Source organism: Artemia franciscana, chromosome 5, assembly GCF_032884065.1.
Source record: "Artemia franciscana chromosome 5, ASM3288406v1, whole genome shotgun sequence".
Taxonomy (NCBI): Eukaryota; Metazoa; Arthropoda; class Branchiopoda; order Anostraca; family Artemiidae; genus Artemia; species Artemia franciscana.
In genome coordinates this window covers 31,043,944-31,116,032 of record NC_088867.1, presented here as the reverse complement: position 1 = coordinate 31,116,032, position 72,089 = coordinate 31,043,944, and the positions used below count along the sequence as shown (strand labels likewise).

Below are 72,089 nucleotides of genomic sequence, written 5' to 3'. Positions count from 1 at the left end.
GTATTATTTTCGGCATCTGATGGTCTTGCTTAATCTATCGTTATCGACACGGAATTGAAGCTCGCCATTAAGTAGAAGGCATCAGATATTAAAAGTAAGCATGTGATATTTCATGACAAACTGGAGTCATATCATCGGACAGTTGGTTTACTCATTTTTGGTGTATATAATGTCTTTTCAGGGGTGTCACTTTACGGGGAAGGGAGTAAAGTATTTTTTCACTATCTATGGGAAAGTCAGTTTTTCCAATGAAAATGCCAAAAAAGGGCATTCCGAGGAAAATACCTAAAAGGGCTTTTCAGTGAAAATACCAAGTTTTTTCAAAATCTGGAGGGGGAAGTACATGCCCCCTTCAACTGACGTGATTGATATTCTGTTGCTGGTTTAATTTATTTTCTCCACTTATGGCGGATTTATGTACCGGATCATCAGTTAATTACTATTAGTAAATATGTCGTCTTTCAGGTTGGCAAAGAGAAAAATGTCCTGATTTTTGACCTCGGTGGTGGTACTTTTGACGTGAGCATTCTTACAATTGAAGAAGGTATTTTTGAGGTGAAATCCACAGCTGGTGATACACATTTGGGTGGAGAGGACTTCGATAATAGAATGGTCAACCACTTCGTGCAAGAATTTAAGAGAAAGTATAAAAAGGATCTGTCAACCAATGCAAGAGCATTACGACGACTAAGAACTGCTTGTGAAAGAGCGAAGAGAACCTTGTCGAGCTCAACCCAGGCTAGTATCGAAATCGATTCGCTGCATGAAGGTGTTGACTTCTATACATCCATTACTCGTGCTCGTTTTGAAGAGCTCTGTGCTGACCTGTTTAGAAGGTAATTAATTTAAAAAAAAATTGAGGGTTTTTATGAAAGCGAAGCCATTTTTTTATCCAGAAAAATATCAAGTTTAAAACCTCAAATTTTGGCTGTTAGTCGTGATTTTTTGGCGTAGTAGGAAAAACCAGCCTTGGTTAAGATTACAGCAAGTCAGCTTTAACAGAGACAACTTCTCCAGATGACCAGCAGAAGGTACAGAACCATGATTTTAAAAATGCCCAATAAGGACTTGGAACTCATGAAATACTGATGTAAAAGTCCAACACTAAATGGCTATCTCAGAATTGTGATAGGATGACTTTAGGGCAAGTAAGCCTTTTTGGGAGAGGGGTTAGCTGCCCTCCAATCTTTTTGGTCACTTCAAAAGGGCAAAACAATTTTAGATTTTTGTTCAAATGAGCCATTAAACATCTGATCTGGTAACCCCCCAACCTTGGTAGAAAAAAGGACGCCAGGGCATGCAAAAAAGTGATTTTCCCAGTTGTTCAAGGCTGGGAACTGTAATTACCATATGCAAGGTTTTGGACCCTGCTGATTTCAGTTGTGCAATTTTTAATTTGATCTCACCATTTTCCAGGGGTTCCAAGCTCTTTTTTGAAATCACCATAAATTTGTTTCGCAATAAACGTACTTTTGAGACTAACCGAAATAAGTTGCCATTCCTGAATCATTGCCAGATGGTATTTATTTGCCAGTTTTTTCAAACATGTTTTATCAACTTGCCGTTATTAGATTTGGTCCGCTCTTTACTAGGTTGCAGCTACTGCTCCAACCATGAAACGCTTTGGTTGATGTTAAGTCCAATCCACAACATGCTTAGACATCGATATTGGGGCAATCCACGCTCCGTTTCCGCTTTTGTCTGCAGCCCTGATTGGTTTAAAGAAATTAATGCTATAAATTGATATTACATTAGCACACGTGTGAATAGGGCTCTACCAAATTTTAATTCTCGCAAGAAATTGTTCCTGTAATCCTGTCTTGCAATTACAATATCTGAATTTAAAGATGTGTTCACATAATTCTGTCGAAATCATAATGGTTAATTAGTGTTAATTTAATGGAAAGAATACACAGCTAACAGTAGATACAAAAAGTTTTCTATTATGTTTTATTCTGTTTCCATTTTATGTTCAGCAGATGACCTGCGGTATTTTAAAGTTTATGGTTTCTAATTGTATATACTATACTCCTAGTAATAATTAAAAATTATTTTGATTTGATGCCTGTGGAACCAGGTTTTGGGGGATTATTTTTAATTTTTCGTATTCTAGAATATTTTGTTTCATGCTTTAAACAGATGGCAGTATCTTTTTTGTTCTTTAAAACTAAATTTCACTTACAATTTAGTACTACTTCTTTTTAAGTAGTCTAGGGACACTTGTCACCTTGCAAATGCTAAGGATCGATGAGGTAATTTGGGACACTTAAAAAAAAAACTAAGTATCAAAAAGCCATTTTCGGCTAAACTTTTGACATTATGAGAAAAAAGGAAAAATTATGTTTTTTGCTTTTAGTTTCTAACTAATGACGGGAATTTTCAAACGGTCGGAATTTTACAGTCAGATGAGATTCATCTAGAAAAATACTTTAGCTTTTATTTTATGGAAGAATTGGGACAGTCAAGTAGGCTAGTGTTTTCCTAAATCAACATCGCCTATAAAATTTTTAATTTTGGTATAGTTTCACTAAATGTTTAATATGCACTACTGCATCAATCCAAACCTCTGAAATCGCCAGATGTTCTTTTGTATTTATTTCTTAGAAATGAAACTACTGCAAAATCAAACTTTTTTGAATTTGGACAGTCAAAGTAAGATAGTTTTAAGTTTTCAATATTGCTTTTGGTATTACACGAGAGATTAGAATTGATATGTTGCAGTTATTGTGGTCGTACTTTGCTGTCATGTGAATTTCCCCTAATTCAGTGAGTAAATATATTTACCCCAGAATTTTTTTTTTTTCAAGAATTTTACAATGTCTTATTTTGCAGCACAATGGAACCTGTTGAAAAATCTCTCCGGGACGCCAAGCTAGATAAAGGAAGCATTCACGAAATAGTTCTTGTTGGAGGTTCCACACGTATCCCGAAAGTTCAAAAACTTTTACAAGACTTCTTTAACGGCAAAGAGCTTAACAAGTCAATCAACCCCGATGAAGCAGTAGCTTATGGCGCAGCTGTTCAAGCTGCCATTCTTCACGGTGACAAGTCTGAAGCCATTCAGGACCTCCTTTTGTTGGATGTTGCACCACTTTCTCTTGGTATAGAAACAGCTGGTGGAGTGATGACTCCTTTGATTAAAAGAAATACGACCATTCCAACGAAACAAACTCAGACTTTTACCACTTACTCCGACAATCAGCCTGGAGTGTTGATTCAGGTGAGGGAAGCCAATATTTTTGTTCTGAAATTTCTATTTGAATTGACATAATTTTCTTCCTTGGGTAAATATTCTATCCAGCCAATTATAATTTTTAATTAGTCTTAATTTTAATTTTGACTTTCAAAAAAGAAAAAAAACAATACCGTACGAAAAATGACAAGCATTGGTGGACGTAGCTCCAACGACATTCTAACTTTTTACTTTATCTTACGATTGGTTTCTTTGATCGTTCCAATTCTTTGGATTGGCAGATTTTCGGCTCCTTAGTCGCACTATTTTGTTTTAGGCAATATGGAAAATTGCGCATAATCTTCAGCAACCAGATTGGCTAATATCAAAAATATAATTAAAGTAAAAGCTTGACAGACCGCCCACATGTTTAGTTGCAAATAGTGGCAAAAGCGGCCTAGCAAATAAACAAAGCCCCTGGTAGTTTTTCACCTTGTGGTTGGACTATACCTTGGCTTTTAAAGCCGAAAGTTCAGTTCTCATCTTTTAGATTATTTTCTCACTTGTCTTTCTGTTTTTGTTTTCACTACCTTTTTAGCACTATTAGCGTGAAGTTAGGATTGCCCTACTTCAGTCTTTCATATTCTCTTTCCAGTTAAGTTTTTCGTTTAGTCTGTTAATGTTTGCCTCCTTTGGCCCATTTATCGGAGCGTTGAGCAACAGTATGGGGCTGTATTGGGGGAAGATTGAAGTCCCAACTTCCGTAAATTTTGTTTAAAAGATAACTATCTATTGTATGTTATTGTGAATGTCGACGTTCACCGGTGAATGTCCGAAATTCCTTTTTCTTTGCTTGGATTCAATTAGCTGTATGCAAGTTAAAATGGTAAAAGTTAGTTGGGTTGAATTGGGTTAGTTTAGGTTAGGTTAAATTTGGCTATTAATGTCAGAAATGGGTTAAGAACCTAAGCTAACCAAACCTAATCTAACCTAACCATTCATCAAACCTTGCATTAAACTGAAAATCCAAACGCTAGCAACCAAAGGAGGAAAAAAGGGATTTCGGACATTCATCGGTGAAAGTCGACATTCACCAATTCGGGATGTTCACGGTTAACCCTCTCCAAAACCAGTTTGTATTTACTTTAAACCCTTTCAGTAGAATTTCTAAATCCTAAGGGTAATCCTAGGAAATCGAGAAACTGAATTTATTTACCTTGGACCCTACAGACTAGTCCAAAACTAACCCGGAAACCAGACCAACGTGAAAAAAAAACTCGAAAACATACGTTCAGGGATACCTTTCTTTGAAAGGTATACCTTTCAAAGGTATAAGCACAAAAAACTTCCTTTAACGAAATGAACGTTGTTCATGATTGGTTGACCCAACAAAACATGTTAAAGACCGACCTTTGTTATGATGGTATGTAGTTAATTTTTCATTGCTAACTACAAGTTGTTGTTTTTTTTTTTTTTTTTTTTTTTTTGCTAAATAAGCAGCAAAAATAAACAGGTTGAACAAGTCAGTCTTGTTCAACCAATCCCAAGGGGAAACGCCTGGAATTAGTCTTTGTTTTTAGGCGTCGTAGCTACAAGTATAATTTATTAGTTCTAGTTCAATATCATTGTTCTTACAGGTATATGAAGGAGAAAGAGCTATGACCAAAGATAACCATCTTCTTGGTAAATTTGAGCTCAGCGGAATCCCTCCAGCGCCTCGAGGAGTTCCTCAAATCGAAGTGACATTTGACATCGATGCTAATGGTATTTTGAACGTAACTGCTGCTGATAAATCTACAGGAAAAGAAAACAAGATCACAATCACCAATGACAAGGGTCGTTTATCTAAGGAGGAAATAGAGCGAATGGTAAGCTTGATTTAAGTTTTTAAGCCAGTCCCTATGCTATTAGTATTGTTGTTATTCCTGGGAATTATGGATATTGCTAAATTGATTCTTCAATAGAATTGCTCTAAGCCTTAAATTTTCTGTTATGCATTACTAAATTTGAGCAATTTGAGTTCAGGTTCTTTCTTTCCTTACAGTTAATTGAATGGTAATACAGAAACGTAATTTCTTGGTGTTTTTAATTGAAAAAGCTATGAATAATGTATGAATATGAAACGTAGCAATAAAACCTATCAAAATGCTGAGTAACTTCAGAAGCGAAGCATACAGTTCTACTACTCTGTCGTGTTCACCACCAAAGCCATTTCCCAACCATCTTCTCTTTTTCGTCTGCAGGTAAAATTTCAGTCGATTTCAAAGCCTAGATGCCGAATTGTGACCAAAAGTCAATGATAATGCTGTTAATTTATCCTAACCTAGTTTAGCCTATTTAACTACAATTTTGGGCCCATTTTTGGTAATATAGTGATCTGAATGCTTTTTTGAATCGCATTGCTAAATTTGCACACTTGAATTCGAATTTCTGTACAACATTCCCTTTATCTCGAGGCTTTTTGATGAATACTGTCTTGAGCATAATATACAGGAATGACATAATTTGACTTGGCTTAGAAATGAGAATGATAACTTCATTATTAATGAATTGACACACCTACAATAACATCTTAGAAAGACCAAATAATCCTATTTTGTTCAGTATCCTATTTTCAAACTTAGTGTTAGTGTTTCAGATTAGTGTTTCAACTTATGTCACGTGAATCTTTATTTTCTTCTGATTCTAACAGTATCATTTGTTACTTAGTTTTTATTGTGTAAAACCCAAGTGCTAAATTAGATAAATATCACAAATTGCGAGATGAAAATCTATAGGTTTAACGAATATTCAGTGTCATAAAGGCGGGAGTCGGCGTTTACTCAACCCCCCCCCCCCAGGAAAATACTGGATTAAATATTGGGTAAACGGTAAACGCGTAGACCCCATAAAAGCATTTGCCGAAAGATAAAAGCTTACCTTGATGGTATTCACCCAGTTTGCGTGAATTGGATACAAAGGAAACAGTGTAATTAACTGTATATCAGACAATTTTTCTTTAAATTTTCAGATACGAAATGCATCATCATATATACGGAATTAGTTTTTGCTTATTTTTGTTCCATTTCATGACTCGGTGTGGCAAGACTGTCCACAATAACTTCTGCGCAATGCTTTTTACATATTTTAATAAGGGAAAGAAAAATCATAGAAAATCCCACTTTTCAGATACAAATATACTGAAAGTAAAGCCAGGGGGCAAAAGTTGTTTTTATTTTGATATCCTTGGTGCTTTTAGCATTAATGAAGTTCTTGATAAGCTACATCCTGCAGACGTGATTCACTGCTTTTCTTTCGTCAGACATTAAGCTGGGGAGGAGATGGTTTCCGGATTTGGTTACTGTAAAACAGTGCTAAAAAAAAACCCTTCAGGATCATCCGTAAGATTTGAATTCCAGAATCGAATGAATTTTTCCCATGTAGCATAACTTTAGTTTTAATTCCTAATGTATCGAGATCCCCAGCAAGTTCTATTTGTGAAGGTTAGAATGGAATAACTTCGATATAACGAAATTTGACTTATCTCTTCGGACAAGAGAGCGACGGGCGTTTTATCTCTTTTAATAACTTTTCAGAAAATTGAAGGCCAATTGCGAAAACAGAAAGCAAGCCTCAGGTTTTCCATGTATGTGATTACACTGACACCGACAGTGCGCATTGAAACAATAGAAACTTGAAGAGATGGGGCAGTGGATTCTGAAGATTATCAAAAAACAAGCGAAATAATTATGTATTATGTTTATGGATGAGCTATTTTCTAATTTGCTTTTAAACGAATAATTCCATGAATAATTTGATAGAATTAACGTGCATACTATGAATAGTTCAACTGCCATATCGATTAGCTCAATGAAAGAAATTAAATCAGAAATTTTCTTATCGATTAACCTACAGTCTTGCATGGATTGGGTATCTGGACGGCTAAAGAGAACAATATTCTGGTAGGTCAACGATTAGGCCTGAATAAGAGTAAATTAAATGAGGCTTCCTCTTATTTTAAACAATACATATTCTTTGTAGGTCAATGATGCTGAGACTTACCGTGGTGAAGATGAGAAGCAAAGAGAGAAGATCTCTGCCAAAAATGCTCTCGAATCATACTGCTTCAACATGAAACAGACTGTAGAAGGGGAAGAAATGAAAGATAAGATGAGTGAGGAGGATCGCAAGACAGTATTAGATACCTGCAATGAGGCCATCAAATGGCTAGATACTAATCAGTTGGCTGAAAAGGAAGAGTTTGAAGATAAGCAGAAAGAAGTTGAAAACGTAAGTTTTTCATGTTTCATGACCTTTTTATCTAACATGGAAATTATACAGGAATTTCTCAGTCTAAAACCCACAATTGAGAATAGGTTTTCAAGTCAGGTAAATAATTAAATCCATTAGATAAGAAATTATTGATCTTTTACAAAACAGAAATAAATCTGGAGACGACAAAACGGTTCTATGGTCAGTATGAAGAAAAAGAGAAAAACAATCAAACGAATATTTCCCCTGTATAAAACAAGGTGGCTTCAGCGTAGAGAAAACGAAAAACAACTTGAATCTAAAACTGAAATAATATAAATTATATAAAGTTGAAACAGCCTAACTAATCATCGTGAATAGGATCAACATTACAATTGTCAGTATCAATTAATTGCTAAATCTGAAAATATTTTTTCTTTTTATTTCTAATTCTTCCATAGATTTATTAGTTTCCAGATCTATTTTTTGTTTTGTCATGGCTGGCCAGTTAAGCTTTAGATCTTCTATTTGTCCAGTTTCCCGAAAGCAGTGCAAAGGAGAAATATAAAACAGAACTGGAAAAAACAAGACAACAAGAAACAAAAAGGAAACGATAGCTAAGACTAAGCAACAACAACAACAAAAAAACACTTCAGAAAAGCTATTGAATATATATATTGAAAGCCCTTAACTCAAACCTAACGCAACGTTCTCGTCGGGTTGGTTCGACTCTTAGATGTTTTCGAGTTTTCATGGCCATTCTTGATTATTGTGCCGCCACTAACGTGAAACAAGTTTCACTTCTTTGGTAGAACATTCATAGCGCTGCATTGAGCTGCGTAGGAAGTCAGGTTGGTTCAGAAATGAGGTGTCTATCCCGTCTCTTTCCTTGGACAAATGTACCAGGGACACCACCCTGGAGAAGGGTGGTGTCCCTATAACCATGCGTTATCATTATTCGCCAATAAGAACCATTTATTATCATGTCTTATTGATCTAAGGGACTTTCCCTCGTAAATTTCAAGGCGATCGATGAAAAAAAAACGTGTTTTTTGCATAAGAACTGGAGGTGATGAGGGAAAGTGTCGGAGGGACCACTTTGCGTCTTCAAATATTCAGATTGGAGGCTATTAAAAAATTCAGCTCGAACAATCGTGCGACCAACTTGTTTTTCTGCTAAAAAGCCTAGAGTTGGTGAAAGGGGTATTTGAGGCTTGACAGGCCCAGTTTGGTTAGTCTCATCATTAATATTGAAACCGTGCGAGATTCTGGTATATTCAAACAGCTTGGGAATATGCATAATTACAGGTTAAAAGACTGGTAGGGTAAGGGGGGTGCATCTGACCGACTTTGGTGCCCCAATGATACCGAATGAGAATCCTTGCGTGATTCCCTAGACCTAATGCAAGATACATAACCTTTAGGTAAACTTTCTGCAAAAATTTGGTACCAGGAGTTGCGGGGGTGTTGGAGGCCCTATGGACCTTTCAGTTCTTATGGATCTAAAATAATTACGTGAAAAATGACTTGTAACGGAACATAGCAGCGCTTTTGAATGTGTGAGAAAATCCTCTATTTATGGATCTTTATTTTTCTAATGTGCCAAAATATAATATGGCGATAGATACATGAAATTGTCTTGTATTTTAAGCCCTTTTCGAATTGTCTCGATTTGAAATCCTACGTGCTTGCCTATTTGAGTTGGATATTTCAACCTGAAAGCAAAAACACTGCTAAGAGGAACGAAAACTTGGTGGAACAACTTCAGATACTTGTCTACGTTTTATGCTATCAAACTATTCACTTCACCTTATAAAGGCTGTGGCTCGAGGACAAGCGCAAACCATATTTTGTCCCAAACGAGAATTATACTCAGCTTTTCAAAAATTTAATTTCATCTTCATAAGTTCGCATTATGGAAAGCACTAAACCGGAACCGACAGCATAGGAGTAAAAAAAAGTTGTGAAGAAGTAGATTCCATGTTAAATGCAGCTTTTGGGGGGAGGAATGGTTTAGTCTTGATTAAGGCATAATTACATCTTTCTGGTGTTTGCCCTTATCATTGTAAAATTTTGAATATTTATAGATTTAAATTTGACTCCTCCATTTCTAAAAATCTGTTTAATTTGATGTTTCATTTTTCAGATTTGCAAACCCGTAATAACGAAATTGTATCAAGGAGCTGCTGGAGCTGGAGGTATGCCTGGTGGCCCTGGTGGTCCCGGTGCTCCAGGTGGGGCAGCAGGTGCTGGTGCTGGACGTGCTGGTGGACCAACCATTGAAGAAGTGGATTAAAATGGATTGTTCTTGCTACCCCGATTTTTATGCTTCGGTTTATTTGTGATTCGAGTACCTAATAAAATAGCTGAGTTTACCTGAATTCAATGGGTTTGAGATAATGAGATAGTAAGCTCAACTCTAGGGGTCAAGATGAGTGATGTTTCAACTTCAAGACGGTTTATGCCCGAAAATGCACTATCAAAACTTCAGTTAAATACCCTCCGTTTCTAAGAAAACTGCACACATCCTAATTGTAGGCACGCAACTTATCGTTGGGAACGAATTCACCGTCGCACGGCATTGATCTCTGAGGCTATTTATCAGGTTTCTTATGGAATAGTTTATTGGTCTTTCTCAGGCGAAATTGTTTGGCACCACTAAATGGCCAGTCAATCTTATTTGTTTTGTCATGACTTCTTGCTTCGTCAGGGGGTGCCCTGAACTTCATTTCCATTCGGGTAAGCCTTCTACCAAAAAATAGGCCTATTAGTTCAATATGATCATTCCTTCGATCGAAGAAAAGTAAAAATATCCAACACGCAATCGTTTTAGTTTTGTATTTCTTAAGCGAAGTTTCGCAATATGTAAATAAAGATTTTGAGCGTGGGGGGCAGGAGTGGTTTCCGGGTTGAAAACTGCCACTATTCTTGCTAATAGTTCTTGGTGGATAACTTTAAAATGAACGAGTTGTGCCTATTTAGAATAACGTAAGTCATTTGTATTCAAATTTCGTTTCTTTACAGCTTCAGCTCGTATTGATAAGAATCGCTCTTTACGATTTGGTACTTCGAACTTGTTTCATCAGTGGCTCTTATACATCGACTGCCGTCTGACTCAACCCAATTATTTACAATAAATTTGGTTTTGTATAACGATGTTCCAAGAGTGATAATCACTGAAAAAGGCCCTTAGGGGGTGGGAAGAGGTAGGATAAATTAAATTTGTATCTTGGTTATTAATTATCCATCTTGGAGAAAAAAAAAACTTGCTTTGACAGAATCAACTCGGTTAAATGAAGCTTTAAAATATTTGTATTGTAACCTTTAATTTTATACGAGTTTTATGTCCTTAGAAATGAAAGCACGATTGTACGATTTTGTCCTTTGAAACTAGGAGGATGTTCCTTGGTCGAGATCGAGACTGGCTTTGGGCTAAAATTACTATTTTGCACCACAAAATGGTAGAATTGTTGTATCACTTTGGAGCAATATCTTGTTGCTCGAAAACTACTAGAACTGTCAAGGTTCCATTCGAATGAGCCCTCTAAATAAACTCAGAAATTATTTGATGCAATTACCCTCAGAAATAAGGGACAAATCAGTCAATTATCAGTTGAACGGTCATAAATGCCATTATTTCCAAGGGTGACTTTTGGAAAATCTGTTACAGTATGCCTGCCGCCATTCCCGCCTCTATTGTGTAGGTAAGCACATGAATGTAATCCTATTACACTCCAGGGTATTTCCGCAATATGAGTTCCGCCGTCTCCTGTAGCATCCAAACTGCAGACATCAAGCAGAAATAAATTTCAAACGTTTTTTTCTTAAACATTACTACATTCAAAATTCCCGGAAACTCAATGGAATGAATAATATATTACTCAGCCTGCTTTTATTAATTCTATTAATGTAGTTGTGGTGATTTAATTCCTTTTTCTTATTGATGTTATGACCAGTACAAGTAAACTGCTTGAGATAATTGTTTTCAGTATAAATTTGCTTTCAGTTTGTCCTGTTTGTGGTCATTTCTGTTCCTCTTAAGTTTGACTTAACCATCCATTGTAATTTCTGTTCGTTTTGGATTTCATTTATTCGTCGGTAGTGATTTCTATTCGCTTTGTTCGAATTATTATTTTACTCTATTTCTGATCGTCTTTGGCTTAAAGCAACTCTAGTAGTCATAGTAGTCTATTCAATATGTTTATTGAGAAACTTCTTTCGAGATATATCTTGGTTGTCTGGTTGGCTAAAACCTTTCTGGTATCATTACCTCGGCCAAAAAACCTCTTTTTTTCTAGGGGGGTTGCTAAGGGGCCTGGAAATGGGCCAAACATTGTGTTAAACAATGCTTCGTGTGATTCCTTTGAAATCTATACCATATGGGCCAGAATTGCATTGTTTGTATGGTAAATCAAACATTGAAAACTCTTTCGACAATTTTTTAAGCAACTTCCTCACCCCTTAGAAGTGCCCACGTTTCAGTCGTTCTTGACCGTTGTTATCACCGTGACTTCCAATATTATAATCTTAATTTCTAGAGTTCTTCCAGACTTCAACTAAAAAAAAGCCTTGGCTACCGCATCATTACTATTTATGCTACTTATAAGTGAAGCTATTGTCTTTGGTGATTTTCTCGTTACCTAAAATCACCTCTTCACCCTCTTTTATTTTTACCTTAAGCGATTTAGTCTTGTGAGCTGGCTGCAACCAAAGCGAGAAAGCAAACCAGGGAAAAAGTATGCATTGACAGACTTACAAAACAGGCTTCAGTAATTCAAAAGGTGTCAAGTATTTTAAAGGACATAAAAACGAAATAAATACATGTTTCTCTATTAGGAATAATGTTTTTTCAGTTAAGAATTTCAAACAGTCTAGACAGGGTCAAATCCATTCTGAAAATTGAAGAAAGAATAGGTCTAATCGTCTTTGCAATGGAGGCTCCTGCTTATATCTTTGAAATGCCTTCGTTCAACAGGTATTAAAAAAAAGTTTTGACATGCTAGAAACCCAACTTCACTGTCTATTCGTGATTGCATAAAATTATAGCACAGAGGAGTTTGGCTGTTCTGCCGTTCAGATGGCAATGCATAATTGCGGAATACTGCAGAGCAGTAATACTATTTCCATTGATTGTTTTTTCATGGCACTTGGTATTAACCAAGTAACATAGCAATCGCAAACTCTGTCGGCCCCTTTAGGCACTTCCAGGTAAGCTAGGACGATAAAATTTGGCAGGCGTATCAGGGACCGGACCAGATTAAATTAGAAATACTCGTTTTCCCGATTTAACCATCTGGGGGGGGGACTGGAGGGCCCGTTAATTCGGAAAAATTAAGTATTTTTAACTTACGAAGGGTTGATCAGATGTTAATGAAATTTGATGTTTGGAAGAATATCGTGTCTCAGAGCTGTTATTTTAAATCCCGACCGGATCTGGTGACATTGGGGGGGGGGAGTTGGAAGGGGGGAATCTAAAATCTTGGAAAACACTTAGAGTGGAGGGATCGGGATGAAACTTGGTGGGAAAAATAAGCACAAGTCCTAGATACATGATTGAAATAACCGAAACGGATCCGCTCTCTTTGGGGTAGTTGGGGGGGGGGGGGTTAATTCTGAAAAATTAGAAAAAATGAAGTATTTTTAACTTGCGAATGGGTGATCGGATCCCAATGAAATTTTATATTTAGAAGGAAATGGTGTCTCAAAGCTCTTATTTTAAATCCCAACCGGATCTGGTGACATTGGGGGGAGTTCGGGGGTGGGGGAATCTAAAATCATGGAAAACGCTTAGATTGGGGGGATCGGGATGAAACTTGGCGGAAAAAATAAGCAGAAGTCTTAGATACGTGATTGACATAAAATGACGTATTTTTAACTTACGAAGGAATGATCGGATCTTCATGAAACTTCATATTTAGAAGGGCCTCGTAACTCAGATCTCTTATTTTAAATCTCAACCGAATCCAATGTCATCGGGGGGGGGGACCGGAAATCGTAGAAAATACATAAAGCGGAGAGGTCAGGATGAAACTAGATCGGAAGAATAAAAACCTGTCTAAGATACGTGACTGACATAACTGGACTGGATCTGCTCTCTTTGGTGGAGTTGGGGGGGGGGGTAATTTGGAAAAATGAAGTATTTGTAATTTACGAAAGGGTGACCAGATCTTAATGAAATTTGATATTTAGAAGGATCATGTGCTTTAAAGCTCTAATTTTAAATTCCGACCAGATCCTGTGACATGGGGGGAGTTGGAGGGGGAAACCGGAATTCTTGGAAAACGTGAAAATTGGGGTATTTTTATTTTACGAATAGGTGATCGGATCTTAATGAAATTTGATATTTAGAAGGAATTCATGTCTCAGAGCTCTTATTTCAAATCCCGACCAGATCTTTTGACATTGGGCGGAGTTGGAGGGGGAAATCTTGGAAAACACTAGGAGTGGAGGGATCGGGATGAAGCTTGGTGGATAATGTCCTTGATATGTGATTGACGTAACCGTATTGGATTCGCTCTCTTTGGGGGAGTTGGGGTTCAGTGATTTGGCGAGTTTGGTGCTTCTGGACGTGCTAGGACGATAAAAATTGGTAGGCGTGTCAAGGAGCTGCATAAATTGACTAGATAACTTTGTTTTCCCAGATTCGACCATCTGGGGGGCTAAAGGGGGAGGAAGAATTAGAAAAAGTGAGGTATTTATAACTTGCGAGTGGGTGATTGGATCTTAATGAATTTTGATATTTAGAAGGACATCGTGACTCAGAGCTCTTATTTTAAATCCTGACCGGCATTAAGCCTCTGATTTTCCTTTTAAATCAATCTATTGATTCTTAGAATTTTGCGAGAGCTTATACCATATGAGGTCTTGGTTCTTAACTCTTCTTGCCTCGTCACAAGTGCCATGTGAGCTCTTAGCTCTATTTTTCCATCGTGATCAGCTCGGTCACGTAAGAGATGGAAATTGCTATCCAAGGCTAGGATCACGAAACGGAGCAAAGTTGCTATAAAGTTTGAAAAATTTCATGTTGTTTTCTAGAATAAAAGAAATAATTTCTTCTAGCCTACTATACAATATAAATAGTAAGCGAAGCGAAACAGCTCCGAAAGTGAACTTGCTAGGATTCATGTAATGTTGGAACTATGTAAAACATAAGATCGTATCTTAGAGACCTAAGATAAAAATTCCGTATCTTCTAAATTTACCAGAAATAATTTTGTAGTCAATTCTGATTTTTACATATATATATATATATATATATATATATATATAATATATATATATATATATATATATATATATATATATATATATATATATATATATATATATATATATTTATATATATGCAAGAAATTTTCAAATCTGAATGAATTTTCCAAATTTGGTGAATTTTTTAAATTTTCATAACTAGTACCAATAAATAGATATAACCCGTCAGTTTTATATCAGGACTTAAAATTTCCCATTTGGTCTTGCATTAGTCATATGCTGCGAAGGGTGACCAGATCAAAGTGCTTGTGATTTCATGGATCGGTTTGAAAAACAAGATGGAACGTGGAATCCTTGGCGTATGCATTGCTATCTGAAATTATATGATCTTAGGTTCAACCTTAAAAGAACATGAAGGACGTGATTGAGCAAGAAGGTCCCTTACAGATGTTTACTACGCTATCATGTGCAGAAGGACATTCTTTAAGACTGAGACGTAAATAAAAATTTTGCTGGCATTGATGAGATGGCAACTAGTTTGCCCACTGCATAACTAAGCTCTTCTATAAAGCCAGGACTGCTTAGAGCCACGATCGGGTTCGGGGAAAACCAATGTCCTTACTTCATTAGTTTTTACCCATATTACATTTCCGATTCGATTTTCGGAGTTGCTTCCAATTTAGCTATATATCAGCCCCTTTCCTCGTAAAGCCTGAATATAAGCCTAGGCTATACGGGATGCAGTTAAATGTGTCCAGTTTAGCTGCATCCCAGTGTCCTCCTAAAAGTAGGATAGAACCTTATGCCATATATCAAATTTTGTTTAGTATCGCTTCCTATAATTATTTCAAGGATTGTCAGAATCTCGAGACCCTTAGGTCCCAATATCGTGAGTCATGATAATAAATCGTATTTTGCACTTTCATATTTGAAGTCATATTTGCAGCATTAAAACATTTATTGCATTAATTTCTGTCTATGCTGCTGTTATCAAATATATATTTTGACTGTTATGTTTATCAGGCACGTATGCAAAAATCTTCAGAATGCTCATATTGGGAAAGATCTGGGCAAAAAAAGGAAAACAGACCAATTACATGTAGGTAAATCGTGAGAAATAGTATCTTTCGGATTTATCGAGTGTCAATGACCCTTCTTGCACATCCTCGATCAGGCATAAACGCGGGAATCGTTTGGATGGCGAAAGAGACGACATTTTAGAAGGGACAAAAGTTTCATTGAAAACAAATAGGCAAATAATGAGAAAAATATCATAACAAGAAAAATTCAAAAATAAAGAAATTTTGAGGGGGGAGGGAAGTGCAGATTTAAAAGCCCATCCCAACTTACATGACTAGTCTGAACTTTTCCAATGTCAGTTGCTCGAGTTTATTTTTAACATTTGTATACTTTTTCAGAGCAAAACCAAGAGTGCAATTTTACAATTTATTTGACTCAGTGAGACAATGTTGATTCGGGTACGGTTTTAACTTACATATCTTGCAAAAAAGTCCTCATATCTATCAAGCTAAAAAAAAAAGAAAACAGCTCGTGGCCCTGGGCCCCACGGAGCCTGGTTTGTAGCATAACGTTTTCAAAAGCAAAAGAGGGAGCAATATTCACTGAATTAGCCCGTGCCAAGGATAAACTCAATTGGGAAAGATAATTGACCCTCTTGGCACGTAGGGTATCGCTGACAGAAGTTCTCAAGTATTTAGACAGTATGAATTGCTCGCACGGTATGAAGTAATCCTGAGAGAAGGAAATAAGAAAATTCGAGTGAAAATGAAGCCGAATCAGCAGACCATTAAACATAGCTCAATTTTGCAGCGAGTCAGATTCGATTCACTTCTCTATGCTGATTTACCTTAAAATGAAACTTGAAACTTAAAATGAATTTTGGTCCTCTGATATACAAATATCATGGACTTTTTTTTAGGATAACGAAGATACCCCTCAAGATATTAGTCTAACTTCGTCGAAGAATTTTATATATTTGGATGATTTACTATGCTAAGTTGATAAAAACTTTCTTGATATATGGAAAAGATTTGTTCCCCAGAGTTTGGTTTGGAATTTAAATACGGTAGGTTGATTGCTGATTTTTTAAGATTCAAATATTACAATAACTGAAAAAACTTTAATATAACTAAAATTTATAATAAGTGGATAGTTATATTTGTATTGTTAAGACCTTCACATTTCAAGAAAGCAACTTACATTCAAATATGACTTAACTCATAGTCTTATTTCGAACTAATAGATTTTTCAAAATTTATAGAAATTATTCCGACTTCCTTTAAAGCAAGAGAGTTATCAAAGTGAAATCTAGAGGTATTCGTATAGGCAAACTTAATTTGCAATTCCTTAAGACATTGAACTAAATATTGATTGAGTATGCAATCTATTTGTCTGTTGAAGCTTTATTCAAATGCGTTGCAACACTATATACATATACACACATAATATATATATATATATATATATATATATATATATATATATATATATATATATATATATATATATCTTACTTCTCATAAGTTCAATCTACTAGCTGAAATTGTCTGTCAACTTGACTGATTTGAAGCAAGATCACACCTCATAAAATTTATTTATTATTTGAGAAATCCAAAATTAAGTTAACTTATCCAATCAAATAAACAGATCACTTTAACAAAGCAAGTCCCACTTCTTAGAAACGAACCTGTCACAATTTCACTCAGACGGAGATGCGAACTGAAATTGCACAGCCAAATGTCTCGTCATCCACCACATCAGTAACGGCTGAATTCCAGCCATGAATAAAAGAAGATAAATGGATCTTTTGGTACCGTAGGATCGGTCGTCATGGAGCTGAACACGTCCCTTTAAAGACCTCACCTGAAAAGAGAAAAAAAATAAGCCAAGTGACAAAACCACTAAATACAGTTTTTTCTTTATATGAAATACACATTTTACAATTTTTTAGTTACAATCAATATAAGCCCCATCGCTGTGTGAGAAACCTGTAGCTGATCAATTTACTTGGCCTGTCCAATATCCAATGCAAGCCTTTTATTTTCTATGAAGACAAGCAGCTTAACGCTTCAAATGCTCGCTACTTCCTGTTTAATTTCAGAAAATGCGTTGTGGTTTTAAATAGTCGAATCTCCTAATTAAGAACCGACTTATTCAACTACAGAGAAGCCAGTTAAGCCATCTAAAAATGATAGTACAGTTACGAGACACTTTACGACTCCTGAGCTTACCGATATCAATCTAAGAAAACGAAAAATCGCAACCGAGTGTATACTAAAGAATCCTCAAACACAGTTTCTAACAGATGTAAAATGCTGTTAAACAAGCGAAGTCCTTTAGAATCACTAAAATATACTCCTACCATTGCAGCACAAAGCTGTCAGAGGCAGACACAGCTGCGTAAGCTCCTCTACCCAATCAATTTAAAGAATAGCTCATAACTCTCAACTCAACTTCCTTCAAATATTTTCTTATGACCTGTTCCTACTCTAATCAAGGATATCCTGCTTTTTGTTTGGACTCAGATTGGTGAACAGAAAATACGATTTTGGCAGCCTATTCTCCTTCATTCATGAAAACGCGATCAATCTATTATAGTCTTTCTTTCATCATAACCCTAGCAAATGAGATCGAACCAAATTTTCCGCACAGCTTAATGTTTGACACACGCTTAGACGAACAAGTACCCAAAGCTACCTTTAAACAACATCTAGGATTTTTTTTTTCTGTGCCTTTCCAAGTGCCTACGTTTCAGAGCCATATATTTAATCATTGTAATTCCCAAGGGTTCCAATATTATAATCTTAATTCTAAAACTGATCTTCCTATTCTTCGAATTTTTTTTCAAATGCGAAAGAACCTCAGCATTTAGAATTCAACTTTTTATACCTTCACTGCATTCACCACCTTTGGTAACAATGCTACCGAAGAGGATGAACCAATCCATCACCTTTTCATCCTCATTTACACCTAGCTTAATCAACTAAGTTTTCTTAATATTTAATTTCCAACCTAGTGTCCCACAAGGACTCAAACCCCTATTTATTCCACCCTGGGCATTAATGTCCATAGCAAAAACACCATATTTCTACTTTGGATCTTTCCTACTTGTTCCTATAACTGTATAATATGAAAAAAACTTCGTTTTCTTAAAGAGTTAAAGAGGCTGCGTCCCAAAGTCGAACCTTAAAACGTACAGGAATTAGGAGAGGCAGTAGGGGGGCTGTCGCCCCCCAAACCCCCCGCTTAAAAAGACTCTTTTGTACAGGTATTTTGTTGTGGGGGGGACTTCATTGTTACTAATTACTAGTTTCGGCGCAATGGTTCTCCTGTCCTCTTGTGTTTAACATTTTTCGAAGTTATTCCATTATTCATTCATTTCAATTTTTTGTTAATTAAAAGAGGGCGTTTCCGAAGCCAAGAGCGGGGGGTTAGGGGGGCGGTAGCCCCCCACAACAAAAAACCTGTACAAAAGTCTTTAAAAGCGGGGGGTTTGGGGGACGGCAGCCCCCCAACTGCCTCTCCTACTTACTGTACGTTTTAAGGTTCGACTTTGGGACGCAGCCTCTTTAACTCTTTAAGAAAACGAAGTTTTTCTCATATTATTTCTGTACATTTTTCTACAATCCATGGTGGATGTAATTTAATAATTCCTGTACTCCTCGTACAGGAATTCGTACACCCTTCGTACATTCCTGTACGTTTTAAGGTTCGACTTTGGGACGCAGCCTCTTTAACTCTTTAAGAAAACGAAGTTTTTTTCATATTTTGTGAAAAAAAAACGCCCGGTAGGGGACTTGAACCCTTGACCCGAGGATTAAGAGTCCCACGCTCTACCGACTGAGCTAACCACCTGCATGCGTGTAAATATAACTTTTAAACAACTTTTAAAAATTTCAAATTAACATGGGCTCTTATGGAGAAATGGGTTAATTAAGTGGCTAATGCGTAGTTTCTGGAAACCGGGAAGGAGTTATCGGATCGAGCTGAAATTTCGCGGATAAGCTCCTGGGCCGTAGGTGACCTTAACTTGTGAATTTCAGCCCGATCGGACAACGTTAAAGGGGGGTGGGGTGGGGTTGGGGGATCGAAACTTTCGGGGGGTTAAGATTTTCCTACGAAACTTTCAAGGAAACTTACTCGGAGAATTCCACATCGAATGAGTCTTCGTACACCCAGATCCGATGTCGGCTGTGACCTGTAGGCGTGGCAGAAAAAAAAGAATATGAAAATTAAGTGGCTATGCGTGGTTTCTGGAAAACAGGGAAGGAGTTATCGGATCGAGCTGAAATTTCGCGGATAAGCTCCTGGGCCCTAGGGGACCTTAACTTGTGAATTTCAGCCCGATCGGACAACGTTAAAGGGGGGCTGGGGTTGGTGGGTCGAAACTTTCGGCCAGATTTTCCCCATGAAGGAAAAGTCGGAGGGGGATGAAATTTGGCAGGTTCCTTAGTTGGAGCTCGGGCTACGAAATGCATCCCTCCCCATCCCTCTGCGACTACTGGAACCGAAGATCGCTTAACATTGTCGTGGTTCGCCTCTTTATAGAGGCACGAGTGTGCCTCCTTGATGCAAAATTCATCTGGGTCACTATTGCCTCGGTCAGTTGGTCTATAGGGGGACTTTACCACAATGGCTGATATCTTGCCCGTTTTGGTTTTAAATTATGCAACTATTGTTTATTCACACCTTCCCAACCTAACCAAGACTTAAAAATTTTTTTATTCATTATGAGTCTTACTCCCTGCTTATGTAACCCTTCATTTCTGCTTGAACAAAAAAATTCTATATCACTTAACTTCATATTTCTTAGCCCTGGGAGATGTTTTTGAAACTCTTAAGAAGCCAAATTTAAAACATCTGAATTTGTCATACAAAATTTCAGTACGATATTAGTCTGTCAGCGGCGTACCATTCCATGCCACATTCCATATTATTAAGTATCCATATTATCGACAACATTCCATATTATTGAAGCCACTGAAACTATTATGGCCTAAACAAAAGCAATGAGTCCCAACAGTGCAGGAAAGGGACTAATAACTCTTTATCAAGTGTACACACAGCGCTTTACAACATTTACAGTCGGATAGCAAGAAGTCACCAGAGGCTTAGAGGCTTTGGGAAAGCTTGGGCCCATCTTGGTCACTACATGGGTTACATCCCTTGGTGATGTATTCCTGATAACAAGAATAGACGTGCTGCACTTGCTATCTAATGGGAATTATTTCTGAGTCAAATGTATCTATGCTGTAAATCTATATATATAAAAATAAGTTGTTTGTCTATGTGTCTGTCTACTGACGTCATGTTTGTGTGTCGACTGACGTCATGTTTGTCAACTGACGTATATTACAGGCTTGCGGCTGATAGAAAAGTAAGAAAAGAAAGCGTGCCGAGGAATCACAAGAACAGCAAGAAAACAGGCTTGCGGCTAAAGAACGCAAAACCGCGCAGTTAGATGAAAATCCACCTGGACAGCGAGAGTCAAAAAATATCAAAACTGAAAATGATAGCGATGATGATTGGGTTTGGGATTTTGACTTGGATAAGGTCATCAATGCCTACCAGATTTTAGTTAAAAAAACAAAGGTTCGGCGATATGTATTTCATAGTGACGCTGAAAAATAAAGAAGAAAAAGAAAACTGAAAAAAGGAGAAATTACAGACCGGGACACAAATGACGACCGGGACAGAGGGAATATAAATGACGACCGGGACACTCAAAGAGAAATTACAGACTGGGATACCGGGACACAAATGACGACCGGGACACAGGGAATATAAATGACGATCATGACACAGGTATTTAAGAAAATCGTTCAAAGACAAATTTTTAATTGTAAGAAGATCGTTGAAAGAGAAATTTCTAATTGTAAAATGACTGAAGAACCTACAATGGCAACAGCCGAGGAAGCTGCTCAAAACGAATGTATTCAAGCCGAAGTAGCTGAGTTGGTAAAGCGTTATGTTCCAGGTTCTAGGTCCAAGAGGTTCCAGGTTCGAACCTTGGCTTTAGCATTAATACAAAAGAAGAAAAAAAACTAAAAAAGGTAAAAACTACAAAAAAAAGCTAAAAAGAAAATACTAAAAAACTAAAAAAGCTAAAAAACTAAAAAAACTAAAAACTAAAAAAGAAAAAAAAAACTAAAAAAAAGGTAAAAACTACAAAAAAACTAAAAAGAAAAAAACTAATAAAAAAACTAAAAAGAAAAAAACTAATAAAAAAAACTAAAAAAACTAAAAACTGAAAAAGAAAAAAAAACTAAAAAAAGGAAAAAAACTGAAAAATAAAGGAGAAAAAGAAAACTAAAAGACGGGACACAGGGAATATAAATGACGACCGGGACACTCAAAGAGAAATTACAGACTGGGACACTGGGACACAAATGACGACCGGGACACAGGGAACATAAATGACGACCGGGACGCTCAAAGAGAAATTACAGACTGGGACACTGGGACACAAATGACGACCGGGATAATGGGAATATAAATGACGACCGGGACAAAGGGACACAACTACAACGGGGATGCCGGGGGCACAGGGGGATATATAATTGACGACGGGGACGCAGGGAATGTTCGATTAGCAATCACCATCAACAAAGCTCAAGGGCAATCATTAGAATAATGAGGTATAGATCTGAATACGGATTGTTTTTCCCATGGACAATTTTATGTTGCATGTTCAAGAGTCGGTAAACCTGACAATCTATTTATATGCACAGACAATGGGACATCGAAGAATGTTGTATATTTGCAAGTTTTACGTAGTTAAAAACATATATATATATCTATAACGAAAGGAGAAATCTTTTCTCTTTTATCTACATTCACAGGTGGGACACAGGGACACAACTACAATGGCGCGTAATGACTTATGCGCGGGGGGGGGCACGAAGCGCCCCCACCAACTAGCATTACATAAGCCAGGAAGAGGTCAAACGGGCCAAAACAGCCCTACAAAACAAACGAAGGTCTGGAGAATTTTTTATTAGCCCAGTGTAATACTTCTTCGAAATACCGCAAGGAATAAAAATAAATCCCAGAGTCAAAATTTTATTTGAGCAAAATGTACTTAAATTATAGTCTACCATAAGTCTATGTGCATACTTACTTTAGATTTATTTTTTCCCTAGTGATGTTTCGGTAATTTACTTTAAGTTAAAAAGTCTATTGATTCCCGACATAATCGATGTCATTGACAGATACGTCCACCATTTCCTCGCTAAGAACAGCAAATACAATGAATAAAGTAAACCCTTTATGACAAGAGAACCACTTTCTTTAAGTTTTAATTGTAAAATTCGTCTTTGATCAGGCTAATCAATTATAAAAAGAGCGTAGCTACTGACGATTGTGAGTAAGGGGAAATAATACGAATTAATTTGCAGGGTGACACTAAACCGGGATACATCGAATAAAGAAATAATTCCTAAGATATCCCCAATTCCTGGTTTTAGTTATCTCTTTGATTTTGTGTGGTCTCTCAAAAATAGAACAATTAGTGATTATAACTGTCTAATCTGCAAAAAAGGTATATGTGAGGAGGGAAGGGCGTCTGGGGGTCAAGGACCAAATTTCAATAAACTCATTATGGATTACCGTCTTCGGCTACCAGATATCATATCTTTGTCCGGGTGGCCGCTGATCAGCCTGTAGTAAATTACAATAAATTTTAGCCACATTATTTCTCAGTTTCTAAATATCCCGTCTGTTAGAAAAGTGCTTGGCCGCCCAACACTTAAAAAATTCCCAGAGTATATACACAGTCAGTACACAGAATCAAAAAGAGTAGTTGTTTTTTACATGAAATGTCCCATATCTTGCATTCTCCGTGGCATCGACATGTATTTTGCTTCAAATGCTGATGATATCCTTGACATCAATCAGGGTACTGAGCGTATTTGAAATTTTTTCATCCTTTCTTATAAATACCGTAATTTTGGCCTCAGAATTCAATCACAAGAATCAGGAATTATTCTTTTTAATTAACAAGACAATGTCTCATGATAGACTATATCCCTTGGAACCACCGCTATTTCAATAGTTGATGGTATCTCATATCCTGGGCCTTCCTAATGGAACATCTATCCGCCACATTCGTAGTCTTTTTGATGTTCATATTTCTAGCCCGAATAATCCACCTTCAATGCTTTAATTTTACCTAAGAAAGTTTGTTTCATTCGTTATGGTCTCGTCAGTCTTTACAAAGCAATCGCAATGACAAATTTGTACTGTTGGTATAAAAGACTTACATATAAGGGTTATAAAGGGCTGTTGGTGCCTTGCCTGCACTTGTGGGAATTACTGTTTTTCCTGAGACCTTAATGCTCTCAGTAATAGAATTATTAAATATGGTGCCTGGGGTGGGACAAATGGGGATATAGGAGTCCCGTCGTCATATCCTGTACATTATGCCTTTCTAGACATTCACGAAAACTGATCAAACAGAAATAAATAAAAACCTTCCAGGATACAAATTCTAATTTCAGTCCGGGCTAGAATTTGAAGCAATTACATATGTGGTTTCCTTTGTTGGCTAATAGTTAAGGGGATTCAGTACCTATAGGATCACCCTATCTTGTCGACTATAAACTTTGTTTTAACTTGTGTAGCCTAGGTATTAGAATTAATTAGGCAGTCTTGCCATAATTTGTAAGAGCTTGGATAAGAGATCCGAACAAATCAAAGAAAACTAAAAGCCAACACATACTTTCCCATGAATCTCGGAAAAACCATTTGACTTCTCGGGGGATATGCCGGAGATAGAGATATTCAGTTTTAATGAAAGTCCCATAAGTAGAAAGTATGAATCTTGTTTTTCGATTAAACGGAGCAGAATTGTCGTTTTAAAGTCCAGGAAAGGGCAGTTGCAAAAATTATTCCAGAAAACCTGTAAACACTAAAAATTAGCTCAAAGGATATATCTTGTCAGCAATTTGGCAGTTTTGGGGTCCCCTGTGGTGCTACCCGCTTTGATTAATAACCTTGCCGTCACAGGGTATGTAATCATTATCTTTTTAATCAAAATTCATATTCAAACTACAGATTCTCAATAGCTCTTGATGCTGGCTAGTCCCCTGGGAAAATTCTGTAATGGGCCCTTTATATTTGGGATGGTCAGCCAGCCTTGAGGCTCACAAAATGATTTTAAAGTACCGAGTCCCCATAAATTTATTGAAATATTTACCTAACATGGTCAAAAAATACTCACCAGAAAGAACATGAGGCTGGCACTATAAAAAATCCACGCGATGGTATAACCTGATGAAGAAAAAACAAAACTGGCCAGTAGAATTGCAATCATCCTAGAAATTTAAGAGCAGCTGACAGAGCTAGACTTATAGTAAATAGTGCAAAGACTATTAAGAAATCTACAAAACAACAACAACAATGAATAAAATAAAAATTCCAAGAATTCATGCAATAATTCAGAGATATCAAGATTCAAGAATATCGTTTTAGTTGAAAAGAAATTACAAATTATCAACCAGTATAACTTTATGGTAAGAAATTATGACTATTTTCTTTTTAATTAAGACTTCAGGCTATTTCCTTCTAGGTTTCAAAAAAGAAAAAGAGAACAAAAAACATTAAAAAAAGTTCTTCATCAGGACAATACAAGAAAAAAGGCAAAGCAATTTTTCACACATTAATAGCTTGTTTCATTTAAACATAATTACCCCGCTCTTAAAAAAATTATTTTGTCGCAAAGATCTGCTAAACTATTGAACGTGTTCTCATTTCCCGCTGATATTCTCTTAAATTCTGTTCAGAATTTTTTTTTTAACAACAAGTTTCGACCGCTATCACCCCGTATCGTGGCGCCAGATATTTTGAACATTTTCTTATGAGTTTAAACACTTCGCAATAAGTAGTGAAAATTATATTCAATGATCAAGGCCGAATTGCAAAATCAAACAATTGTGCTATAGCAATTCAAAAAATATTTAATTATTTACAAGGCACATAAAACATGACAAGAGTATAAAGGATATAATATAAGCAATGTAACAGTCCAATTGATGCAGATGGGGCTGGAAACAACAGTAAATTTTGAAAAATAAAATTACTTTCATAAATTAATAGAAAATCAATAGAAAATAAAAGAAATTAAAAGACCAGAAAAATATGGAACATAGTTTCATCAAGAGTAAGTAATTAAAGTATGTATATTATCGGGGTAATATGACACTTATTTACCTGTAAGATAGTTAGTCCCTATGCATAAACAATACTTATCCATTTAAATTTCAATTTTTTATATGAAAGTTTCTCAGCTAGGCTTTGTTGACAAAAACAATTTGACAAAGGCTATAAGCGGTGGCGTCAATGGGGGGGGGGGCATGGGAGGCATTGCCCCTCCCCCGATACTTTTTGATAAATACCCTATTGGGTTTTCTATTGAAAATGGCATTTGTTGGTATTTTCCTCCTAAAAATTGAAAAAAAAACACAAACACAAACCTCCTCCTAGGTTCTAAAAAAAAGGTTCCCCCCCTAATATCCGTCAACTGACGCTACTGCGTATAAGAAGACTAATTACTAACAGAGAACATAACAAATGAAAGAAGACAAACGAGCAGATCTTTTCAAGTTGCCAATACTGACGCGCAGAATTACACCGAATTAAAGATCACAGAAAAGCCTTTCATGATGGCAAATGAAAGAAGAATCACTTTTCACGTAGCTCACGTATCTAAGTATCTCACTTTTCGAGCTTTTAAAGATTATATGTTTCGAATCACCCAATATATGAACATGCTGTTCAATCGACTAGCCACTACATACAACTGCAAACACCTACCGCTTTGTTTTCACGCTGCAGTCACTTACTGCAGTGACGATTTTTTACCTAGCATAAGTCCTTTCCTAATAATAGGTATTTGTTGAAAGGTGACTATATTGTGAAAGGTATTGTTGAATTGTGAAAGGTACTATACTGAAAAGAAGAGTTGACCGAATTAGAAGGAATTCGGGAGTAATGGATATACAATGTATCAAATATGAAACAAAAACAATAAAAAAAGGAACTGGGAGGTATAAGTGGGGTATCTAGCACATTCACCGAAACTGGGAGAACAAAATTATCTACCCCACCACTGGCCTGTAGTGTTTTACTTTTATATCAATGAACTAAATTATAAATTATGTGGATAGCAAATCGCATATCTGGAAGAAACAATTTTGCAATCCCCCATTGAGATTTTCCTAAGCAATTTGAAATTTTAAATGTATTCATTAAGAAAGGCTTGGGTATAATCATAAATACCCTTCAAAACTTTTAAAAGTTAATTTTGCCGCAAGAGAAGATTTTTAATTTCGCTCATTCAGATCAAACGATGATTTCCAATACCTGAGTTCAAAACCAGATTCATTTCCAACATAATGTCAATACCTGAAGTTATTTCAGTAACCTAAGTTTAAAATAAATTATATTGTCATTTTATGCGTTATTTATTTCCCTTTTCTTTTTATTTGACAGGTAAAGTAAAATGCCAAAAAAAGACACGACAGAACAAGTACAATCCATAAGATAGTGGTTAGTCCTTCCTGATGTAGCCTAATAAAAAACAGTTGCCAATAATTGAATGTTTCACCAACGAAATGACATGAATGTATTTTTTTTACACATAGGTAGGCAAAATGCAATATTTACTTTATTCGGAGAGGCTAATAATTAGTCATGAGACTAAACTACTCTTTCTTCTGATTTTGGTATGGATATGGTTTTGTAACGCACAAGATGAGAAAAACACTACCGCTATACAAAAAAAAAGAAACCATATCTGATAAGCTATAAGAATGATTTTTATACGGGTTCAATATGATAACTCAAGCACAAACACGAGACAGGGTGACTGTTGTCACCCTGATAAGATTCGAGCAAAATTCCCACCTGATATGATTCTAACAAAATCAAACAATTTTTTCGTTAAAAATCTTAAGTTTAACCAAAGTCTAATCAGTCAAAATCAGATACAGGTCATAGGGTCCTTTAATACTCCTATGTTTGAAAATTGTTCTCTTTTTTTGATGAAACTAGAGTATTTTTCCTAAAGCTTATTTCATCTTAACAGTGCAAACTTGTTCGGGGTTGAGCGTCCAAAATGTTTTCATCTTCTTCATAACTAGAAGCAAACAAGGTTCTCCGTCATCTCGATTTAAAATAGTTCTCTTATAGATGTCTTCTTCTAATTTCTAAGATTTCTCGAATACTCTCTAATAGTCTATGGTTTTCAGCTACTTTTTTGACCAAATATTACATAATGGTAGTGAAGATAAAATAAATATTCCGCAATTACCGTTCCAACAGTTTCTTGTCATATTTTACACTTTAGGGGTTTTGCTGTTTTGTACTGTTGGGAGCTTATTTGCTATATTTTTTTTAGTTCCACCACATAGAATTTTTGACAAGAACAAAACATTCTTTACGCATGACTTTGTATGTTGTATATTCTTTATTGGGTCTTTGTAATTCTATTTCACTTTTTCCCAGCTAAAAGTGGGATCTGTGTTAAATACTGAATTTAATTAATTTGATAAAGGTTATACATAAAATTTCAAATAAAAAGGTGGCTTCGTTTCATTAAAAATCACACATCAGACGGCAACTCGGCCATCAACAATGTATGCAAGTGCCACCTTGCCTTGTGTCTATGCTTCAGTTGCCATATTAGACTTGTTTAGAAACAACAACAATAGTTTTTCACGCATGATTTTCTTCGATTTCTTTCATTTTTTGTTTAGTGGTTGCGTTTTTTTTTCTCATCTTTTTGTTTATGTATAAATTGCTTAAGCTAGCCTTGTCATTTTCTCACTTTAATCTTTTTGCCTTGTTGAAAATCCCTTTCTGATGTGCAGCTCAAATATTCGAATTTTATCGTTATATAAACAAAAAAAGTTTGTTCTTTTGAAGTTCATTATCTTGAAAGTTTTACCCGTTTTAAAGTATTTTCATGTCATTTTAATTATAAACGGAAAGGAGTCTGATCTAAGAAATTATTTACGCCTGGCAAATTTAAATGCCCAATATATTGCACCCACGACATTACACGTGTAAAAATAATGAAGATAGCCCAAAAGTTTCCTCTACTTTCCAAACAACAGAATTAGTACAAATTTATCATACAGTTGAGTCCCAATAATTCCCCAAGCGCATATTTCTTACCACACAATTCATCATCGTGCAATTCCCTGTTATTTGCCCTGAAATTATACTGAACATTAGAACAACCAATTAACCTTGTACACTTGCATATGCAAGTAGACCTTGTCCCTAACCACGAATTACACACCCGACCTAAGGTAGAGAATCAAGAGATCGGTACCTGCGCTACAAGGGCCACTGGTTACCCCGTGTCTCGGCGGGATGTGTCACACAATTGATTCCGGGGAAAAAATTGCGATTTCAAGAAAGCCGCAATTTCTAAACTTTTCCCGAGGGAAATCTTGACAAGATATCTCGCTGTGTTCACAGGCACTAATGTGTCATAAAAATTATTATTACTCCACAAAAAATAGTTGTTTTTTTTACATAAAAGGTTAGTTTTTTTCTGGCTAACGAAAAAACAACTTACCACGTGTCGATGAGTATATTAGGGATAATAGCCCCTTTCCCTCTTACTAAAAATCTCAAGATAAAAAATTATACACTAAGATAAATTCTTGCATATACCTCCGTGTGTCAGAAAAAAAAAAGTTTGTTTTCTATTTTCACAAGCAAAATTAGTTTGGGCAGAAAGTCGTAGAGCTGAGCTCTGGCAAAAAAATAAAATAAAAACTTAGGCCGACCAAGTTGATGCAAAATTTCAGACTTACCCTACATATTTATATCCACAAAAAGAAATTATATCCAAGGTTTTCAAAGATGTAGGCATGCTAATAGTATATAAAGTCAGTAAAATAACTAAAACTTCTACGGTCAACCAGGCCAACTTCGAAGATGCTTCAATGCCCAGTGCTTCGGGAGTAAACCTGTAAAATTAAAATGAACCATGTAAAAGAAAAAAAAAATTGAAAGTGACTTCAACAACAACCCTGCAGTGCTTACCATAAATAAAATATCTAAACGAAACTGAACTTTAGACAGTGGACATATAATGAATCGACCAACAACGCACAATTAAAAATAAAGTCTTCTTTTGATTGAAATCTCTTTAACTGGGATCTACTCTTGTCACTTAGCAGACCACAAAGTAGTTTTTACACAGTAAAAAACTTTTATCACAAAGCTCAGCAAGGTAAAACACTGTTTAAAAACAAAAAACTGCAGTTCAATAAATGAAGATCAACACTTCTTCAAACACCAACCCAAAAGATAAAAATACCTTCTTCTAACACCGACCCTTCAAAAGCCTTTTACGTAGCTTCATGAAAAATAGCTACAAATTACAAAAAGCCCCCCCCCCCCCCGACAGTAAGGGACATATAGTACAACCTGTCAGTAACTTCAGAAACTAAGAATTTTTCGTTTTTTTTTATAAAACGCTGTTAGCAAGCAAATGACTCTGTTCGCAATATTATGTCACTGATAGTCTAGAAGGTTTGGGACTCGGCGTTCAACTTATTTTTAGGTAAAATTGATGAAATAACACATGTTATTAATTTTCCATCCATGACCGTTGTTGTACCTATGACTAGTGCATGAAGACAAATTCCTGCTTTAGTTACAACCCAGCAACAAAACTTCTGTTGGCTTTCTCATCAATGCATAAGAAATTGGTCCCTGCTTGGAAGATCTTTTTTGCACTCAATTACAGGATGGTTTTAAAACTGAGATGCATTAAAGGGAGTTTTGTTTTCTATGACTCGAAATGCATCAAGTTATGGAAGACATTTAACAGAAATGCAAATGAAATTCTTCCTAATCTGTGTCCTGATATGCCAGTCATTTTGGGTCAACACATTAGAACTTGAGTCATCCATCAACTGGTGTTACACTCAACAGAGATCAATAGACTAGGCTATCATGAAAAAGTGACTGTTTTCAAAATATAGCTCATACACAGGGGTACACAGTCCAAACATTAGAGAGGACAGATACTTTTTTAGCGGGAAGGCACCTCTCGGGGCCCATAAAATGAAAACAGCTCTATACTCTTTACCACGGTGGGGAGGTGTGAGCACGTACTATAGCAATTAGGGTTATGTAAAAAGGTAAACAATTGCAAGACCTTTACACCACTTGAAAAAAAATCCGCTGTTCCATTTTGCTTGACATAACAAAATTCCAATCGAGCACCAATGTCCTTGAAGTTGTGAAGATATATAGATGGATTCTTGTCAAAATTTAACTGATTGCAACAGTTAACTAGTTTGATGAAGACAGAGCAATGAAAGTGCAAAACCTGCTATCTGTCAAATGTATTGCGATGGTTTTCAAATTGAAATGAGCCACTCCAATCCAGGCAGGTTTAGTCACTACACTTTCTGAAATTTCCAACCAAAAAAAAAAAGGAGGAACGGACAAAAAGAGCGAAAAGGAAATAGAAACTAGATCTACAAAAGTAAAACAGTTCAGAATAGGGATGAAACCTTTTAAATGACAGTGAACAGATATAACATTTTTAACTGGATATTTCGAACAGATATATAGTGTTCATCATCAGCAGGATTTTGCTGCTGATGATGAACACTGTATATGTGTTCGAAATATCCAGTTAAAATTTTTTATATCTGTTCACTGTCAATTAAAAGGTTTCATCCCTATTTTGAACTGTTTTACTTTCGTCATGGAAAGGCAGTGTGGTCTTCAAAATTATATAAAACTAGATCTACGCTGCATAGGCAACGTGAGGTGTTGCGCCAATAGGTACACCCACTTGCAAAAGTTGCAAACCCCTCATTGCAACTAACAAAAGTTGCTAACCCCTTATCGCTGAAGATGATTCTAGCCCAACAGTCAGTTATTACTTATAAGTCCCCTACATGTTTTACCACTGGAACGAGAATGGTCTTACCAACAAATGCACCGGAAACAAACTAGATCTACGTTGCATGGGCAACATGAGGTGTTGCAGCAACATTTGTTCGGCTTCACCGAGTAAAGTGTTGCGAAAGCAACACTTTGGTTTTGTTTCCTCGCTTCGATTAAACGCTGAAGTTGAAACAAATAATAGGTGCACCAACTAGCAAAAGTTGCGAACCCCTGATTGCCGAAGATGATTATGAGGTAACAGCAGACTGTTGCTTAAAACTCCCCTATATATCTCACGATTGGTATCGGCCTATTTTTGGTTTCGGTGTGTACCTTACTACTGAAGTTGTCCACCCTTTTAAACTTTCAAACTGTTATATCTCACGAAGGAATTTTTCTACCGAAAAATGGATTATATATACTTTAATCCGCTCATCAAGAGCTATCAATTTGCCGTTGAAAAAAGAATCTATCTATCTTAGTTCAAAAGTTGACTTTTTTGCCGTAGGCCAAGTTTCTAACGTCATCACTTAGAAAGGAGCAAAGTGTAAACTCTAATTTCTTTAGCAATGAGACAACTTTTAAAGTTTAAAAGGCACATCTGATACCATTTCTCTACCGCAATCCCAAGTGCGGAAAACCGAATGATAAACCCACCTGAAATCACGAACAGAAATGTGTAAAAGCAATGGGTGGCAGCACTTTCGGTCCCCACTTTTTGTTTCTATAAATGTTTCTATTTATCACTAAAAGAAGATATATTGGCTGTAGGGACGGGTAACTACCGCATATATTTAACACTTATAGATTTCAGTCCATCTTCAATTTGAAACTGATGCCTGCCTGGAACGAAGCTTTCCACTCGAAAGCAGAAACATGGTTCGATGAAACGAAAGCTTGACTATATAACTTCAGATAGTTCTCTCTGACATAGGCTATAAAACTCCAAGTTACTTCACACACTATTGGCTTTGGCTCAAGGAAAAGCAAAAACCATCCTTTTTAGCCCCAGGCAAGAGTTCTACGAAGCTTTCCGAAATGCAGTCATATTCATCAATCCGGGCTAAGGTACACACTTTTCGTAAAAATCGCAGAGGTTATACCCTTACCACTTTCTAGGAATAAGCTGAAATCGGGGTGCTAGGAATATATATATATATATATATATATATATATATATATATATATATATATATATATATATATATATATATATATATATATATATATATATATATATAAACCACGACAAAACCAAAGTGCTGCTCTCGCAACACAATTACGAGAAAAAAAAAATGAATGAAAAAAAAAAATCTGAACCTGATCCCCTCCAAATATAAGGAGCAAATACTCAATTTTTTCACCATTATCTCTCCTATTGCTCACTCCAATTGAATTGTAACTATTTATTGGCCAAAAATATTATGATCATTTTCCCAGTTTCGATCAACCGCTTTGTTATCAACCGTGCTATGTCGTTGGGCAAAGTCCAAGAAACGCCTAGATGTATTCTTTTTTATATGTACCGAATCGGATCACAATACACATCACCCTTTTCCGCATAACAGAGTAATCTTACAACAAATAGTCAAAACCTCATTTTGAATAGAATACGTTCGACTTCGAACGGTCAAGAAGAGTGATTATTAAGGTATTGTAACATTTTTAGCTAATTTATCTTTTAATAAATAGCCGTACCCAAAAGGAAGGTACCTCTCAAATTTAAAAATTTACAGGAGAACAAAAATAAGCATCTTTAGCTTTTAGTGGCAAAAAGTTATGTTCGAAAACTCCAAATAAGATTGAAGTTTAGAACAAGTAAAAGTAAAAACAAGATTCAAACATAAAACATACAGAAATTACTCAAAGCGAAGATAGGACTGCAGTCCCTAAAAATTTTGTAGCGTGCTGTAAACAGATTGCACGGTTTACCGAAAACACAGGGCAATGTGCTATAAGTTTAGGGTTGCCTGGTCTATAAGACAAAAATAAGAGCCAAAAATTAGAAAAGCATGACCCGGCATATATGCAGGGAGGAGCGTGTCCACCTCCAGGGGAGGATTACATATAATACGGGAGGACAATATAACTGGTATTTTGCACTTTTTCATACCCCTGTCTCCCATTAAATTACTGGATATGTGCCTGAACACGAAAATCAAATTTAACAAAGCTTTTAAGCTCTCATTTTAATTTTCAGGATTCGGTTTTTGAATGAGTTTTCTTTGAGTTCTTCCTAAAAGCTAGGCAAAGGGTAAGTCTGTTTCAGGTAGCTTAAATTAATTGTAAATATATAGAGCCACCTAGCCAAGTGGTTAGCACGCTAGACTCGAAATGTTTTGCCGGGGTTCGAGTTCTGGCGTTGTTGGTTATTTGGTTTGGAACGGGGATCAACGGCGTAACTCTATTTAGTCTATTTAGTAACTCTATTGGCGTAACTCGAGTTCCCATTTAGTGCTTTCAGCCTCTTATTAAAAATAAGAAAACGTTTTTTTCTATTGTACAATTTCGAGGGTTTGTAGATTCTTAACCTATAGCCCACGAAAAAAACAAAACAACATTCCCAATCAAGAACATCTAGAAACTTATTTTAACACCCTTCTTCCTGAATCTGAACGGGTTTTTTTCTATATTTTGTTTCTATGCACCGTCTGCCCCACTTTGCTAGGTAACAGCTGCTCTTGCAATCATAACTAGTTTTTCTCAGTGTAGCGTCCCCCAAGTTATTAGAATTCTGAATCTACTGTCGAACGAGCAATTCCACAAGTTTCTCATTTCAGTTTCTAGCCAAATAGGCACAAACTAACTCCTTCAAGAACAGAGCCGGAAACAAGGAAAGAAGGAGCTATAACTCCCAAAGAGAAGGGATGAGCAGCTGAATATATTGACTAGCGAATTGGATCAAGTCTAAACGCTTGTTGACCGTAAGTAAAAAACAGAAGTAGCATTAAAAAAAAGTAAAAATAAAAAAATACAATTTGTGGTACTCACTTGTTCTGTGCACCTTGGGCAATTCCTGATAAAACTATGAATGTAATATAAGCCATCAATGGTATGTAAAGATCGGGGGCATTGACATCATCACGGGGTTGTACTGGTTCATCAGTACTGTATTTCAGTGTCCAATCCTAAAATCCAAGAAGGAAAGATTTGATTAAACAAAAGTAAATTTTTAACCTATCTTTCACTGAAAAGAAGCGACAAACAGATTTCAAATACAAAATAAATTATGTATATTACTAGCTAAAAAGGAAAACTGCAGGATCTCTTTGGCTGATATAAAGCCCGCTTTGCAAGATTTTTTTTTTTCATTTCCCTCCACCTGCTTCATTTACTACGATCTAAGAATCAGGCATTTACTCAACACAAATGTGACATCACACGCTGATGTTCTTGACAGAAGAGTTGAAGTTTTCTTTATATTTTTAAGATTTTTACAGCCTAATATACCCCGTTCACCATGGCTAGGGAGCCAACACACTTATCTTTTGACAAGGCTTTATGTAAATGTAACAGTGTTCAGTTCTATATCTAAAAACTATATTTACTGGATTTTAAAATTTCCTCAAAGAGAAATTTTGAATGCAAAAATATCCTAATGATTCTGTTTCCTAGTTCTAGTTTTTTTGGTTTTTTTTTAGGTAATATCTTGAGCAATAAAAAAATACATAGATTATTATTGAGCCAAATTATAACAATAAACATGATAACACACGGTCACTTAACAGTTACTACAGTATAGCAGCTATGAGGCTCTCCTCTGGCAAAGGAGGATTGAAGTTCCAAGTTGCTCTGTAGTAACAAAAAAAGTTTCTATTTTTCTGAGTCTGATGATACATTTGTTGAGGATGGACATAATAGGATACACTCCGTCTGTCCATTTTTTTAAGGTATTGATGAATGGTAACAAAAACTAGACTCCTGGTCCCTTGGCTTGACGAGATGGTTTGCCTTGCATAATAGACCAGGTTCACTTATTACCCACGACTCCCATGGATCTGTTAGAAAGAAGTTTGATGCAGTGTTGACGGCTATTTCCTAAAGCTACATAAATTCACCCCCTCTCTAAAGCTTTCTTGAATTGTGTCCCCTATTGTTCACGCAACTAGACAGATGTTAAGGCACATAGTTTCAATTCAGAGTTCAAAGTGTAAACATCAAAATTGCATATTGTATGGACATTAATAATTCAATAAGTTGTATTGAAGAAAATAAAATTTCGCAATAGGGATTAGTGACGTACAACCCTGACATATTTTTATTGCAAGTTATTATACTACTTACGCTCTACTGACCAGCTCCTCCCTCGGCTATTCTAATTGGACGGTGAACATTCTAACTTTGGCCCCGCCAATAGTTTCTTGTTTTTAGACACTGTGCTATTTTATTCCGCTGCTGCAATGGAAACTGACACACGAGAGATAAAATTAATCTACAATTCTGTCTTGAACTTCATTTTTCGTGCTAATAAGGCGGGAAATGCAAGCAAAAATATTGTTTCGAAATCTGCGCACTATTACAAGCCCGATATACTGTTGAAGGCCAAGGAAATTCTTTGGCCGCTAGCTGGCATGACTACTCGCACTTCGGATTGCGTAAAGCCACAGGATATTGTGTCCGATCTACTAAGGGCTATTTGGCATTGTGACGAAAAGAAACTTACGCTACCCAAGTTTGTAATTTATGAGCCCGATGAAGTGCCGATGATCCCTGGTGAAATTACTGCAACCTTAACCAGGAAATTGAAAGATGTCTGTAGTACTGTAGACGACCTCAAGGAACACGTAACCTCATTGAAACACCAGCATAATAAAGTGTCTCAGGGCTCCTCTGATGCTCATCAAACGAAACCTACGTTCTCAGCAATCCTGAAACAACCTCCTAAAGCTCATGAAAAGAAAAGCCTGTCGAGCGCAAGGGTTACCTTGAGAACCTTGCTGATGGTGCGTGCTGTTCTCACATACTAGGCTTGAAGTCTTTACAGAAAGAGTGGCGGATTGTACTTGATGACAAGAAAGCTGCAACTACTCTTGTTAATGCCGTGAAAGATGCAAAACTAAAATCTACCTTGCACTTCGGCATTGTACGCCACATTCCTGATGATGCCGCGGCCACTAATCTCTGCAGTATGATTGAGAATTGTCTGAAAGCAAATAGGATACGAAATACTCGTTCGTATAAGTTGTTTTTCGAAAGTAACGCTGATCTAATGAAAGCTCTCGAAAACGCTTTGATCTTCGGCTATGAGAAACATCGAATCCAGGAGTAAAAATTTTTACCAATGCGATGTTATAATTGTCAACAGTATGGACATGCAGCTCAAACCTGTAAAAACAATACTCGATATTTTCACTGCGCCGATGATCACAAGAACTCAAGAGTGAACCCTTGCTCTAAGGGTGTAAAATGTGCATTGTGCGGTTCTGATGACCATCCTGCTGTAGTATAAAATGTCCAGTAGCAATGAAGCTAATGGGGAATAAATCGCAACTCCTCAGCTAAAGGTGTGCTCGTGGAATATGAATGGCGGTGTAATTGAAAAACTGCCCTTTCTTGAAAGTGCACTATGCTATGAAGATGTGCTAAGCTTACAGGAGCATTTCCTGACAGCTTCCTCTGTCTCTCTACTGAAACTAACTGACTGCATCTAACTATTTGCTGTGCCTACTATTTCTTCGGCAAGAGGGAGACCCTCAGGCGGGGTTGCGATTCTTGTCAACTCTCGCCTTACCACCCATCTGGTTACTAAACACGACCATTACATAGCTGTGCAAATCGGGGATACTTATGTATTCTCCGTCTATCTCCCATTGGACTACCGTGATCTTACCTCAGAAGAGCGATCTAGTGCTGCATGCGCCAAACTAGTGCACTCTGTCAGGGAATGCTTAGATAGGCATGGTCAGGTGATCGTTGTGGGAGACTTTAATTGTGATTTGAATGATAATGCTAATGCAAGGACTCAAATCCTTTTACCCGCTTTTGCTGATCTGCAACCTGTCTTGAACGATTGCTCCTTCACCTATGTCCATAATTCAGGCTCTACTAGCTCTTTGGATTTCTTTCTCTGTTCTAACAACATAAAAGCACTCGATAATTGTCACGTTGACACCGGCGTGTCAGTTTCTGATCATTCTCCCGTTAACTGCTCATTCGAAGTCACTTATGTTGAGAATAGGTCCCCAAGTAAAAGAAAGAGGCATTCTAAGTCTAAATGGAACAAGATAGACTTAACTTCATGCTCAAGTGTTCTCGACAGTATTTTGGCAAAAATTAAAATACCGTTCCAGCTCCTTCAGCAGAATGCGGATATATCAGCTAGAGAAAAACAGATTCTGTTAAACATATACTGTTCTAAGCTTACCCATGCCATGCGATGTGCAGAAGCTGCTGTGCCTAAACATAAAGAACGCGTTGTATCTGAAGTTCCTAGATGGTCTCTTAACCCTAGGTGGTCTCTTAACCCCGGTCGCTTGTACGAGCATGTGAAGCTTCTAAATTCTGGTATCGAATACCAAATAACGGGCCATTGAGCCCTTTGGGATATTTGTTGTTTATAAATGGATGGATATTGGTAATAAAAGGAACTTGAACTTGTATTTGGAACGATTGTGGCAGACCTCGGTATGGTTTTGTTAACGATGTTAGACTTTATACTAAGTGTAATTTTTCTAAGATCCTTAGTAAACATAAGGCAGACGCTATAGATAAATGTAGTGATATACTGTTAGAAAACCCTGATGAGATATGGCGTTTCATTGGCAAAATGAAAGCCGAATGCGAGTCAAATGACTATACCTCACCCTCTGAACATGAATGGGTCCAATATTACACTAGTGAGTTTTCACCCCCTGATACTACTTTACAAGATACATTTTCCTCAGCACTGGATATACCCTTGGGTGATTGTGAATCTGGTCCAGGGTTCAAGATAAACCTAGGAAAAATTAGTCAATGTATTATGAAACTTAAAAAGAAATATTCATGTGGAATTGACCGGTTGTGTGGCATGCATCTTGTACATGGAAATTTAAATCTGTTACGCCATTTATTTCATAGTGGATTAGTTCCTGATGTTTTTTGTGCTGGTATTGTGACCCCTGTGCCTAATAAGGAAAAGATAAAAGTAAATGTAGTTCGTATCGACCCATAACTGTTCAACCAGTAGTTTGTAAATTTTTAGAGCTGTTACTTATTGATGAGATTAACCGAGTTTGTTCCATGCCAGACAATCAGTTTGGCTTTTAAAAAAAGGTACAGCCATGAACATATCCACAGAGGTGCAAATGTACTGTTAGACGTGGAAGAAAATAAGGATATTGTTATTATGGCTGGATATGATGTATCACGGGCATTTGATTCGGGGATAAATCCTCAGCTACTGCTCAGTGCCAGCCACCGTAGGCTTCATCGCTAATCCTACGTATTTACAAACATATGTATAGTAAGCTTCATGTATTTGTTAAAGTTCCTGTTCAGAAAGATTTTGTAGTTTCAAAAACTATAATTCGTATTTGGAAAGGTATTAGGCAGGGCGGGGTGTCATCACCTCCATTTTATAATAATAGCGTGCTAGAGGCTCAGAAGAAAGTTCAGACATCATTTATTTTTCGAGGCCTTGATTTGTCACTTTTAAATTATGTTGACGATGTCCTGAACCTCAGTCAGACCATTTCTGGCATTGATTTTATGTTTCAAATAAAGGAAAATAGGGGTTGAAGTTTAATGCTGAAACGAGTGAAGTTGTTTCAATTGGTATGTCACGCAATCAGTCCATCTTCCATATCGTTTGTCTTGATGGTCATCCTGTTAAGCTAACGCCAAGCATAAATTACCTTGGATTACCCATTGGAAGTAACCTAAAGCATACTCGAGAACTCTTATTAGAGTTCCTAGGTGCAGTGCTTCGCAAGACATACGGCCTGCTTGCTCCTTGTAAACCACGTTATAAAAGGAGTTTGCTTTCTAAAATTTATAACGCGTTTTCTGTGACCCATTTGTTAGCTTTGTCGCCTTTTTGAATTGTTTTTAGTAAGTCAGATAAAAGAGCTTGTCGATCAATTTTCTTTCGGTACGCCAAGTTCCTACTGGGCGTACCTCTGTAGGCCAATAGCCCGCGTATAGTTTCTATATATGGAGTTGTCGATCCGTATGTTGTTGTCGCGGAGCGTAGATTGCGTTTTAAACAGAGTTTGGATACTTCAAATAGTTTATTTAGTGCCTTTTTATAATTGTTTTTTCCTATTGATACTGCCTTTTGTTTCCTTTTAATTACTTTTTTTCCTTTTCCTTGTATGATCCATTTTGACACCATTGTGTGTTTATTGGGTAATTAAAGTTTCATTCATTCATTCATAGCTCTGTCCATTCATCTTGAAATTATCACACCCAAAACAGAATACTCGAAAATGTTGCACTTTGACTTGGAATGATCCTCATGGAAATATTTTTTCCCTAAAAATTTATCTGTTACCACCTTTGAAAGAAGATTCAACAGTCATTGTGTTGCAAGTGCAACACTTTGGTTTTGTCGTTTTTTTCCTAGCACCCCGATTTTAGCTTATTCCTAGAAAGTGGTAAGGGTCTAACCTCCGTGGTTTTTACGGAAAGTGTGGACCTTAGGCCGGATTGATGAATATGACTTTGCATTTTGGAAAGCTTCGTAGAACTCTTGCCTGGGGCCAAAAAGGGTGGTTTTTGCTTGTCCTTGAGACAGAGCCTATGGGGTGTGAAACGAAGTGGAGTTTTATAGCCTATGTCAGAGATAACTATCTGAAGTTATGCAATCAAGCTTTCGTTTCATCAAACCATGTTTCTGCTTTCGAGTGGAAGCTTCCGTTCTAGCAGGCAGGCACCGATTTCAAATTGAAGATGGACTAAAATCAACAAGTGTTAAATATATGCGGCAGTTACCCGGCCCCACAGCCAATATATCTTCTTTGAATGATAAATAGAAAAATTTACAGAAACAAAAGTGACATTTTCCCACGGGTCCGAAAGTGCTGCCATCTTGTTTCTACCCATTTCTGTTCGTGATTTCAGCTGAGTTAATCATTCGGTTTTTTTGCACTTGGGATTGCGGTAGAGAAATGGTATCAGATGTGCCACTTAAACTTTAAAAGTTCTCTCATTGCTAAAGAAGATAGAGTTTATCCTTTGCTCCAATCTAAGTGATGACGTTAGAAACTTGGCCTACGGCAAAAAAGTCAACTTTTGAACTGAGACAGATAGTTTTTTTTGACGGTAGTCGATAGCTCTTGATGAGCTGATCAAAGTATATGTCATCCATTGTTTGGTAAAAAAAATTCCTTCAGGATATATATCAGTTTGAAAGTTTAAAGGGGTTAATAACTTCAGTAGTAAGGTACACACTGAAACAAAAAATAGCCGATACCAATTGTGAGACATATAGGGGAATTTTAAGCAACAGTTGGCTGTTAGCTCAAAGGCTGTGTACCTAGTATTTATTTTTAAATCCTTACAGATTAACAACTTCAGCGTTTAATCGAAGCGAGGAAACAAAACCAAAGTCTTGATCTTGCAAAACTTTGATTGGCGAAGCCGAACACACGTTACCGCAACACCTCAAGTTGCCCATGCAACGTGGATCTAATTTAAAACCTCAATATGGAGCAATGTAAGACACTACCAGCAAATCTGACACTTAATAGTACCTCGAAATGCGAATTTGAAAATCATAGGCAGCACAATAGAGCTGCCTAGGGAAAGACATGTGGACACAATGTGCTTTTTTTCTTCTTTCTTTTTATATCAGGGCACTTCGTGTAGAAGCAGTTGCCGTAGAAACTTTGGAAGGGGCTCATTCGATTGGAAATTCCAATGTCTAGTGCACTTTTTAAAAGTCAAAAGTTATTGGAGGGCGACCAGCCCCCCCCTCCCATGCCATCATTTCCCCAAATACATCCAATCAAAATTTTGAGATGGACATTTGGCTCATCGTAGTTGAAAGGTCCAGTGATTATCTTTTTGAAGATGAGTCCCCCCACAGCCTTCAGGGCAAGGGTTGTAAGTTATGCCCAATCGGCATAAAAGTTTTTTATGGAAAAGGCAGTCGTATAAACTTCGGAGCGTTCTCATTGGATTGAAAATCAAAGTTCTACAGCCCTTTTTAAAAGCCAAAGTGATTAGAGGGCAACTAGCCCCCCCCCCCAGCATATTTTCCTAAAATGTATCCGATAGAAATTTTGAGATAGCCATTTGTTGAAAAACAGTTCAAAGGCCACATAACAAGGCCCGACCTTGTTGGTTTGGGGTTGATACGACCACCCAAAGTTTGGGGGCAAGGGTTGTATGTTATGCCGCGGGGACATGTAAGGTTTTTATGGATGGAGTGGTTGTGTGAACTTTAAAATATGCTCATTTGATTGAAAATTTTTAAGATCTAGTTCCCTTGTAAGAGTCAAAAGCGATGGAGGGTGACTAGCCCCCCCCCTGATCTTGTGATATAGCAATTTTGATTACAGCAGTCCAAAGAGCATACAACAATGCCTTCAGGATGGACATAACCATCCAGAGCCCAGGGTTGTAATTTATACCCTGGGGCATGTAAGGTTTTTTATGGAATAGGTGGTTGGATAAACTTCGGATTGGATGGTGCTCATCTGATTGGAAGTTGAAAGATTTAGTACTCTTTTTAAGAGTAAAAAGTGAATGGAAGGCAACCTACCCCTCCCCCCCCCCAAGCCTATCATTCCCAAAAACACATCCACTCAAAATTTCAAGAGAGCTATTTTGTTGAGCATTGTTTAAAGGTTTAGTCATTATGTCTTTGGGGATGTCAACCGCCCTACAGTCCTCAGGGCAATGGCTGTAAGTTAGGCAATTCGTTTATTGTTTACATACATTATATGTTATTGAGAAAGGTACGTATGTTTACAATTTACTTTATACATATAGTATCGGGAGCCTGGCGGCTTTGCCGCCGGGCTACGCGGCAGGCTTGTAAATAATGATTATCATTGTCGCTTGTCTCCTAACCGCACACAATGTGACCCTCTTCTTGATGTCATGGCGTCACCGTAGTCATGTAAGACGTTAAAAGAATAGATACTGTAACAAATATACATAATGAAGCCTAAAACAAAAAACTAAATTCAAATCAAGTCAAGTTTCAAATAAAAAGAAACTAACACAAAAATAGAGAGGCTACCTTTCAAACATTTATAGGTCTTGTGACTCTCCCTTGGTCTAGGCTGATAGGAAATATTTCATGTCGGATAAGTCTTTTTGGTTGAGCTAACCAAAAATATTCGAATTCCGGTAGCTTCATCTGGCCTCTGCTGATCAAAGATATATCATATCTGGTATCCCCTGTTGGTCTGGGTTAATTTTCAGCCATGTAGTTTTCAATTGATCAGAGAGCAGGAATTCCGTCATTTGGCTAAATTACTGGGTAGGCAAGCCAAGGCTTTTAATAATAGAAAAACTCATATTCTTAAACTTAACCTCTTCCCCCCTCCAGGCTGGGAAGCCCAGGTAACACAGAGTGAGGTTAGTTTTTGCTATTTTCAGAGCCAGTCTCCGATTCCCAACATGTCATCGGAATGCGACAGTTTGGACTTGGCTTGTTTCTGCAACCAGTCAAAGCTTGCCTCGTAATTTCAGTAAGTCAGTCAGCAGCATGGACTTGCCAGTCAAGACCTGGCTCCATTTCCCATGGAGTAAGCACTTTTTGAACTAAAATCGAATAGTTGTGGGTATCAAGTCATGGTTAATTGTAGAAAAAGCCAAGACAGATAGTCCAATTGAGTGAGAGGCAATTCTGTTATTAAACCCCCTTATTAGGATTGTATTGTATAAAAATGGATTGTATAAAAATGATGCAAGTTCATGTGTTAATAGATTGGGCCGCTTCTGCACTGGGCCATTCCTTGGACTTGTTTCCGCACCAGGTCATGACTTAGCTCGTTTCTACAAAAAGCCAGGATTTTGCTCATTGCTAGATTGAATCAGGATGTAGCGTATTTTATCACCAAGTCAGGACTTAGCTCGTCTTACAGTAAATCAGAACTAACCTCGTTTTTTGCACTGAATCACTACGTAGCTCAGAATGGGAGACGAGAGGTAGAGAGGGACTTCAAATGAGACCGACAATTTTCCAATTCTGGTATCTCCATTTAATCTGGCCTGATTTCAAATGATCCAGCTCCACATGCTCCAGTTGATTTTGGATGCTAGAATACATTCCAAGTCTGGTAATTCCTTTCGGTTGGGGCTGAGCGATATAATTCAATGTCTTGTAACTCATTTTGATCTGATCTTGTCAAATATTTTCAATATGCAAGAGTCTCTTTTGATATGGGTTGTTAGTTTCATGTTCTATAAGCTTAAAGCCGATAGTACAGCAAAAACCATTGATTTACGCCCTTTGCGTAAAAACGTCATGGTATGTAACCAAGTTCCATAGCCAATCACTCGAATGATAAAAAAACAAAACTCTTTAAGACTTAATTCATTTTGGTGAATCGAAGGCAGCAAACCCAGGGAAGGGTATCTACATCCCCATATCCTAAATTCATATAAAATGAAAAAAGATGCAACATTCCGAGGTTTTCTACTAAAATCCATCTTTAAAAATAGGCAATTTCCATAATTTTGAGCCATTGTCCTCAGAGCCGCTATGGTCATATCATCCCGAAACGCATTTATTGAACCTTACAAGTATTCTGAAAAGAAATGTTTTACTCAAAATATTTCTCCAATGCCATGGTGGGTGTATAGTGGCACTCGAAGGCTCAAGGGTCTTGGAGGTTTTAAAGCACAATACTTGCACAACACACATAAAACATTCCAACACTAAGCCTCGAACTTAATGTATATTGTTTGGATGAATAAATATATGTTGGAAATAAAGGTTTTATTTTGTCCTAAATTTATTAACAAAAAAAACTCTTTGTTTCTCTGACTTTATAAAGTACAAAGGTCTGTCCTGATTCACAGCAAGATTCTAAAGAAAAAAAATGCTCATGAACAAAATGAGGAATAAAAATCGTCTGAAATTTTAATGATTATCTGACAATTAAAATCTGGAAATTGAGGAAAAATGGTAAAATAGAAGGACTTATCTGACTATAACACACAACAGTAATATCAAAAGCCGGTGAAGATTACGATGGCTTACATGCTTGGGAAGAGAAAGATTAAGCCAGTTCTTCAAAAAGGACAACAAAATCTCTCTATTGAAGGAATTTAAACTTGCATGTACAAAGACAGAAAATGAGAAAAAAAACTAAAAGAGTCAAACTTTCTTTCAGCTAAACCTCAACTTTTAGGGTGTTCTTTAGATTTTTTCCTGAGAAAATAGTACAAAAACTATTTCTATTGCAATTTATTAGCGGTCAATCGAGTCTGCCATTTGAGAAATTCATGTAGAGCGATACACAGAGAGCCTATTTGTATACACACAGTACAGCAGTAAAAAAAACAAAAAAAAAAACAATATAAACTCTAGCCTAAATCTTTATTGACGAAATGTTTAGTTCATTAGATTTTGTGTTTATAAAAAAGGTCAGACTAATCAACCTGATCCCAGAAGAGAAGGCATAATCATACTTACCGTATGTATATATGGAAGTGTCAAAATACGTAGCTTATTAATAACATAGCCAGTATCAACAGCAAAATAATACTTGAGACTCTCAGTTGATATATATCTTCCAATTTCTCGATCCAACGCCTGCTTTCCCTAAAGGAAAATTTCAAATCTAAACTTAATATCAAATCTATAATACAAATACATACTATCTTTATAAGTGAGCAATAATTGTGTATGTATATTTGTATTTATTTATTTTTTCTCGAAAACGGCTGCATATGTTTTTGGGAAAATTGGTATTCTGGGATATTTTGGCCTAAAAAAAAACCATCTAGATAGGTCAGAAGTTTGAGAAAATTCGCTAAGAGCCTAAGAGGTTAGTCCTTGAAAAAGTTTCCAAGTTAAAAAAAAACACTTCTACAAATGTTTTTATTCTAAAAGACAAAAAAAAAAAAAAAATCATGTGCAGCATACGTCGGTTCAAAATCGCTAAAGTTATTATGAAAACTGCAAAATATTTATGGTGCCTGAGCAATAGTTTTAATGTTCTAGTTCAAACATGAAAACTAACTGGAAATTTTTTAATTAATTTGTTTTTTTCTTAGATAAAAGCAACTAGCTACGTGAAAAAAAACCCAGTGAACATAACCAGCTGTATAATGTTATTAGGAAGGCCTAAAAAGCGAAAATTTGCGTAGAAATTGTTCTTAGAAATTGGACTTGCTTGAATAATCAAATATCTTTGAGAATTAAAACGGTGATTCTCTGGAACCACCTGAACTATCAAACGTGATAAGACCAAGAGAACACCCCAAACAAATTAAATTCACAACGGGTGAGAATCAACAACCTGAACTATCAAATAAGACAAGACCCAAAAACCGAAAATTTACAAGTTTTATAAATGATAATTCGTTGGAAGAAAAAGAGGTTTTTGTCCAACCACCTGAACAATTGACAGAACTAAAACCTGGACTGTCATGTAAAACTAGATCAATAAGGGCAACTAAAATAAAGGGTATTGGCAAATACTACTACTCTACTACTAACAACTCACCGCAATACCAATCCACCTGAGGCCAGCACAGCTACGCACGCTCCTCCTCCATACCAATCTATTCAAAGCCTCCCTCTTTACACCAGCCCAGGAAGTTCCCATTTCCTTTAAATCTTTCTTTATGACATCCCCCAACCCTGGTCGAGGACGACCTGCTTTCCGTTTAGCCCTAGACGGTTGGCCGAAAAGGACAATCTTCGGAAATCTGTCATCCTTCATCTGCAGGACGTGCCCTACCCATCTTAACCTTTCTTTCATTATAGCGCTAGAAAGCGGGATTGAACCACACTTTTTTTTACAACCTATTGTTTGAAATACGGTCTTTCAGCCGGGTACACAGAACAATCCTTGGGCAATTTCTCTGGAAAACATCTAGTTAATCTTCATCCAGTTTTTGGAGCGTCCATGCTTCAGAGCCATCTTTAGCCAGTCTCATCACTGTACCGTCAAATATTCTAATTTTGGCTTGCAGAATTATCTTCCTACTCTTCCAAACTTTTTTTAAACTATGAGAAAAACACCGTAAGCCTTGATTATTCTACTTTTAACATCTTCACTGCTCCCACCATCTTTACTAATAATACTACCATGGTAAGGGAAGCTGCCCACCTGATCTATCTTTTCGTTACCCAACGTCACATTTTCATCTTCACTTATTTCTAGCCTTAGTGACCTGGTCTTCTTCTTATCATTAATTTTCAAACCTCTCTTAGCACCTTGAACTCACAAAACCTCTGAAAGTTAATTCATTTTGCTCACACTTTCATCTAGGATGCTTAAATCATCAGCATAATCTACCAGGAGAGTTTTTCCTCTCCATTTGATTCAGTGGTCTCCCATTGCCTTGCCTGTGCTCCTTAAGATAAAGTCCATCAAAATGATCCATATAAATGGGGATTGGACACAAACCTGCTTAACTCCTGATTTAATACAAAACCAGCAGCTAACTTCATTTCCTACCTTAACCGCAGCAGTGTTATTCTCGTAAATAGCACTAATCACTTTAACATATTTGTCTGATATACCATACAAGGATAAGACCTTTGTTAAAGCTATTCTATCAACATAATCGAAAGCTTTCTCATAATCTATAAAACTGAGGACACTTCTCAATTATTAACCTAAGAGTGAAAATTTTCTCAAAACATCCTCTAACTTTTCTAAAAACGTGTTGTTCTTCTCTCAGAACTTTGTCTACAGCATCTCTCAGTCTAAAAAGTATCATATTACTAAGTAATTTGCTACCTACAGAAACAAAACAAATTTCGTGATAATTACCACATTCATTCTCATCACCTTTCTTATACAATGGTTTAATTAAGATTTTCCTGAAATCGTTAGGTACTTCCCCTTTTTCAAATACCATATTCATGATCCTAAGAAACTTATTTCTAGCCTCAGAGACACAATATTTAAGAAACTCATTTACAACACTATGAGCACCTAGAGCCTAATTATTTTTTAATACTTTTAGTACTATGGCTAATTCTTTTCCACAAAACGAATTTCCTTCACATCCAAGGTATCACAAACTTTTCCATTTTCCTCTACATCTTTTCCTGCAAATCTATCTCGGTTAAGCAAATTCCCAAAATGTTCCACCCATCTCCCTTTAACTCTTTCCTTATCACCAATTTTGGCCCCACTCTTATCTCTAACTGGAACAAGTCTGAACTGACTACTCCCTCTCAATTATTAACATACCAGTACAATATTTTACTATTATGGCGTCTAGCTGCATCTTCCAGATCCTTGGCAATTTTATTGATGGCCTCCACTTCACATATCCTTAGTTCATATTTTGATCCTTTCTCCATTTTCTTTACATTCCTTTTGTTTTCATATACCCCTTTGCCTCTCTATTCAACATAATGCTTTTTCACTAATATTCCTAGCTGCAGTCTTAATTTTTCTCCCTAGAACACCATTAGCAACTTCAAAAATAGTTTTTCTAAAATTATTCCAATCGTCTTCCACACTGTCAAATTTTAAACTCTCAAGTTTAGCATTCAACTGTTCCTAGAAAGTTTCTCTCAAATTTGATCCTGGAGTCTACCAACATCAAAACTTCCCGGGAGGTAGTTACTCTTTCGAAATTTCAGCTTTAAATTGAACCTAGTCACTACTAGATGGTGATCTTAACTTTTAACATTAATAGCAGCACTCCTATATACCCTAGTATCTTATATCGATCCTCCCAGTCTTTGGTCCACTATGGCATAATCAATAAGGTTTGCTGTCTTACCAATACGTGAATACCATGTCAAATGACGGGTCATTTTATGACCAAATACCGTACTGGTTATAATTAGATTGTTATACCTATAAAATTGTAAAAGTCTGTAGCCATTACTGTTTTCTTTTCCAAGACCAAAATTTACCTAGGCTAGGATACCATCTATGCCTATTTCTACCAACCTGGGCGTTAAAATCTCCTAGTAAAAACACCATATTTCTACCTATGACCCTGTCTATTTGCTCCTGTAACTGTAAGTAACTGTGGAGATACTAGTGACTCACACTAGTATCTCCATCAGTCGGTTCAACAGAGGGATATACTACTATAACTGATACCCTGTACTTTTGAGTCATAAAATGAGAAATTCGTATTCAATTTTAATACCTTCCCAGCCTAAACAAGACTTAGCAGCTTCCTTATTCATCACGAGCCCTACTCCCTGTTTATGTACCCCATCCTTCCGGGCAGAGTAAACAAATTCTACATTACCTAATTTCATGCTTCCTACCCCTAGGATACGAGTTTCTGAAACTCCTAGTAAGTCCGGTTCGAATCGCCTGAACTCGTCAGTCAAAATGTCGATATGATGGTCATTTTTTAACGTTGTGACATTCCAGGTTCCAATTTTCATGTTTATTAAATCATTGAAATTATTTTAGCTTCAGGAAAAGCAATGATCCTGGATACCAGTGCAGAACAGGGATCAACATATCTTTTCAAGTCTACACCAAAGCACTTAAGCCGTGTTAGAACCAGACAGCAAGAAGTCCCCGGGACCTCCAGTATGAATGTAGGCTTTGTGCAATCCTTGGCCCGTCTAGGTCACAAAACAGTTTTCAGTACTTGCTGATGCTCTTCTATCAACAAGAGCCGAATTCCTGCGCTGACAGTCCCAAGCCTATTACCTCGAACTCATTATATATTTATGCCTACAAATATTATGCTACTATGGGGAGACAACCCATAGTAGATAAATTAGCTAGGAAGAGGTTTTTCAGCCCGAAAACACCCGTCAAAACAGACCAAGCCCAGAAGAATTATCTGTTTGCCCCTGGAGACACATAAAAACACAGTATTGGGAAACCTATTGTTCTTCATCTACAGTAGGTAGCCCAGCCATCATAACCTATCCTTCATTACAGTTTTAGAAAATCAAACCACCATCAAACCAAATCAAACCAGAAAATCAAAGGTGGATGAAACCACCTTTTTTTGCACAACTAATTGCCTGACATATGGTAACTCAAACAAGTACCTAAACTGTCCTTTGACAATTCCTCTGGAAAATATCTGACATATCTTCTTCAACTTTTGGAAACACCCATGTTTTGGAGCCATAATTGACCACTAGCATAACCATTGCTTCCAATATTGAACCATTGAAGAGTACAGTATTGTGAAGGTCTTTAAACGGACATAAAATTAATAGGCACTCTAAGCTTCTTCTTTTTTCATGAAAACTTTCAATTTACTAAGCAGCAGGAACATTTTTTTTGTTTACCTTTTAGTGCATTTGGAGATGAAAGTGTGCTTTAAAAAGTTCTTTAATGTCTATATTTACATTTTTTAGCTTCCACTGAATTTTGGTTTGCCAGATCTAAACCCTAATGAACAAAAAAAAAGAAAAAAAAAGCAAGGTTTGAGCCAACTACTTAAAATTGTCAAAATGACGTTATTTCATCTAAAATGAATAATTTCAAATTATATAATCGTCTTTTTGAAACACATTAAATTTAGCTTTGTATGTTCACCAATTTTGGTGGGTTTAGGAGTTTTTAGCTTCGAGGTTATATTGGGTTGAATCTGATTGACATCATATAATTTGGCCATTTGATGCAATAGATACCTCTGCATTTGCAAATTTATTTGGTGTTGTGCCTTCTGCATAAAAAACGTACTGAAAGGTATTACTAAAAGTACTGTTGTGTTATATGTGTACAGGTTTGAAAACTCCAACATAACTCAAAACTAAAATACAAAGAAGAAGTATCTGTTTAAGGCTAAAATCACCATAGACCCAAGCATAACTTATGTTATAAATTGAAGTTCCATGTCCTCTTGGGTGAACAAAAATGTTGGAAAGGCACAGTGGTAAACACCTTATTTATCCAAACGTATACTAAACTAAAGAATGCTCATCTGGCAAAAGAGTGTAGCATAATATGATTAACAAATTATTAGAAAAGCATAGTGCACAACTTAAAACATATGCAATACTTAGATGGTTACCTGACCCACAATTACTTCACCAAATTGCATTGCCATTGATGCAGCAGCTGGCTGAAACAGTGGATTTGGTACATTGATGCTTGCAACATCAGAAGGAGCTGTAGGGTAATATGCTGCTGATTGATTTTGAGGCACTTGTGGTACAAATGTTGGTTGATGGGGGTCAATTGATGCTGGTTGTACTGGAACGCCTGAAGTAAAGCAAGAGGTATAAAAGACAGAAAAATGTGGAACTCCTGAATTAAACTAAATAGCATAATAGGTATATGATACTTCTATAGAAGGGATATTTAGTTTTTGTTTTTTTAGTTCTTGTCATAAATGGCTAGTAGAAGTGCTTTTCCCTGTCCAGGACAAACATACAAACCACCAGAGCTCTAAATTTGACATTGATTTATGACATCAGTGGTCAAAAAATCCTTAGAAAAGATGAAAGGAGGCCAGAAAAAAAGACTAGAGTTATTGATGTTAGGGAAGGGGCAAAAAATCTAGTAAGTAAGTAAGTAAGTAATTGAAATATTTATTACCCGTATTTTTCAAATGGAACAAAACGGAGTACAGTGAAACAAAAAAAAAAAAAAAAAAAAAAAAAAAAAAAAAAAAGGAGAGAAATTTAAAACACAACATGGAAAAATACATAATCAAGAACTGTAGAAATGTTTAAACCAGGGGTGGTTCCATTTTGCCTGGATATTAGAAATCAACCGGTTTACTGTGATACTGGGGTCTGCAATCCTGTGTTTATCAATCATATAAGTATTTCTCGTCCACAAGGGGCATCGCAGCAGGAACTTCGCGAACCTAAAATAAAGGGACCGGAGCTTGCGTTTTTGGGTGTCAGTTAATAAATTCCAAAATGGCGCGATATATAGAATATGCGGCAGTGCGACAGCGTTATACATATTCGCGAGATACTTTCGGCATAAGAGGAGTCTGCTGGCGACGATAGACCCATACGCGGTGCGGAGTTTTTTCTCGACGTGTTTGACGAGCAGTAGACGAGTTTCATTAAGGTTACAGCCTATGGGTAAACCCAGATACACGACGTGAGATGAAACGGTAATTGACTCGCTACCCAGTAGGAGGTGTTCAGGCTGAGAAGGACTATCGTTGAAAAAAAGAACTACAGATTTAGAAGTATTGAAAGCCAGGCCGATTTTTCGGTATTCATCACGCAGGATCGAGAAATTCGATTGCAGACCACTAATAGACCGACTTAGATTTAATAGATCATCCGAACCCTGGCGGACACCTTTCTTTACTGGAACAACCACTGATGTGATGCGGTTACCTATTTTTATACGCGCTTTTAAACGGCAATACATATCGTACAGTACGCTAGTGACACGGAGGTTTACACCTTGCTGGTAAGCGGCTAAAAGGGCCTGAGTGTGAATCGACAAATCAAACGCTCTACTCACATCAGAAGCACAAATCACTATAGGGTCACCAGATTCGTGAGAATCTGCTAGAATAGCGGCAAGACTAAAGAGAGCGTGAGCACAACCCAGACCCGGTCGGAAACCGAACTGGTGGTCAGACATTCGGCACGAATATTGAATTTCTTTTGAGACTAAGATCTCTAGAACTTTACAGAGCACTGGAGCAACAGTGATTGGCCTGTACAAAGAGCATTGGTCTGTTGGTTTCCCTTTTTTAAGGATGGACGAGAGCAAACCGACACAAAAAGAGCAGGCACTATACTAGTGGTGAAAATAATCTGGAATAGCAGCGTCAGATATTCAATAAGCATAGTAGTACCGTGTAGCAGATTTAGCGCGCACAGTTCGTCTACACCACGGGAGTGTTTCTTCTTCAGCTTTAAAATAGCTTCATGTACGCTTCCGTAAGTAACGACAAAATCAGGGACACAGTGGCTGGATAATACCGATGCTAGCCGGTTTTCGAAGGGATTAGACATATTTGGGTCGGGGGCACTGATTTCGTTGGAAAAGTACGATTCCCAATCTTTTTCGCAAATCGAATCATGGGGTTTTCCGGTGACCGGTTCGCTCAACCGGGCTTTCCAGATTAGTTTTGGGTCACTTACGATTCTAGAGGAGTACTCTTCTTTTAATTTGGTACGATGAGCTTTCAGTTGCTTGTCAAATTTTCGTTTAGTCCATAAAGTTAACAGGGACCGGTTAACAGGGACCGGTTAACAGGACCGGATTTGGACCTATCACAATCTTGCCAGATTCTAAACTAAAACTTAGCATCGTTGCAACACTTAACTAGGGCCGGATTTTGCGAGAATTTGTGAATTTCAGTTTTCATTTTAACCTTTCTGGTAGGAACTGCTTTTTTTCAGCTACGAGAAGCGAGTGAGTAATCTCGGCACAAAATATATTGATGAGTACTCTTGCATCCGCGGGATCAAAATTCGAATTCACTTGGAGTAAATGGAAGGGGATTCGTATCTTTACAAGAAGTGAGTTCAGCACCTGATGATACAAAGTTGTATTAATTTTATCCCATTCACTTACTACTTTCCACTTGTCATTCTTGGGTTGACGCAGAGCTGGTTTAATGCTTAGAGATGCTAGCAGGGGTAAGTGATCAGCGAAGACAGCGTCTTTTAGAACAGTTACACTTCCGTTAATATTCTTAGAGCAGGCCGTATAGTCAATGTTTGAAACGGACCCAGAATTATGAACGAAGGAGTTATCACTGTCTTTTGGGAGGATGATAAGTTTGTCATCAAAGATGCCGTTTAGAAGCTGACTACGGGCACACTTGCTGTCAAGAAGGTTGCAGTTAAAGTCCCCCATGACTACGCAATGCAAATCTTTCTGGGTCACGGACTTCAGGCACTTCGCTAGTTCACGAAATGCGTTCATAAACTTTCGCTCCGATTTGTCATCATGGTAATTTGTAGGAACATACACGTTGAAGAATGCGATACTGCCGGAAGATATAGCCAAGAAGTGATCATGCGTAAACAACACCTTACTTTCAATATACGGGTGGCAAAAAATTGCCAAGCCACCGGAGGGGCGTCAAAAAGACCTAACTTTTGCCGGCTCGAAGTAAAAAGTAAGTTCTTGCGAGAACTTTAGGAGAGAAATATTGTGAGGAGAGAGCATATGTTCTTGTATAAACATAATGTCACAGTCTGCAGAATATTTTTGAATTATGGCGAGTTTGTTGGGGACTCCTCCGTTCATGTTCCATGACGCAATTTTGACACGGGCTGGGCTATTAGACATTGGGCCGCTTCAGCTCACTGACGATTTTTATTATTGTGGGGCACTTGAAGGAATGGCAAGCGTGGCGTTTTGATTTGCAGAGGGCGCATTCTATAGGGTTTCCACAGAACTGGTTGGTGCTAGAGCCATGACCTCCTTCTCCGCATCGAGAGCAAATTTGCTGGCTAGAGCAATTAGCAGAAAAATGACCAAAATTCTGGCAGTTAAAACAGCGCTATGGGAGAAAGATAAATTCCTTGATGAGGTACCGCTCCAAGTCAATTTTAGGAGGGTTTTTCATGGCGTGGTTCAGATACTGGCGGGATGAGAAGTATAATTTGAAGGATCTGGTTTTGCCACATTGATCAGCTTTTTCACAATTCGGTATAATTCTCTTAAGCGCGTCACCATTAATATGAGCTGGGACAAACTTGATCATACTGATGAAAGTGGGAGTTTTAACGCTTGCCAGTGTTTCAGGCGATTTTTTGTTAATAGATGTTGCTAGTACTGCTGCTTTAGATTTGTTCTTAGTTACGAGGCGCCATTCGTACTTCCCTCAGCGCAGTTCAAAATCGTCATCATTCAAAGCATCACCACAAATATTCGACAGGAAGTTTTTCCTTTCTTCTGTGGTAGCAACGGTAGGAGGAGGCTTTTTCAAGACTACTGAGTAAGACGGAGGAGAAGGAGTAGACTTATTAGTTTGAGCAGCAACAGGGTTGCCTTCAGGCCATGGCAATGGTTTTTGGTTCAAACAGTCAAGAAGGCCATTGAACTTTCGATTCATCTCGTTGACAGTGGACACTGCACAAGCAGCGATCTCTTCATTGCAGGCCGGAACTTCTTGGGGCTCAAAAATAACGAACTCAGGAAGCTGTCTCTTTTCTTTGGCACAGCGAGCGAACATCTTCGCAATGTACATCAAGTTATCCTCGTCCTTTACGTGTTTTATTACACGATCCCCTAATTCCGACTTGCGATAGATAATCTCTTTTGCTTCTAAAATCGCTTCACGGCTGAAAAACTCGAGTCCTCGCCTAGTAAAAACATTTGTTTTTACACCTGCTATCATAGCTCTTGAGAATCCAGCACTGCACTCTGCACTAGGTTATCACCCATCTTCGCAATGTCAATAATAAGCGAGGGAAGCGTAGTTTCTTGCTACCCGATCCCCGGAATTTAAGGAAGAAACCACTCCCGGCAGGTACAACGGCCCTTGCGACAAGAAAACTCCCCTCTTCTGCTCGCTTATTATTGCGTAATACGGGGCTTCTACCGTTACAAAAGTTAACAACTCTCTCTCTTTATTTACTCTTTTCTCTCTTTTTCCATCAGAAATATTGATCAATCAAAGTTCTAATTAATTCCTTTTTTATCTTTTTATCCAGCAATGGAATTGGAGTAAACCAGTCAGACAAGTTTTAATTAAAACCAATCTTTTGCCAATTTTTTCAAAATCCTACTAGCTTCACTGGGATTAAAATTTAATATCCATAAGATCACTGAGAAAGCTTACTCGTTTGATTTCGTTCATAAATATCCGGTTTTGAGATAGATGTATTCACCTTGAACTCTAAATTGAACTCTAAATTGAAGTGGGCACATAGTCTCCTGTCCCCTCTCCTCTTGACACCACAGGCTGTATACTTTTATTGTTCAATAGACCTATATCAGGACATGAAAGTCCAAATTGAAACAAAGCAAAACCCAAGACTCTCTAAACAGAAAACCACACAAAGGGATTGAAGACAAAGCAAGACTTAACAACTTGCAAGATAAGCTAAAAAGGAGCAACAGTTGATTATTTTTTTTATTTAAGAATTAACGACGCTTCTTGACTACTAAGGTCTCTGCGTCGGCCCTGCAGTGCATTCCTGCAGCGTGATTTGATCTCTGGGTCCCGTATTACCAAGCTAAGGTCAAATCCACTGCGCCACCACAGGACAGCAACAGTTAATGCAAATGGAAGTGTAAATGTTTGAATATGCCACAGAACAAAGAATAAGGCTCAGCTTACTGATGAGTAAGTTGAGCTTACTGGGTACTGAGTCAGCTTGCTGAGGGTAAAACAACCCAGAAAATAGTTTACTTAAAATCACTTCCAGTAGGCCATCTAAATTCATTCAACCAATCATAAGAAGTGAGTTTAATGCCACCAAACCAAAGGTATCACCTTTAGAATGGAGGAGGGTAGAAACAAATCTCTAATCCCCCTTGATTCATAAGAATGATTTTGAAATGCATCTGTAATATTGGTGGTAAGGGATGATAGTACCTCTTTTATTACAGATCTTTTTATATGCTACATAAAAGATTACATTTACATACCTACCAACACAAAGGTGGATGGATACAGGGGGGAGGAGGATTATGAGCACTGCCAAAAAAAAATCTTGGGAGGTAAGGCATTTAAATGTTAACAAGATCATTGTTTTCTCCAAGATTTAAATGGGAATATTTTTCATTTTCCTATATACATTACTTAAGGTCTTCTTGTTTTCTATGCAGCATTGCACCCCATATATCACTAAAAATCACTAAAAAAAAGTTTTAAAACTGTTCTTGAAAACCACTGAAATGATGAAGCTATAAAAAAATTTTATGTTTCAGGTCTACCCTGCTAATGCACATTCAGAGGGGTCCATTTTACAAAAAGTAATTGTCATTCTCAAAACATTATTTTATGAACACTAAACTTAAACATAAAAACTGGGGTTGAAATAGGAAGTAGTAGCCCCCTTCACAATTAAGAGGACATTGGATTGAGCAGCTTGTAGTAACAAACTGTAAATAAAATGACCCTTATTAATGAAAACAATAACTAAAAAATTAAGTTCTGATAATACCATAAGCAACATAACCCACAAACCCACTTGATGCATCCCTGGGAGGTTACCAGAGTTTCCATTGGCTTTCCCAGGCCACAGCTGATGATTGCAAGTCTGAAAAATGGTGAAGGTTGGTCAACAGGACAATAGCCTCTAACCATGAAAAACAAATAATTATGAAAACAGCATTGAATGGCATTGGATATCTAACTAACTTACTAATACCAAATACTACATGTCTCCAGACCATATTTTTAACTACAAAAAGAATCTTTCCAAATTGGATTTTGGAATAGATGAATGTTAAACCATGACACAAAGCCTGGCCAAATAAACAGTGTCATGAAGACACTTGAGGACTACCATATTGATAGAGCAGCACTATCAAAAACAAGAAATTGGGCTCCAATTTGTGAAAGCTACCATATATTGTTTTCAGAAATACTATTGTTTTTCAAATACTTTACCTTTGATACGAAAATTTTGTGTGTGTGTGTGCTTTGGCAATGTACAAGAAAATATCACCTTTAGATTTAGAGCAAACTCAGACATGGCTCCATGCCCTGCTTTTGGATATGAAATAAGGTATTTTTTTTTACGAAAAAAAATTATTCTATGATTAACACTTGATTTAATTTTTATTTAAAAGTTATATAAAAAAGAAAATTGAAATTATTTCACAGTTCACTGGTCGACAGTGAGCTGAAATCCCTTGTTTTCTGCTAAATGTTGCATACTGTAGTCCATTTGGGCTTATATTTCTGACATTAGTGTTTAAGTTTTGTCATCTCGTCAACTTACTATTAATGAAAACAAAAACAAAAAAATGAAGTTCTGATAATACCATAAGCAACATAACCCACAAATCCACTTGATGCATCCCTGGGAGATTACCAGAGTTTCCATTGGCTTTCCCAGGCCACACCTGATGATTGCAAGTCTGAAAAATGGTGAAGGTTGGTCAACAGGATAATAGCCTGTAACCATGGAAAACAAATTATTATGAAAACAGCATTGGATGGCCTTGGATATCTAACTAACTTACTGATACCAAATACTACATGTCTCCAGACCATTTTTTAACTATAAAAGAATCTTTCCAAATTGGATTTTGGAATAGATGAATGTTAAACCATGACACAAAGCCTGGCCAAATAAACAGTGTCATGAAGACACTCGAGGACTACCATATTGACAGAGCAGCACTATCAAAAACAAGAAATTGGGCTCCAATTTGTGAAAGCTACCATATATTGTTTTCTGGAAATGCAAGGCTGGCAACTGCTAGAGCAGCACCATTGTCTAACTGAAGGACCAGTTACTAGACTTGACTTAAGTCTCCTGCTGGGTACTGCTTGGCGTCGAGAGTGACGTCAGCCTCCTCCACCCACTTTGGTCCATGGCGAGTATTTGCTCTTTGCCCTGTCTGATGTTTGCCATCGTCACTCGGACAGGCTGTTGGACCAACGTTTCTTCAGTTGACCACGAGGTCGCGTCCAACCAACTTTGATAGGGTCAAAGTCATATAATCATCTTTGCGGGTAGATGTGGTGGCATTTGAAGCAGATGCCCGAACCATCGTAAGGTTCGCTCGGCTGCTTGAGTCGAAAACCAAGACTGCTCTGTGAGCTGCAGAAGCTTTTGATTGCTGACGATGTCGGACCATCATAGGCCCTCAATCCTCCTCAGGCTCTTTGCATGAAATACGTCTATTTTCTTGAGGGTTGCAGCTTATGCTTGCCATGTCTCATCTCTGTAAAGCACCACAGAGCCGACTAGAGCATTGAAGATCCGCAGTTTCGTTTTGCAACTGACATTTGGTTTTCGCCAGAGGTGACGATTCAATCTACCCATGACAGAAGACGCTTTAGATAATCTCGCCAGCAGCTTGGGGAGAAGTGAGCCATTTGAAGAAATTACGGAGCCCAGGTAGGTGAAGTCTTTAACAACCTCAATGCTAGTGGTGCTGTCCAGGTTAACTGGAGAGTTAACAGCAGGAGAAGACGGGTCTATGGCCATAATTTTAGTTTTATTCCAGTTTATATGCAGTCCTACTTTGGCAGCCTCTTCTTGCAGAATTCGGAGCGCTTCCAGCAGCTGCTCCATGGAGTCTGCCAGAATGGCCAAGTCATTGGCAAAATCAACATCTGTGATGGTATGATCTCCAAATTTGAGCCCAAAGCTGAGACGTGAAGTGGTTTTTCTCATAACGTAATCTATGATGACACTGAAGAGCTCTGGGGCCACTGCACATCCTTGGCGCACCCCTGTTGTGATTTGAAAGAACGGGCTGCGCCGACCATTTACTTGTACACAGCTCTCCGTCCCATGGTGCAGCGCCTTGAGAAGTCTGCAATATTTCTCGGGTAGGCCAATCAACTCTAGAATCCGCCAAAGAGCTTTTTGATCGACTGAGTCAAATGGAGCACGCAAGTCAACAAAGGCAATAAATACTTTCTGTTGGAACTCTGTGGTCTTCTCTACTATTTGTCAAATCGTGAAAATCTGCTCGATGGTTGAATGATCCGACATAAAACCAGCTTGCTCTGGTCACCAGATTTTTCAAATGATGCTCCAGCATCAATCCAGCAGGACCATTGTAAACAGTTTGCCAGGGACTGACAGTAGGGTTATTCCCCGGTAGTTGGAGCAGTCGCTTCTTGAGCCTTTTCTCTTCCGTAAGGGGATGATGACACCCTTCCGCAAATCCTCGGGAATTATCTCTGTTTGCCAGATTGTAGAGAACAGGGCGTGTAGAAACAGGAGCATTGCAAGACCTCCATATTTTAGCAGCTCATGCCCAATTTCTGAGGGGCTGAAAGTTTCATCTGGAGGAACATCAGTTCCAGGTCTTTGACTGCAAGGTTGGCTGGGATTATCATTAGGAGGAGCAGCCGGACCAGTATTGTTGAGGAGCAAACAGAAGTGGTCCTTCCACCACTCAAGACAAGAACCTTTGTCAGAAAGAAGTGCACCATCCCTGGACAGGACAGGACTCAAGGTGGGAGTTTTATTTTCAGTGAGATCTTGGATATGCTTGAATAGGCTGCCCATGTCTTTCTTTTTTGCAGCTAGCTCAATTTCATTGGCTTTCCTTGCAACAAAATGGGTTCTATCCAGGTGAATGAGTCTGTTCTGCACTCCATTGAGCCTTTGATATGTGGTCATGTCCCCAAGAAGTCTTGCCTTCCGCCTTTGATCTATGACTTGCAGTGTTTCATTAGTTAGCCATGATTTCTTTGGATAACTCCTCTTGCTGAGCACTAGTTGTGCTGCTTCGCTTGTCTGCAATTTAAAATGCTTCCAGAGATCTTTGCTGCTATTAAGTGAGGCAAGGGCCTTGAAGTGATTTGGTATCTTGATACTGTACTTCTGGTGAGTATCTGGTTCCTTTAGTTTCCCAATATCCGCAGCAACGGCTTTAATTTCTAATTGTTGTGCATGGAGGCGAAGCCAAAGATCAGCGCACATAAGCCTATGGTCTGCGTTTCCAAGCTCTGCTGATGTAAGTTCTGCAGTTCTTCACCAATGATCTCCAGTGTTTGGAAATAATGACGTAGTCAATCATCTTCTTTGTACAACCATCACTACTATACCACATGTACTGATGAATAGTTTTGCGTTGGAAGTAGGTGTTTGCAATGTAAAGGTCATGAGATTGGCACAGTTCAAGTAAGCAGAGCCCATTGTCGTTAAGTGGGTTGGGGGATACAGGACCAACTGTGCCATGCCATACACCCATATCATTGTGCACTGTCGCATTAAAGTCGCCAAGGATAGCAGTTATAACATGGGGGGGGGGGGGGGGGTACTGTTGCAAGGCATCTGGACAAAGAAGAGTAGAAATCCTCCTTAATTGCATCATCAAAATCATTGGTCGGGGCATAGCATATGATGACAGTCATCTTGCCATGCTTGTGTCAAAAGTGGGCCTTCATTAATCTGTCAGATGCAGCTTTGTGTAAAAGTAAGGCCTTTCTTGTAAGGCTATTTAGTGCAAGGCCAACACCATTCCTTCTTGAGCTTCCTCCAAACCAGAGCAATGAGTCACTGTTACCTATTTGCTCTTCTCTGCTTCCGGTAAGACGTGTTTCTGTAAGACCTGCAATTGACACTTTGTTCTTGCAAAGTTCTTCAGAGAGTAGATTCTTTGATGCAGGTGCATTCAGAGTCAAGACATTCCAGGTGGCTATTTGCAGCCCCTTTTGGTCCATAAGGTTTAGTCTGTCAGTCTTTCTGATGTCATCAGCATGTCCATTGACATGCAATGGTCAAGATCTTAAAAGGGAATCCGGGTCCAAGGCTATATTGTCACTTTTTGTAGCACTTAAATTTCAGGTGGAGGGTTGCTAGCCCAACCGACCCTAGGCCTGGAATCTGATTAGAATTAGGTTAAACCTAGGTACCAAGATCCCCGGGGTGGGCTCCACCCACCATATGAGGTTACGGCCGTCCTGGTCAGAGTGTTTAGTTAGGGGAGAAACCCCATATCCAGAGGCACGTGGTCAGCAGACAGAGTCTGCCTCATTCTGGTTAGTAGACTCTGACAAATAAAAAAGAATTGTCCACAGTTACTGACTTGCTCAGCCCACTGAGCAACTGACAGATATTTCAAATCATTTGTCCCACATTTTACCCATCCTTTTAATAATATTGACATGACTAATATTTAATGTTTGATTAATATAATGTGTTTAAATTTTTCTGTGAGTGTTTTTGAAGGTATAAATTATTTTTGTCATGACATGCTAATGCTAGCTCCTGCTATTGTAGTGAATAAATATATTCTATTATATTCTATTTATAAGTAAGAGAGCTTGGAAATCCCTTTCAAACTAGGAAACTGTCAGTGAATTCATTGTGCAAGCAAGATCTGTAAATGTGCAAGTGTAAGTGACTGTCATTGTGGTGTGTGCCCCTATCAGCAAATAGAGTGAACAAGAGAAGGATTTCTTCTACCAATTATTGAATAGTTTACAATATATTTATTCACTAAGATAGCTGTAGCTAACATGAGCAAGTCAATGTCTAAAAAAAGACAAAACAAAATAAGGACTAAGAAAGGTTAAAGGTCAAGAGACTAAAATGAGTCATAAACAGAATCTTTATACATAGATTGTAGAGAATTGTTTTTATCTGTTGGAGTCTAGTGTCTCACTCTCAGGGTCAGGTAATAAACCATGATGAGTTGGAGTCAAACAATTTAGTCCAAATTGATATGTCAACTTATGTCTATGACCATCCAATGATTTCAAGTTTAGATGTTTCAGTGTCTAATAATATATTGAGTAGTTGTGTTAAAATATAATTTTTACAGCTCCTTTTTGTACAATCTCAAGTCTATCTGATTGATCTTTTGTTAGGCCTGGATGCCAAGCTAGGCAGGCATATTCATGAGAAGGTCTGACATAATTTCATTATACTGATATTAAGACTTCAGTTGGGATACCAAATCTCTTAAGGTCAGAAAAAGAATGTAAAAATGAGCAACCGTTTTTAGTCAGATAGTCAACATGCAAGTTCTATATTAAATCTATGTCCAAAAAGTATTCCAAGTATTTCAACTATTTTCTTTGTTGGCAGTAGGGAATTATATGAAGAGCAGCAGTCAACCTTTAAGAAGGAAAAAGTCATAGAAGAGCTTTTAGTCTCACTTTCAGCTTTACCTGTCTTAATTCTGCTTTTAAATCACTAGAATTCTTGTCATGTCATTGTTGTTAAAATATGGTTGTGAACAATAATAAATTAAAGTGTCCCTAATTTAGTCCCTTGTGGCAAACCACAAAAAAATATCCAAAAATCCAGATGGCTTCACAATCAGGGAGTTGGACATGCTGAGATCTCTTAACAAGAAAACTATCAAGCATACATATAACAGATGGATGGGAACCAATAACCTTAGCTTCTTCCACTTCTGCATTATGTTCAAGGCTGTCAAAAGCCTCAACTATGCCAGAAAATAACATAATAACATACACCCCATCTTTTTCTAAATGTTTAAGAATGGTGTCCAACATTGTAATTCAATAATGAACAGTACTTATCTAGGTTTAAATCTAAATTGTTGGGAATGTATCTTATCTTTTAGGTTCTCAAATAAACAACACTTGGGAATTGGAGTAACATGCATCTTTTTTTTTCTTTTTTTTTAACTTGGAAAAATGCCATCAATAAAATATTGGTTAAAAACTGTTGTTAAAGGAGTAGATAAAAGATTAACACATTTAATAATTAATTTAATTGGCATCTCATCTAGCCAACTCAAATTATGAGAATAGCAACTAAAATAATCTCTTAGATAAGGGTATTTGAAACTGAGTCATCTGGTGATAAAATGTTAGTTACAGAAGAATTATGCAAACTAATGCAAATATATATACATATATATATATATATATATATATATATATATATATATATATATATATATATATATATATATATATATATATATATATATATATATATATATATATATATATATATATATATATATATATACAGAAGAATTATGCAAACAAATGCAAATATATATATATATACATATATATATATATATATATATATATATATATATATATATATATATATATATATAACATATAGAGGTAAATGAACTTGTTGGCATTGCTCGTACTCGTGAATTGGGATCCATGACTGAGGAGTTAGCCTAGTTGTATTTGATGGATGTAATACTTACTCTAAACAAAGAATGATGCCTTATGGCATTTGGATATAGTGGTGGTGTTGGTATTATTTGTTGATCACCAAGGTAAATGTATCACAATTCATATTATTGACATACCAATAAAGTGAACATACCATTTGATACCTTTTTTATGCTCTTTACAAATATAATAATCACTTCTATCACAAATTTAGATTTAAGCACTTTTTGAGCTCTTAAAAATGACAAATTCTCAATTAAAGTATGAGTTATCAGTGGTTTTTGAGAAAATAATACTATGTTTTCTTAGTTGTTTTCAAAAAAATATTGTCTCATTGTCAAAATTATTTATAGTTAGGTTAGTTCAAAAAGTGCTTAAATTTGAATTTGCAATACAAGCAATTATTATATTCATAAAGAGCATAAAAGAAGGCATCAAGTGGTATGTTCACTTTATTGCCAAGTCAATAATATGAACTGTGATATGTTTACTGATCATTAATAAAAAGAGTTCTCAATTACAAAAATACACCAAATAAACAAGGTTTTGAAGTTTTATGGTTGTGATGCAGGCCTAAGAAGTTACCTAAGGAAGTGACATTACTGGAAATATACCTTGTTGACTATCTAGAATGTGGCCCTTATGGCTTACTTTCAGCATTGCACTGGCAATGTATAATCCTTGTATCCTAATGCTGGTATCATAATGTGTGGCAACTTTAAAAATTTGGATCCCAAATGGCTAAGCAATTTTCTGTCACTTAAGCAGGTTGAACTATTCTATAAGTTTAAAAAATCCTTTACAAATAAACACCCAAGTGGCATCTAACTAATCTAACCCAACCCTAGTTGCCCTAAATTATCATAGCCTACTTGCCCATTAATATGTTTTGATAGGTGGCATTGATGGTGTCTAACTATGAATTTAGATTACTTAAAAACAGAAAAAACAGATGAATTCATGTTCATTTTTCAGAATTTTGCTGAAAATTTGGTAAAATTCTAGTTGATTGACTTTTGGCTATCTTGGAAAGGGGTTAGGTTAGGAAAATGAAACTTTCAGGGATGGGTCTAAAGGCTAAAGTAGGCTATGTCCCAGGAAGGTATTTTGAGGTACCCACCTCCACTCCTTCTCCCTCTAGAGGGCCCTGAAATTTGCCTACATGACATGTCTATACCTATTGAAACTTTGACAAAACAACATTTTACCATAATTTTCAGTTACCAGTTGCATTTAGTTCTGAAAAATGCAATTCCTGTTAGCCTATTTGAGTAGAATTCTGAGCCATATCCATGTTTTTGTTTCAAAATTTAGGAAATGTATTTGCATATCTTTAAAACCTTATAAATTGGGATCCAGAACTGGGGGGATGCCACAAATGGTGCTTCCATGCCTTATTTTTACTGTTGTTGAGTGGAAGGGGCCACAATAATTCGTTTTGACCCAAGCACCAATAGCCTTTAGAAAAACCTTGAGAACAAGCAACAGACAAAAATAAAAAATACCTTGTGAGTATTCAGGGTGGATCATTGGTTCAAAACCCGGGTACTGTTCTTGACCAAAACCCTGATGAGGCATAGAATACATTTGTTCTGGTGGATACATGTAGCTCGTAGTATCTTCAGGACCTGGTCTATTTCTCTTAGGCTTTCTTGAAGCCCGATTCATTTTTCTTTTTTACTATCCTTCTGCCCAAAATTTTGAAAGTGTTTACGATTCTTCCCCAAATGTTGAAGACAGATTTGCCGGCTGCGACTTCGTCAACGTGGGAGAAAGAGAGCCAAGCAAGTACTTTTCTACAAAAAGAGCGCGACAAGCCGGGCTTCTGCCACGCAAAAAGTGCAAGCCTGTTCATTGATTTCTTTGGACAGAGTTCTTGGAACCCAGCGATTAAAATTAATCCCTTAAACATTAAAAATCCATGTGTTACGCCATATATTAAACAATATATATATTTAGCAGATAAGAAAAACAAAGAAAAATCTTTTCTTCTTCTCTGATAAGATCTTTGATTCGTGCCTTCAAAAAACTTATGGTTTCGATCGTAGGCAGCGCCGCACTGCCTAAGTAAAGAGCGATGTGGTCACAATGTATTATTTTTTTCAGACAAAGATTTTTTATAAAAAGAGTTGTCGTAGAAACTTAAAAATAGGCTCATTCGATTGGAAGTTGCAGTTCTAGTACCCTTCTTAATACTCCGAAGTGATTGGAAGGCAGCCAACCCCCCTCCCACGCTAATTCCAAATGTAGCCAAATAAAATGTTTCCAATAGCCATTTTGTTCAGCGTATTTGAAAGATCCAGTAAATAATTCTTTGAAAATGACAAGCCTCCCCCACCACAACCCTCAGGGGAAGGGCTATAAGCTATACCTTGGCGACATATAAGGTTTTTATGGAGATGATGGTCATAAAAAATTGGGAGGAGGCTTTTTGGATGAGAAATTAGAAGTTTTAGTGCCCATTTACCAGTTGAAAGTGATTGGAAGGCAACCGTCCCCCTTCCAAGCCTATAGTTTCCTTAAAGTGTTAAGTATGGATGAAAGTTCTAGTAAATATGTTTCTGTATGTAACACCCCTCCCATCGTGGCCCTCGGGGCAATGGTTATAACCTACATTAATTGCCCATTACTAATATTTCATGTTTTCTAGAAAGGATGTTCCAATATCGTATAACGTTTGGATGCGGTACATTCAACTGGAAATCAGAAGTCCTAGTGCCCTTTTAGAAAGTCAAAAGTGATAGGCGGGTGATAATCCGTTTAAAGAGCAAGTCGTTGAGGAGGGGAAAATCCTTTCATATGTGGAATAGTTTCTGTTTGTTTTAAGTTTTAGTGTTTCTTCTTATTTGCAGTTAAAAAAACATACTTTTATGAGATTAATTACTGATCGTTTTTCAAACAATACAAAGATACATATAACTGTTTGATAAATTAATTTTATAACCTTTTTCTATCATTTTTACTTACTTAATGTTAATGCTCAATGTCATAGCTCTTTACTTCAATTCCGAGTAAAAATGAGGGCAGCCAAGTTTGAACCGGTGATCTTTCATTCTGCAGTACATTTCAATATCAAATAGTTTGTATAAACAACACAGTTAAATTCTAAAACTTGTATCTCTTTCCTGTATATTAAGAGGATTGCCCTCTCCTCAACACCTCTCTCTTCACACTAAAGTTGTTTAGTGCTTAAGAAAATCTTCTTATTTCTCTATTATGTTTCAGGAATCATTATTAAAGAATCGGGACACAATTCAGACATTTGTGTACAGAGCGAGGTGTTGAGGAAGAGGTACCCCCTCCGTGTACACAGTAATTTCTGTTTGTTTTAAGGTTTAATGTTTCTCCCTACTTTCAGTTTTAAAAACTTTTTTTTAATTTAATTTTGATGGTTTTTTAAATAATACCAAGAAATCTGGCTCCACCTCCACAGAAAAATCCACCCCCTCCCACAAAAAGATCCTTTAGACAATTCAATCCCGGTGAAAATTTACCCTGGACGAATACCCTTTACATCTTCAATCGTAAAATTGAGTTGACAAAGACAAAGTGAAGCAAATAAAAATAATTTCGTAATGGAAATCTGGCATATTTCCCCTAGTTTAATATTTCCCCTGGAAAGTTCAGTCCCCCAAAAATTTTGTCCCCGATAGAAAATCCCCCAGGAGAGGGTTGACCACGCCTCTTCCACTCGAGAAATATATGCAAACTTCCCAATAATAAATACTATATGTAAACAATCGGCAAATTTTACATATTAAGAACCTTCCATTTGGAGCTGCGGGGGTCGTGTTATCATCAAAGACACAGTTTTTGGATCTTTCAACTATGCTGAGCAAAATGGCTATTTCAAAATTCTGCGCAGACGATTTTGGGGGAAAACGGGGCAAGGGAGGGGGAATAGCTGCCCTCCAATCTTTTTGTTCACTTAAAATGGACACTAGAACTTTTATTTTCCGTTCAGATGACCCCTTCCCCGACATTATTGGACTATTGGTTCAATACGATCACCCCTGAGAAAAAAACAAATAAACACGTTTAGATGATCTTTCTTCTGGCAAAAATTAATAAATTCCACATTTTTGAAAATAGGAGTTTGAATCCTTGACAGTAGGGTTCTCTGATACGTTGAATCTGGTTGTTTGATATTTATTAAGGTTCTTTGATTTTCAGGGGTACTTCCCCGATTTTTAAATTCAGACAAATGTTTCTTAGGGTCTTAGCATTTGATGTGTAACACTAAGCTTAATTTATGTTATATATTTGGAATCAACATAATAAGCCGACTCTTTTACTATTTACATCAATGTTCCGATTTTTAGAATTCAGGCTACTAATGAGCCGCTTCATTCCTTACTTGCAGTTTGTTATCACGAACTGTTTGATACATGAAGCTATCAAGTGAGGTATTCATTATCATCCTTGCTAAATTATTTTGGAAAGTGCAAATTTACCAAAATGGCATTTTTTCTCCCCCAAAAGTTTTTTTTCAGAAACGTGTTTCTTGACTTTTGGTTACCATGCGCTATTTTGAACCTTCTTATTCCCTTTAAGGGTTCTAACTTTAATTTCCTCAAAAAACAATCATTGAAGTAAAAAAGAGCATATAAAACAGCATAAAGTGATGTATTCAATTTCATTCTAGCTAATTTATGTTGAAAACTGCATGCTTACAAAAAGTGTCACCCCTCTGTTGGTATGTTAGCTTAGTAAAAGGAACACCACTCCCTGCAGCTAACACGTAAAACTAGGACTTCGCAAATAACATACTGAATTTTGATGTTGAGGTTAAAAAAAGCTCCCCTAACCTTTCTTGTTTTTTTAGTTTTTGTTGGTTCTTACTTTGTTCCATGACTGAATACAAAATTAAATTGGATCAAAATCACTGAGCACTAACTAATCTAAATTTCCAAGGCTCAAGCTCTTTTTTGCTCGGTGAGGATTCTTTATTTTTTTCAGTTAATAGAATTGCTTGAAATGACATACCGTCAAAAAGTGAGAAGCGACGCTATATTCTAATTAAACAACAAACACAGAAAAGTCGCTGTTGACAATTTTTATTTTTCTTTCACATATTAAAGTCGATTTTCCAATTGAAAACGAAATTGTAGCAGTTTTGTGAGACACTTTCTGGCTTTTCATGGAAAAGTGCGGTTTTCTGTGTCGTAGTAATACAGTACGACAATGACCAAAAACATGTGACAAAAACGCAAAAGTGCAACAGTTCGCAAGAAATCGGAGCTGCCAGCTTGTTGGTACATGAATTGGTGTCTCCTGACCATCCAAAAAGCGCAATTTTAGATGTAATGGGTATTTTTTGAAATTACAAAACTAGAGGTTAATTTTTTTTTACAAGTTGTACTACACTGACCAACAAACGCTTTTTAAACCTCTTTCAAAGCGGTCAATTAAGAAAAATATATGAAAACAGAAAAATCCATATAAAATATTCAAGCAAAAAGACTCAAGTGTGAAAGTACGAAACCTATATAAACATGTGAATCCCTTATGTTGGATAAAATTCTTTGCTTACTATATTTCTGAAAAAAAAACATAGGTGCTTAGATAATACTTAGAAAAAGCAAAAAGCCCTTTGGTGAAAAGTAATACTTTTTTAAACAAAATGTATATCAAGTTGTGAAATGTTTTGTTTTCTGTCTTAAATTTACAAAATATGTCCCTGTTTTGCCCTTTTATGTCCCAAATTTCTAAAATGTGTTACTTTTTTGCCCTTTTATGTAACTGTGTCCTGGCATATGGGAATGTGTCCTTTTGACACAAATTTGTTCAGTTAGAAACCCTGTAGACAACAAATTGCGGACAAGTCACGCTTCTATTTGGCGCTTTAAGAACAAAATGTCAAATATATCTTCCATTGAGCTAAATTACAAATGATAAGGAATACCAAGCAAATTTGTAATAGGAATAACTTCCCCCGAGTTCAATTAACTTCTTATGACTGATATTTATTATTATTATCGCTCAAATGCCAACTTCAAGCATTGAGTATTTCTTTTGCAGATAGAAAATTTTTGGTGCAATGAACAACTACTACTACAGTTTTTACAATTTTACTGTAGCATAGAGCTAATTGAAGAAAACACAGCTGCTTACGTTCATCCTCCATGCTTGTCTATTTAAAACTTCCACCTGTACACCCTCCGAATAAGTTCCAATTTCCTTTGAATCCTTTCTTACGACTTCTTCCCATCAGATTTGGGAAGAGTCTGTTTCTTGTTTTTCCTTAGATGAATGGGTGACAGGGACCATTTTGGAAGTCTGTCATCCTTAATCCGCAAAACGTGTCCTTGCCATTTGAATCTTTCTCTCATCATAATCCTAGAAAGTGAGATAGAATCAACAGTAGTATCGTTGAGGGGGGGGGGCAATAATTTGGAGAAAAAATACTAAGTAACTTTAAAACTTTGCTTGTTTTAAGTTTCAACTTCGTTGTTTACTTTGAGCAGATAATTTTTTGAATTAATTCATCCTCCTTTTTAATAGAAATAACGCAAAAACAGGGGTCCATTACACTTCCTAATATGTTCCACATTAGCATTATATAAATACAGTGTCTTCGAAACCTTATTATCAAGTAAATAGGTGAGCCTATTTAATGGCAAAATTGCGAAAATGTACTTATACTTCCTGTTTCACCACGTTTACTCAAGTCAAATTGTTTCTCCTGATAGGTAAGGGTCTTTCATTTCTTAAAATCTGTCATTTCAATATAAGGTTTTCTTGTTTTAAAACTGTAAGCAATGCATATGAATACAAACTCTTCATTAGCAAATAGGACAGACATGGAATCACTGAAAAACAAGAGACCATTGAAAACAGAATTTTTTTTTTAACTGAAAAACATGAAGAGAAATCATTGAAAAGGCTTACTTAGTACTTTTCTTTGTTGGGATAAACCCAGATTGACGATTTTTTTCAATTTATTAACATACCAGTACAATATTTTACTGTTACACCGTCTGGCTTCACCTCCGAAATCTTCAGCAATTTTATCTATGGCCTCCACTTCAAACCTCATTAATTCCTATTTTAATATTTTTTCCGCTTTATTGATATTCCTCTTATTTTCAGATGATTTATCACAGAAATAATTCTTGCTCAAGTCTCTTCGCCTCTCTATAAAACATAATTTTTTCACTAAAATTCCAAGTTGCATTTCTAACTTTCTTCCTAGGACACCATCAGCGACTTCACGAACTATTTTTCGAAAATAATTCCTTCCATCTTCTACATTGTCAAATTTTAAACTCTCCAGGCTACTATTCAACTGTTCCTGGAAATTTTCTATCAAATAATCATCCTGGAGTCTACCAAAGTCGTAGCTTCCCAGAACATAGTTACCCTTCCTAAATTTCAGCTTTAAATTAACTCTATACACTACTAGATGGTTATCCTTAATTTTGACATTAATAACTGAACTTCAATATGCCCTAGTATATTATATTGATCCTTTCAGTCTTCAGTTTACAGTAGCCCAAGAAAAAGGCTGCCTTTCTTGCCTTCATGTGAATACCATGGTAACTGATGTGACATTTAAAACCAAATAATGTATTGGTTATAACATGATTGTTATACCAACAAAATTGCAGCAGTCTGTAACCATTACTGTTTTCTCCTACACCAAAGTTACCTCGGCTAGGCACCATCTATCCCTATTCCAGCCAACCCGGGCGTTAAGATATCCTAGTAAAAATTCGATATTTCTACATGGGACCCTCACTATTCTTTTCTGTAGCTGTAAGTAAAATTCATCAGAGTCACTATAATCTCCATCAGTCAGTTCTACAGGGGCTTATACTACTATGACTGATACCCCACATTTTTTTGTCATAGAATTAGCAAATAGTATTCTGACATTAATACAGTCCCAACAAAAACAAGACTTGGAGGCTAGCAGTATATTATTAATACCTTCTTAACTTAGACAAGGATTAGCAGCTTCCTTAGTCATTATGAGCCCTATTCCCTGCGTATGCACCTAATTCTTCCTGCCTCAGTAAATAAACTCTATTTCACCCAATTCCATGTTTCCTACCCCTGAGATTTGAGTTTTTGATATTTCTAATAAGTTCAATAAAGAGTCTGGAGTCGCTAGTCACAGTGTCAATGCTATAGCTATTTTTTAACGTTGTAATATTCCAAGTTGTAATTTTCATATTCCTTAAGTCATTGAAATTATTATGGCCTCAGGAAAAGCAACGGTCCTAGAACAAGTGCAGAACAGGGACTAGCACAGGGTCTCGAATCTACACGAGGCATTTAATCATACTTAGAAGAGGACAGAGAGAAGCTCCAAGGACCTCCAGTTGAGTGGAAGCTTTGTGTAATCCTGGACCCATTGTTTTCACAACACAACGTGATTTTCTGTACTTGGCAATGTTCTTTTATCAACAAGAGTCGAAATGGTTATCGGACAATCTCATGCTTATTCTTTTTAACTGCTTATATATTCATGCCGACAACTATTACTCATTAGGCAACCCGTTATGCATAATTTAGCTAGGAAGGTTTTTTTTACCCCTACGCCCACTAAAACAGACCAAAACCAGAAGAATTATCCGTTCACCAGAATCTAGCCTAAATTTTTGTCATTAACTAGGCTAAAATTTTCTTTGAGGGTTTCACTCCTCAAGGTCCTCTTATAGCACTTTTAGCTGTCACATATTTGGTTAGGAAAACTTTTGAAAGGTCCCCTCTGATACCACTAAGAGACATCAACTACACAAATGTTAGATTAACTAAGATA

The 72,089-nt window shown here is 36.9% G+C and overlaps 2 protein-coding genes across 4 annotated transcripts in view; one reads left to right on the top strand and one right to left on the bottom strand.

Annotated features, from left to right (window-relative positions):
• LOC136027257 (heat shock 70 kDa protein cognate 4-like) overlaps nt 1–9,783 on the top strand; it is a 36,215-nt gene extending 26,432 nt beyond the window's left edge. For all 3 annotated transcript variants that reach the window (XM_065704332.1, XM_065704331.1, XM_065704330.1), the window contains exons 4-8: nt 466–836; nt 2,833–3,220; nt 4,810–5,040; nt 7,193–7,441; nt 9,549–9,783. In XM_065704332.1, coding sequence (XP_065560404.1) covers nt 466–836; nt 2,833–3,220; nt 4,810–5,040; nt 7,193–7,441; nt 9,549–9,698 — 1,389 coding nt within the window. In that variant the 3' untranslated portion in view covers nt 9,699–9,783. The remainder of the gene's footprint in view (nt 1–465; nt 837–2,832; nt 3,221–4,809; nt 5,041–7,192; nt 7,442–9,548) is intronic.
• Nucleotides 9,784–17,206: 7,423 nt separating this feature from the next.
• On the bottom strand, nt 17,207–65,062 carry LOC136027256 (protein YIF1A-like). The gene is made up of 7 exons (XM_065704329.1): nt 64,828–65,062; nt 50,636–50,826; nt 45,132–45,260; nt 34,547–34,683; nt 29,458–29,613; nt 24,852–24,945; nt 17,207–17,494 (listed from the first exon to the last, which is right to left on the bottom strand). The coding sequence occupies exons 1-7, from the start codon at nt 64,988–64,990 to the stop codon at nt 17,330–17,332; spliced, it is 1,035 nt and encodes a 344-aa protein (XP_065560401.1). The 5' UTR covers nt 64,991–65,062; the 3' UTR covers nt 17,207–17,329.
• Between the last annotated feature and the right edge of the window lie 7,027 nt (nt 65,063–72,089).

What these genes read in the sequence shown, in the direction of transcription:
- LOC136027256 (XM_065704329.1), bottom strand. Translation starts at nt 64,990, where the DNA reads ATGAATCGGGCTTCAAGAAAGCCTAAGAGAAATAGACCAGGTCCTGAA. An exon ending in GCCCAAGGTGCACAGAACAA is followed by an intron (nt 29,614 to 34,546) that starts GTGAGTACCACA and finishes TTAATTTTACAG; the next exon opens with GTTTACTCCCGAAGCACTGG. An exon ending in TGTGGATATAAATATGTAGG is followed by an intron (nt 24,946 to 29,457) that starts GTAAGTCTGAAA and finishes TTAAATTTCTAG; the next exon opens with GATGATTGCAATTCTACTGG.